The 72089-nt window shown below is 42.0% G+C and overlaps 2 protein-coding genes and 2 pseudogenes across 5 annotated transcripts; 2 read left to right on the top strand and 2 right to left on the bottom strand.

The window, feature by feature from the left end:
- Window positions 1-17704: 17704 nt before the first annotated feature.
- LOC147861224 (uncharacterized) lies at window positions 17705-41849 on the top strand. Of its 4 annotated transcripts, none has more exons than XM_087323507.1 (4): window positions 17705-17876; window positions 39333-39649; window positions 40074-40537; window positions 41239-41849. In XM_087323507.1, the coding sequence occupies exons 1-4, from the start codon at window positions 17809-17811 to the stop codon at window positions 41611-41613; spliced, it is 1224 nt and encodes a 407-aa protein (XP_087179633.1). In that variant the 5' UTR covers window positions 17705-17808; the 3' UTR covers window positions 41614-41849. The 4 variants fall into 4 exon arrangements, with proteins under 4 accessions (XP_087179633.1, XP_087179635.1, XP_087179636.1 ...); XM_087323509.1 differs by lacking the exon at window positions 39333-39649 and adding an exon at window positions 18760-19052; XM_087323510.1 differs by lacking the exons at window positions 39333-39649; window positions 40074-40537; window positions 41239-41849 and adding exons at window positions 18760-19052; window positions 19476-19927; window positions 20635-20802.
- A 980-nt stretch (window positions 41850-42829) lies between these two features.
- Window positions 42830-49284, bottom strand: LOC147861223 (acyl-lipid (8-3)-desaturase-like). The gene is made up of 14 exons (XM_087323950.1): window positions 49155-49284; window positions 46494-46659; window positions 46324-46416; window positions 45920-46064; window positions 45652-45835; window positions 45504-45573; window positions 45330-45403; window positions 44941-45008; window positions 44762-44853; window positions 44536-44680; window positions 44327-44452; window positions 43742-43813; window positions 43342-43452; window positions 42830-43248 (listed from the first exon to the last, which is right to left on the bottom strand). Exons 2-14 carry the CDS (start codon window positions 46652-46654, stop codon window positions 43168-43170), a joined length of 1422 nt encoding a protein of 473 aa, XP_087180076.1. The 5' UTR covers window positions 46655-46659; window positions 49155-49284; the 3' UTR covers window positions 42830-43167.
- A 3784-nt stretch (window positions 49285-53068) lies between these two features.
- On the bottom strand, window positions 53069-54845 carry LOC147861222 (uncharacterized; annotated as a pseudogene).
- Window positions 54846-56259: 1414 nt separating this feature from the next.
- On the top strand, window positions 56260-58266 carry LOC147861221 (OVARIAN TUMOR DOMAIN-containing deubiquitinating enzyme 5 pseudogene; annotated as a pseudogene).
- The last annotated feature ends 13823 nt before the right edge of the window (window positions 58267-72089 follow it).

Genomic DNA, 72089 nt, shown 5'->3' with positions numbered 1-72089 from the left:
GACCACCCCCGAGCGAAGGGATCGAGACGGACTCGAGCCTCGATCGGCGTCCCATACCACCGCCGTGGCGTCGAGTCGTACCTGGTGCTGGCGCGCTCGCTACAAGAGTTGACCCACCACACGAGCAGAGTCTCGATGTAGTCAAAAAGATGATCAAATGAGGGTAGCTAGGCCTCTTATTTATAGCGATACCCAAGGCCCCCAGGCAAGTTCACACTTGACCTAATGGGTTGTCTCAATCCCGAGGATTAAAAGTAATCCTCCCCTTCTTTACACTCTCGTTTAACCCTCACACTTATCCACGTGTATAGAATACTACGGTAAATTCTTACCACGGGATATTATATGGTCATGCCCGTAACATTTTCCCTGTCTCGATCACCCCCTGTCCATCAGTTAAAGGTCGCCCCTTTTATCGCACAAGGAGCGGCCGTTACAAAGCATTCATGACCTGTCGCTTTCCCTTCCTAGATTCTACCCCCCTTGATTCACTCTCCTCATAACTCTCCCTACTTACGCGATGTCTAAATCCCTATTAATGCTTTAACTACCTAGTACACCTCCTTCTACCTATGCCCAACACTTACACTATTTAATTCACTAGTGGTGTGCATGAGTGCACACCAGTGTTCCTGAGCATTTCACAATGTTTCCACCTATGGCCCAGAATCTTCACGACATCCACCCCCACTAAACCACACATACTTTGTTATGTGCCGAGTAGTGAATTTAGTGAGGGATTCTAGGCCATCTGCTACTCGTCCTTCCCTTCTGAACTGGCGCTTTCGGCTCCTGGGTCCGGTTCCGCCTCGTTCCGCCTCTTGAAGGCCTTTATCCACTTCCCGGCCACCGGAGTGGTCATTCGGGTTCCGTCGAGCTCCGCGAGATGATACGTCACATTATCGTTGACGCTAATTACCATGTATGGCCCGAACCATCGCTTCGTGAACTTACGTGTAGACCTATGCTGGTTGTCGAGGCTGTTGTCATAGACTAACACCCAATCGCCTTCCTCGATCTTCCTTGGCCGGAGCTAGTGTGTTCGGTCGAACCGGGACTTGTTTCGGATTCTCGCTTCTTTCACCCTCGCCATGGCCCGCTCCACGTCTTTCAGCCTTCGCTCGAGTTGCCGGATTCGGGCCGCAAGCAATTCTTCTTGGCTCATTTCGTTGGCCCAATCGATCCGTCCACGAGGCGATCGTCTGCTCCACCAGCATGATGGGTTTCTGTCCCAACATTAGTTCCGCCGGCATGTACCCTGTCACCGAACTGTGGGTAGTCCTGTCCGCCCATAATGCGTAAGGGAGCAACCTCGGCCAGTCTCCGACTCGTCCTTCGCACGCGCGTACAATGGCCTTTACTATCGGACTGTGGCCCCGCTCAATCTTTCCGTTTGCCTTCGGGTTGTACGCCGTCATGAGGGACAGTTTTACGCCTAACTGGTCGAACAGTTCCTCAGCCTCTTTTGTGTCTAGCTCGCCTTGGTCAGCCACGATTTTTCCCATGCACCCGTATCGGCATATGACATCTTCAATCAGAAACTTACATATTGCCGCGCTGGTCTTGTTCGTTAATGACCGACCCTCTACCTGGTTCGTTAGGTCTTCTCTAGCCAGTACCATGTATTGCTTCTGACCCTCTCCCATCGGCATGGTTACTAAGTCGAGCATCCATTTGAAGTGCATTGCCAGGGGTATGTTGGGTGCAACTCGTCGCGGTGTCGACTTTCGCATGTGGACATGAAGTCGTGCACGCTCTTATACATACCCGGCTACCAGTATTTCTCCTTTAACTTCTCGAATGTGGCCCATGTACTCCGGTGTCTAGACCAAGGGCTTTCGTCGAACTCCGATGTTAGCTTCTCTTGATCATCCGCCCGCACTATTACCCGGAGCGGCGCGTCATTTCGCCTTTTCGGGACCCTCCGTGTCCACCGTGATGTAGACCAGAGTTCCCGGTGTGTATTCCGCTTTGCATAAAGCTGGTGCCGCGGTGAACGTTCGTTTTAGCCTCCAAACTACCTCGGTATGTTCCTTTGTCCATTCGAATTTCCTGCTCTTCTTTGGCAAGCCGTAGAGTGGTTCGGCAACATGCGTGTAATGAGGGATCCATATGAGGTAGAAGGCGCATGCTCCTAAGAATCGTCGGACCTCTGTGATGGATCCGCACTCCTCCTTCATTGCCGAGATAGCCTCTACCTTGGTCAGCGATGGCTTCCGGCCGTACGACCCACATAGATGGCCCACCACTAAGATCTTTGGCTACCCGAAGGCTGACTTCTCTCTCGAGAAGGTAAGCCGCGCATCTTCGAGCCTATGTAATATCTTTTCGCAGTCTGAGATATGGTTGGTGACAAACCTTTGGCACCCGTCTGCGCTGATCGACTCATCCTTGGTGTCCTCTGGACACCCCTTGATAGGGATGTCGTCCAGGAAAGGCATGGTGATGTCCGGAATTCTGTCCCGCAGAACTCTGTTCATTGCATTCACCATGTGTGCCACCGAGTTGGTCCCTCCCTGTGGTAGGGTACACATGTGAACTAGGCCGAGGGGGGTTCGCATTGTGGTGATGTCCCTGCTCTCCACGACCAGTTGAAACTGGTCGTACCCCGAGTAAAGGTCTCCGACCGAGTATATGGACCTTCCGGCAAAGGCTTCCACAAACTCATCGATCGACAGTCCAACTCCCGTATTGTGGATGGTCACCTTATTGACCGGTGTTGTGAAGATTCCGGGCCATGGTGAGAAACCGGGGAATATCGGAAGAATCGGCGGGGTGCACCATGTGCACTTACCCTTGTAAAAAAACGTGTGAATAGTAGGAGTCAAGTCGGGACCGAGAATCCCATGTAAGTCGGGATTTATCCCACATTTTAACGCATCCCTTCCTTGTTCTACAAAAGGAAGGGAACGCCCTTTGTGAAAGGGTTGCCCATTTTGAGTTAGGAAGGGTATACCATGTAGGTCTAGGGTTTGGTAGTTTCTTGGTCTTCATCTCATTCTTATTCTTAGGGTTTCTACTTTGGTCTTCACCCTATTCCGTTTTAGGGTTTCGTCTTGGTTTTCTTCTGCTTCTTCTTCCCCTTCGTGTTTGTTTAGGGTTTGCTTCTGCTCGGTCTCCTGTGTAAGACCCCGCTCGGTGCGACAAGCCCGTGAGCTCCCCGATTGGCGGCTTGACAGTAGACTGTTGCTGTAACCTACCTTGGTCCGGCCCAAAGTCGGGGTTGTATCTTTCCCTATAATATATATATATATATATTCGTGTTTGTTTGTGCATATCAGTGTATTTGGTGGAGTCGGGAGCAGAGCCCCCTTGTTTCCTGTGTATAAGAGTCGGTGTAGCGCGCATGCTCTCTCTCTTCTCTCTTCTCTCTTCTCTCTTCTCTCTCTCTCTCTCTCTCTCTCTCTCTCTCTCTCTCTCTCTCTCTCTCGTGTTCGGTTGCTTCCGGGACGCGTCCGGAATCGTCTTCTCGGCATCCCTTCCTCTCTCGTTCGAGACCCCCGTGGTCCCGCTCCTTCTACACGCATGCGCGTAATAACACGACATAATTTGGTGAACCCGACGTGAAAGTGCAACAAGGAAGAATGGAGTTGAAAGAAGACGACTTCGCGCAACTTTTTGTTGAAGCGGTGAGGGAGTTTGGACGAGCAATAGCAAGACGAGAGTCGGCGCAACAAGCGGTTGAGCGAGTGGTCGAAAGAGTCAGCCGTTTCAACGGGGACAAGGTCCCATTCTACTTGGAAGCCTACAACATGGAAATGGAGGAGCGAGACGTAGACGAGGCGTTGAGGTTGGAGTTCTTTTGTTGGGTCATCGTCGTCCGTATGCATGCGGAAGTGAAGGAGCTCCGAGAAGCTCATAGTTCGTGGGAGGCCTTCGAAGAGGCGCTCCTGCAGGCATATGGAGCACGGCGGAAGAGCCGGGGATGACGCGGCTTCGACCAGTGGGTTGCATCAGCGAAGACCCACCGGGGTGCAACGAAGGCGTTCCAAGAGTTCGAGCAACGGCTTGCTCAGCTCCTGGAGTGGGAACAAGGTTTGCTGGGGGCGGACAAAGTCCTGTTGTTCGTTAAGTAGATTGACCGAGCGGAACGGGAGGCCATCGGGATTGAGCTCGAGGACGAGGACGGAGCGAATGGCCTTACGGAGGACTGGTCGAAGGTCGGAAGGGTATGCCAACGGCTAGATGACGAGCAGGCCAGGAAGGCTAGGAGGAAGGCGCGCGACGGCGCGCCATCACAGCGGGAAGAGGCCGAATGGCAAAAGGAGTCAACAAGGCTCGGCTTCGGGGCTAGGATTGTGGAGGCATACGCAACTCTCGAGAAGATGCTCGAGGAAGAGGAAAGATTGAGGCTGCAAGCCGAGCTTGAGGAGACGAACTTGCCCCACAAGGAGGAAGAAGATCGGTACCATGGTACCACGGGAGAGGGTGCGAAACAAAACGCCCTCTTGACTTGCGGAGATAGAACGGCCGAGATACCGATCGCAGGATCGGAACATTGGGACCGGAGGTTTCGGGCACGTCAACCCGAGGCTCCGGACATTGGAGAAGCAAGCCCAGGCGGGGCTAGTGCGATCGGTAAGGAGACAACCGCCGACCACGAAGAGCCAGTGGCTACGGACAAGGGCATAAAACGAACGAGCGATTCTTCGCGTCTTCCCACACTTGCTCCCAAAACGATGGCAATCGGGCCCAAGTGCCCACGTGAGCCCCAAGAGGAGGAAGGTGGCGGCGAGGGACCTAGAATCACCGGTGAGATGATATGAGAAAGGAACGGACAAGAGCCCTCGGGAGCGATTCCGGAGAACTCGGCATTCGGGCCCTTACGCCCATGTGAGACCGAGGAGATGGATGACAGTATCGAGGAGTCCTGGCACGATGCCAGCGAAGAAGGATGGGAGGTGGCCCGTGAGAAGGTTGACGAAGAGACCAAGAAACGACCTGACCGGGGACCGAACCGTGCGACAGTCCGATTCGGTTGGAGCACGATCTGGTCATGGATTGTTTGACCGGGGCCAGAATCGGCATGAGGGAGCCGATACAGGAGAGGGTGCGAAACGAGCTGCCCTCTTTTACATGGGGAGAAAGACCGACCGGGCGAAGGTCGGGAATCGGGAAGAAGATGATCGAGGGTACGGAACGAGTCCGGCAGGATCGACATCGGAGCCGAAACTCTGGACATTGGAGAATCAAGCCCAGGCGGACTTGATTGATCATGGAGCAGATGCTATCCACCAGCACCACTAAAAGGGTCGGTGGCCCTGGATGAGTCGGCGAGAGTCGTTACGAAATCGGTGTCCCCACATCTTGACCGGAGACTTCGGCAGTTCGGTCGGCGTGGCAATGTGAGACTGCAAGAGATGGAAGATGGAGGCGGGAACGCAACAAGGAGAGCGACGACGAGTCCGGGAGAAGTACAAGGGACGGAAGCGGAGAGTGAAGACCAGTCCTATGGGTCACCTCACATCGGATCTAGAGACTTTGGAGGTCGGCATCGGATCCGACGTAAGACCAAGATACTGACAATGGCGACAGGAGAACGAGACCCGACAATCCAGAGAATGACGAACGAGAACCGGGCGGAGCGGACTTCCGGATAACCAATCCAGAAGGGAGGAAGAGAGCAGGCCTACGAAGAGGCCGGGAACACGATACGTCGGTACCACGGGAGAGGGTGTGGAGCGAGCCACCGTCTCGACATGTGGAGAGAGATGACCCGGGATAAGGGTCCGGGTGCCAAAGAGCCCGAGGAGGATCCTTCACACCGGTTCTAGAGACTCTCGCGGTCGGCCCGAGAGCCGGCGTGAGACCTAGAGTGGCGATCAGTGGCGGCGAGGGGATGAAGGCAACAGAAGGCGGAAAGGGCGGTCTACAAAGATCCTCACACCGATCCGGCGGTCAACCTGAGTGCCGGCGTGAGTCCTATAGGAGAGATTGGTGGCGGCAGGTGAACGTGACCAGCAGAAGATGCTGACACAAAGGTTGGGAAAACGGCAAGCGGTTAGCTGCGACCTTACACACATCGGTTCAAGAGACTCCGGCGGTCGGCCCGAGAGCCGGCGTGAGACCTAGAGTAAGGAACGGTGGCGGCAGCAAGGTGGGCAACCGAAGGCAGAAGGGGAGGTCCCACGAAGATCCTCACACCGATCCGACGATCGGCCCCAGTGCCGGCGTGAGTCCTATAGGAGAGATGATCGAACGACGGAAAGTAGAGTGAAAGGAGGTATGAGGCCAGGAAGGCGGCCACGAACCGGAAACGGACCCGACCGACAGAGTTGGGAAGTCGAAGATCAGACGTGCTTGGTACACGAGTCGGTGACCAGGGGCAATTCGAGGAATATTGTCAGTCAAAAGGAATTTGGCTCAAGTTTATCGTGCCGAAGACGCCAGAGCTGAATGGATTGGCCGAAAGGATGAACCAAACGGTGATGGAGAGAGTTCGGAGCATGTTGGCACATGCTAAGTTGCCCAAGACGTTTTGGGTTGAGGCGCTGATGACGACGACCTATGTGATAAACAGATCACCCTCAACACCCTTAGAAGGAAATACACCACAAAGAGTATGGACCGGTAAAGAAATTGTCGTGATGTGGCGTGTCTAGTGCGAGAAAAAGTCAAAAATTGAGGATCCACACACATTTCACGAATACTTGTAAAAATGAAAATAAATCAGTAATAAATAAACCTGGTTCACAATGGCATTGAGTGCATGTAGAGGGTTGCAAGTAAGATTTGAACCTTGCACCTCTAAGATAAGAGACAATTAACTTACCACTAAAGATACTACTAAGTGCTTCAGATTTTCTATATTTCTTTCTCATATTCAATATTCCGTAGGAAACAAACGTACAAAACCGTGTACACAAAACCATGGTTTTAAGCCCATGGTTTTCTGCATGTCACGAAGCAAAACTGTGTGCATAGAAACAATGACTCTAAGCCCATGGTTTTGTGCATGGACAAACCTATAAAACCCCTAGTACGGCTTGTGTAAAGGGGGGGGCTCAATATGTGATATTATCATCATCACTATCACCATCAATATAATAATCTTCTTCTTATTATTCTTGTTTATCTTCTTCTCGAGTGTAAAAATTTCCGATCTTCTCAAGTGTAGTGCTCATTGTTTCCCCAAATCTTACATTCACATCGTCCTCTTCTCAATAACTCCCTAGTTCAAGACCCCAATGGTCCCGTTCAACCAAAGCACGCACGTACACGCATCTTCGCGACAATGCGCTCGTATCTAGCTCCTCTTCCTGGTGATCCGGCCTTCGACAATAAAAAGCTAGTAATCCTGGGTCTGGAACAACTTCAAGAAACATGGGTTTTTGACACTCCATTGGATTCCCGCATTATCGATACCATACGTGAAGATTTGAAGATAGATGTTTTCGCTCAAACTATCCTAGATCAAATCGATCCATCTCGAGCATCTTGTGCACAGTCACAACAACCAGGTACGGATTATCGGTAATTCGAATGTCATGATGGATTACTCTTCTTTAAGAAACTTTTGTATGTTCCCAATGGTTCCTGCCGCCTTTGAATAGTACAAAATTGTCATGACATAAACACAGCCAGACATTCTGGTAGTATTAAGACGTTGGGTTTAGTACAACGATCATTTTGGTGCCCTCATATGCAAGGATTTATCGAAGACTATGTTCGGACATGTGATACATGTTGTAGAGCGAAGATGCCTAAACATAATCCATATGGTTTGTTGGAGCCATTACCGATCCCAAGCAAACCGTGGCAATCTATTTCTCTAGATTTTATCACTGAGCTTCTAGATTCAAAGGGCTTCAATGCAATCCTAACAGTGGTAGATCGGTATACTAAGATGGCACATTTCGTGCCCTATACTAAAGAAATCACTAGTGAAGAAACCACAGGAATTGTTATGCGTGAATTATTTTGGCATCATGGTCTTCCTGACAGTATCATCAGTGATCGTGGACCTCAATTCTTGTCTAAATTTTGGAAGCATCTCTTCACAATGCTCAAGGTCACCTACAATCTCTCCTTTGGCTATCATCCCCAAATAGATGGACAAGCAGAACGTACCCATCAAATGTTGGAACAACATCTTCGGTGTTTCGTAAGCTATCAACAAGATGATTGGGCAGATATTCTACACTTTGCTGAATTTGCTTATAATAATTCTAGCAACTCCTCTACTAGGGTTACACCATTCTATGCTTATCAGGCTATCATCCTCATTGGTGTGTGTTAGAAACTCATGAGTTACTCACAAATCCTAGTGCAGAGGATCATTTGGAGCGGCTACGACGAATTCAAGCAGAACTATCCACCCACCTGCATCACACCCATCAACCCTAGAAGGATTATGCGAATTGTCATTGGCTTCCGTCCTATTTTTATATTGGAGATAGAGTATGGCTATTACGACGGCACATCAAGACTACTCGACCATGTGACAAACTGGATTATCGATGGTTAGGGCCTTTCTGTATTAACAGAAAAATTAATGATGTCATTTTTCGTCTTGATCGACCTCCGCAACTACGGATACATTCGGTATTTCATAGTTCTCTTCTAGAACTCTATCAAGACAACATTCTTCCCAATCGTATTACACCACCTCCACCCCCCACCCCCGATCGAACTTGAAGATGGACATGAGTACGAGATTGTTGCCATCCTCGATTCCAAGATTGTTCGCAACAGCTCTACTAGTCAATTGGCTAGGCTATAGTCCAAGCGAGCGTACTTGGGAACCAATAGAGAATGTGGCCAATGCTCGAGCTCTTCTTGAAGACTTCCATCGTCAATATCCAGACAAACTAGGTCCTCAATCAAAGACGACTCGTAATACTCATCGTTTAAAAGGGGGGGGGCAATGTCATGATATGGCTCCAAAAGGATTTGAACCCATGACCTTGTGATACATGAGTTGAACCCTTATCATTAAACTATGCATTATAATACAAAAAATATTATTTTCATTTATTATTTCACTATAATTCATGTATATTCCAAATTACTCTGGAACATTCTAGAACCTTTAGGAGTACTCCTGACAATACTATAAAAAGAGGCACATGGCATTATTTAGAACCAATTCGGTTCAACTCCAGTCTTAAGCCTCCTAGCTGTTCTTGTATCATCTCTTCAGATAATATACCACTTGTTATCATCATTCTCTCTCTCTCTCTCTCTCTCTCTCTCTCTCTCTCCTTCTCTCGTGAGTCCCTCTTAGTACTAATCCTCATAGTACTTTCCTCCTCTATATCTAGTACTAATTCCCTTTATGTCTTTAGTACTATTTCTGACAAGAAGCACCAAGAATGTGGTATTAGAAATTTGATACCTACATCTGGCAGCTTGGATATAGTCTGCCGAACTCCAACCCATGTATGTACATCCGGAAACTAGCCGACAAGTCCCGAATCTATATGGTCCTTCATGTCGATGATATGCTCATTGTCAGAAACAACAGAGCAAAGATTGAAAAGCTGAAGCGGAGTCTTCATGAGAAATTTTCAATGAAGGAACTCAGAGAAGCCCGACACATTTTGGGCATGAAGATAGAGAGAAATCGAACCAAAAAGATCCTCCAGGTCTCCCAATCCGACTATATCCAAAAGGTGATGAGGCACTTCAATATGGAGAATGTGAAGTTGACACTTACATCGCTTCCGATGTCACATCGACTATCGGATAGAGACTCTCCATCTACAAAAGAGGAGAGAAAGCTCATGAGTAGAATACCCTACACATTAGCTTTAGGAAGTCTTATGTACACGATGGTGGCAACCCGGCCAGACCTTGCCTATGTCGTAGGGGTCACTAGCAGGCACATGTTAAACCTGGATGAAAGCATTTGGATGTTGTGAAACAAACATTCCGGTACCTACATGACACTGAAGATTTGCAGTTGACTTTCGGATCAGACAAGCTAACCGAAGTCGAAGGATACACAGATTCTGATTATGTCGACAACCCCGACAATCGGAAATCCACGTCAGGATATGTCTTCATCTATGGAGGCGGCGCCATATCGTCGATGTCGAAGCTACAAGATTTCATGACACTCTTGATGACAAAGGCTGAGTATATGGCCACATTGGAAGTAGCCAAGGAAACCATCTGGCTACACTGATTATCAGTCAACTTTTCAGGTAAGAGCTGAAACGACCATCCGACACCGACCTTGCATTGCGACACTTAAAGTGCAATACATCTCATCTAGAATCTGGTATAGCATGCTAAGACAAAGCATATTGAGGTAAGGTACCATCACATCTCGGAGCTTGTCATTGACAAGACGCTCGACATCCAAAAGGTGGATACCGGGTTGAACATCACTGACAACCTAACGAAGCCTCTCCCAGATCAATACTTCAGCACACTAGGAGGACTTATGGGACTACACCAAGCAAGCGAGCAAAGATGAGCTAAATGAAAAGAAGTAGAAGGTAAGTCAAAGATTGGCCTAGCCAGACGAACCGAATTGGCTAAGTCAAAGGAGTCGGACATTCGAAAGGTTACAGACGCAATTGAGTGTGAGGAGACCAAAAGGTCAAGAGCAATCGAAACACAAACAAAGTCGAAAGCTAATTGATGATCCATTGAGGAGCACGAAAACCAACGTGAAGAAAAGCCGACGGCCTAGAGGCCGAGAGACGAATTGAACACTATTTGATTCAGACACTAGCCAAATTCGGCTAAAGATTGACTGAACCTTTGCTGATTCGGCCACCAGCCGAAAGGCTTGTAACATACACCGTAGTTTAAATTTAAACTATAATTTAAGCTTACAGGAGAGATAACCCCATTATATTGTATGTAAAACAGAGTAGTCCTTTTATGGGGGATTTTGTTGCCATAAAAGGCCGACTCTACCCAAACCTTGTATCTTTAGTGTTGTGAGGAAAAATAGCGCTAGGCCACAACCGAGACTTAAACAACGAATGGAAGAAAACAAACTAACACAGAGATGACATAGGATGTTTATGTGGAAACCCTAAATGGGAAATAGCACGAGAGCCCACGGACTCCAACTATAACTATGAGGGGAGGAATACAATGTGACTCTCAGAGGTAATGACCTCGAGCTCTATGTCTTCGCCAACCGGCGGTTACAACAGAAATCATTTTGTGTCTCTCTAACTCTATACAACAGTTATGCACATACAACAATATGACAACCCCCACCACATTCTATGATTGCCCTAGGTCATATTTATACTCATATAAACTTAGGGCTATTTACAAATATAGCCTCAATAGGCTTACTCAAAACATATTTACAAATATGTCTTCTCTTTCGGTTCTCACCGGGTCCATCCGATTTGGTTTCTGGATCTCTTCTGGTTCTCACCGGGTCCTCTTCATTCATAACCGGATCCCATCAGGAGGGACCGACTTCCCAACAATCTCCCCCTTCACTCCGGCATGGGATGTCTAGTCAACCCGATCCGCTTATGGCACGCGTCCAGTTTGTCTATTGTCAACACCTTGGTTAGCATATCCGACCCATTCTCCTACGTGTGGATCTTCGTCAGCACAAACTCTTGATCTTCTACTGTCTCCCGGATCCAGTGATACCTCCGCTGGATGTGCTTCGTTCGGGAATGGTAGGCAACATTCTTCACAAGGTGGATGGCACTTTGACTATCACAGTAGAGCCGGTATTCCTCTTGTTGAATCCCTAGCTCTCTGATGAAGTCCTTCATCCAGATTATCTCTTTGTTGGTTTCCACAACTGCCATGTACTACGCCTCCGTGGTTGACAACGCAACCGTCCTCTACAACCTCGATTTCGATGAAACAGCTCCCCCTGCATAAGTCATGACATATCCGAATGTAGACCGGATGGTATCCACATCAGTCGACATATCCGAATTGGTGATGCCTTCCAAGAGGGGTTTACCGGAGCCGAATCGGAGGCACATACTCGAGGTGCCTTTCAAATATCGGAGTACCCACTTTACCGCTTTCTAGTGCTCCCTTCCGGGATTGCTCATGAACCGGCTCACCACTCTGACTGCATATCCAATATCCGGCCGGGTACATACCATCGCGTACTCAAGTTTCTGACGACAGAAGCATATGGTATCTTCATCATATCCGTCTTCTCCGCCTTTGTCCTTGGGCTTTGTTTTCCTGATAGCTTGCAGTTTGCCGGAAGTTTCGATCCGACCGGTTTTGCCTCCAACATGTTGAACCGTTGAAGCACCTTTGTCACGTACTTCTCCTGTGACAACCACAATAGCTTCTTCGACTGGTCCCGGATGATGTGCATTCCCAATATCTGTCTTGCCGAACCCAAGTCTTTCATGGAGAAGGTCCGGTTCAAGGCCTTCTTCAGCATCCCGATTTTGGTTCGGTTCAGTCTGACGATCAACATGTCATCCACATATAGGAGTATCAGGAAATCACCTCCCTCAAATTTCTTCACAAACACGTAGTGATCGGCTTGCGTTTTGTGGTACCCTTGATCGGTCATGAAGGAGTCGAACTTCCGGTACCATTGCCGGGGGGCTTGCTTCAATCCGTATAAGCTCTTCTTTAGCCGGCACACCAGGTGCTCCTTCCCTTTCTTCTCAAATCCTTCCGGTTGATGGATCTCTTCTTCGAGGTTTCCATGTAGGAATGTTGTCTTGACATCCAATTGCTCTACCTCGAGGTTCATGCTTGCCACTATGCTCAATATTGTCCGGATGGATGCCATTTTTACTATCGGGGCAAAGATCTTGTCGAAACCCACTCCTTTCTTCTGCTGGAACCCCTTCACCACGATCCGGGTTTTGTATCTCGATGGGTTTCCGGCATTTCCAAGTTTTAGCTTGTACACCCACTTGTTCCGGAGTGCCCTCTTTCCTTTCGGCAACTACGTCAGTTCATACATGTGGTTCTCATGCAGGAAATCCATCTCGTCTTGCATGGTACTCAACCACTTGCGACTGTGGGTGTCTTTCTTTGCTTCTTCGAAGCTTTCTGGCTCCCCCTCATCGGTCAGCAATATGTGCTCTGCCTCCGGGAATCTCCGGGAGGCTCTTCTCTCTCAGAGAGGATATCTCCGTCCTTGGTTTCTAACTACCGGTTCCTCTGTTTGTTCCTCATCCTCATCTGATTCAGAATCTTGTCCGGTTCCGGTGTCGTCTTCTTCTTCTTCGGTCGGTTTGGTTTCTTGTCCGTATCTAGCCAGTTCGTTGAGTGGCATCCGGTTGCCGACCAACATCCGGTTTTCAACCGGGTAAGTCCTTGTGTCCTCAAACTAGTTTTCATTGGATGATCCGGAGTTCATCGTGTTCTTCTCTGACTCCCAGTCGGCAATGGTCCTGTCTTCCATGAAGACTATGTCCCGACTCTGGAACACCTTCTTATCGACCAGATCCCACACCCGATAACCAAACTCATCATCATCGTATCCAAGGAATATGCATGGTTTGGACTTCAGATCCAGCTTTACTCTCTTGTCCTTTGCAACATGCACATATGCGAGACACTCGAACACCTTCAGATGCCGGTAAGACACGTCTTACCGCGTGTCTTACCGGTCCATATTCTTTGTGGTGTGTCTCCATCCAAGGGTACTAAGGATGATCTGTTTATCACGTAAGTCGTTGTCATCAGTGCCTCAGCCCAAAACGTCTTGGGTAACTTGCCATGTGCAAGCATGCTCCAGATTCTCTCCATTATGGTTTGGTTCATCCTTTCAGCCAGTCCGTTTAGTTCCGGCGTCTTAGACATGGTAAATTCGAGCCAGATTCCCTTCGACCGGTCGTACTCCTCGAACTGCCCCCGGTATTCTCCTCCGTTGTTTGCTCAAATCGCCTTCAGCTTCCGGCCGATTTCTCTTTCCACTCTCGCGTGGAGCTCCTTGAAGACGGATAACACTTGATCCTTCTTCTTCAGTGGTGAAACCCACAACTTCCGGTTGTGGTCATCTATGAACATCACGAAGTACTGCCATCCGGATGTGACTTCGTCTCCACTTGACAAACATCGGTATGGACCAGCTCCAATGGTGCATTCCGTCTCATCGGTGGTCTTGACCGGAAGGAGGTTCGGTTTTGCTTGTCGGCTAAGCAATCGGTGCACTTCTCAAGATGCACGTCTTTCACCTCCGGAATGAGGTTGTCTTCGGCAAGTCTTCTCATCCCCTTCTGGCTCATATGACACAGTCTCTTGTGCCACAGCTCATCGACATTGGCGGATGCTACGTTCACTTCTTCCCGGCATATCTAGGCATGCATCAAATATAGTGTGTTGATCTTCTGGGCTCGAGCCACAATCAGGCTTCCTTTGTTGAATTTCATGACTCTGTTCCAGATGTTACCCGTGTAGCCTTTATCATCTAGCCGACCGGCTGATATCAAGTTCAGTCGAACCTCCGGAACGTGTCGGACATCCTTCAACAGCAACTTGCATCCGGTTGATGTCGTCAACAACACATCTCCTATGCCGACAATTCGGCATGTATCTTCATTCCCCATCCAGACACAACCATGATCTCCGATTGTGTAGGATGAGAAGCATCTTCAATCCAGTGTAAGATGGAACGATGCTCCGGAATCGACAACCCACGTCGCCGACAAAGTTTAACTCATTCTCCTCGGTAATGAGTATCAGTTCTTCTTCACTTGCCGTGATTGCCGATGTTCCCTTCTAATCCGAGCCTTTCTAGTCAGAACCCTTCTTCGAGTCAGTATTGTCGGTTCCTTTCTCTTTCTGGAAATGCCGACAGTTCTTCTAGAAGTGCCCCGGCTTCCCACGGTAGAAGCAAGTAGGCTTCCCCCTTGACTTCGACCTCGTCCCCGATTTGTCCCGGTTTTGGGGACTCCGATACCAGCCTCTTCCCCGGTTTTGGTCATCTTCTGTGACCAAGGCCTTCAGATCGGTTCCGGACTCCCGTTCCTTCTGGTGAGCTTCTTCATCTAGCAAGCTTGATTTTACCCTTGCTAGGGACAACTGCTTTCCTTCAGGCCCAACATTGCCCAATGTGAAAACTAATGTCTCCTAACTATTTGGGAGGGAACCGAGCAGGAGCAATGCGAGTACCTCATCTGCGAGAGGTACTTCCAACGAGGTGGGTTGGTGTATTAGCCCTTGGAAGGCATTCATGTGCTCCACCATACTGGAGCCGTCCTGGTAACGGATCCTCACTAGCTTCCGGAATACCGAAACCCGATTAACAACATTCTTGTTCTGGAACATGATGATGATCTTCTCCCAAAGTTCATGAACCTTACTTTCTTCATTGAAATTATTGTACAGGCTCATGTCGATGAAGCACCGAATGTATGCCGTCGTCTTCGTGTGCATCACCTCCCACATTGTGGCGTCGATCTTATCTGGTCTCTTGTCCCCGAACTGAACCGGCAACCAAAGATCTTTAACCACCAGCATATCTCTCGTCTTCGACTTCCACACTGAGTAGTTGGAGCCGGTGAGCTTGAACATGCCACCAAACGATTCTTCCATTTCCTATGTTGTTCACTCTGATACCAGATTGTGAGGAAAAATAGCGTTCGGCCACAACCGAGACTTAAACAACGAATGGAAGAAAACAAACTAACACAGAGATGACACATGATGTTTATGTGGAAACCCTAAATGGGAAAAACCACGGGAGCCCACGGACTCCAACTATCACTATGAGGGGAGGAATATAATGTGAGACTCAGAGGCAACGACCTCAAGCTCTATGTCTTCGCCAACCAGCAGTTACAACAAAAATCGTTATGTGTCTCACTAACTCTATACAACAGTTATTCACATACAACAATATGACAACCCCCACCACATTCTGTGATTGCCCTAGGTCATATTTATACTCATATGAACTTAGGGCTATTTACAAATATAGCCTCAATAGGCTTACTCAACAGTTATGTGTCTCTCTAACTCTATACAACAGTTATTCACATACAACAATATGACAACCCCCACCACATTTTGTGATTGCCCTAGGTCGTATTTATACTCATATGAACTTAGGGCTATTTACAAATATGTCTTCTCTTCCGGTTCTCACTGAGTCCTCTTCATTCATAACCGGATCCCATCCGAAGGGACCGACTTCCCAACAAGTGTGAACACAATTGACCAAACTATTTAAGTAAGTAACTATTCTTGTAAACTAAGTTCGGTGGTGAATGTAAAAATATCTTTGAGCTAAATGTCTCTCTCACTCTCTATGTAATTGTCAGTTCTTCTTGTGAGGATCCTTCTTTCTAGCTATCTCTGTTGTCTTCCTTGACTCAATCACAGGTCCTCAACAAGTTCCAAAAACATCAACATTCAATCGTTCTTTAATACTACTAAAGAAAAAATTTCAAGGAAAAAAAAAATATAATCGAAAAACCCTTCTAACATAAGGTGAAATAATCTAAGATGAGAGTATAGAGAGATGGATTGACAAGATATCCTTAGTTTGGTGGCTCAAGCTCTCAATCAACGGCCTATCGACCTTTTGTCAATGTAGCTATCTGTGCCTTATTTTTTATCTTCTCCTCTTTGAATAATTCCTTCTAATCCTCCACAATAACTCACTAAGAAAAGCTAAATCAATGCTCATCCTCGGTAAACTCTTACAACCCTAACAATCACCCTATCAAAATAGTAAGTGAATAAAAGGAATAAAAATGGTAATTGTAACCTAGCTAATACCCACACAAAATATGAGGAAGAGAAGAAGACTGAGAAGAAGAAGAATGCACACCAAACACCAAACACTAAACTCTTCTCTTTTGCTCTGCTCTAAACCCTCACACTCTTTTACCGAATCTCCACAACCCAAAAGAAAGAACAAGGAACCCAAAGAAAGCAGGAACCACCCCTTTTATGTGTTTTCCCAAAGATGAACTCCACATCATGACATCCACCCCCACCAAACCATCACATTCTTTGGTAGATTCCAAGAATAGTGAGGATGATGGTAATAAGTCTTTGCACCCTTCACCTTTTAATTCTTGCTTGTTGCCATCCTTGAGGCTTTTAACTTTTGGACCTTCATCTTGCGACTCCTTGAAGATTTTCATTCACTTTCCTGTTATCGATATTGCAAACCTAGTCCCATCTAACTCAACAATGTGGTAGGTGGTGTTAAACAATTAGCAACAGTTCCTTTTTAACCAAACTAAACCACGAAACTATGGCTTAATGGTTAAAATGGTTTAGTTTGGTTCAGGTTCAAGTTTTTTTAAATGGTTCGGTTTAGTTTCACGAGTTAGAAACAACGATTTAAACGGTTTAACGGTTTTTGTTTTTTGTTTTTTATTTTATTTTAACAATCTTTTCATTTTCAAGCCTTATTCTCACATTTTAAGAAAATCTTTAAAATTTTGAAAATTAAAAATTAAAAATAATGAAATATTTTAAAATTTGAATTTTGACCCAAGTTGAAAACCGAAATTGAACCACAAAACTGTGGTTTTTACGGTTTAATGGTTTGGAAAAAAATAATTTAAAACGGTTCATTTTAACGGTTTCATGGTTCGGCTTGCTTCGGTTCAAAGTTTCAAATTTTTTAAACAGTTCAGTTTTGACACTCTCGAACCAAACCGTTGCCTATTGTTAGTGGTGTTATCATTTTTAAGTAATCTAGTCAATAGGTATATAATCTGTCCAGATCTTCCTAATAATCTCTGCAAATCTCCTGCCTAGGAAGCTGATTAAGCTTAAGCTAAATCTTATATAATAATCATACCCTTTTGAGTGTGTTTGTTTGCTTCTATGATGGCCCATGTCTATGCTCCTAACCCACTTTCATCCCGCAGCTGCGAGAAGGGGACTGAGTGTTAGTGTTGCGTGGAGCAAATCGTGAAGAAAATGGTAGGAAGAAAGCAACGGAAACCTATCCTCAACGTCTACCACAGCACACACGCAAACATCTCCAGGTACACACGAACGCATGCACACATACTCACACATTTATGTGCATACATACATACATACACAGTTGTATAAGTACATACATACATACCCACATCGCATGCATGCATACATACATACATACATACATACATACATGCATGCATTCATACCTACATACATACATGCATGCATTCATACCTACATACATACATGCATGCATGCATGCATGCATATACACACACAATGCTGTATCAAGGATGCAGAAGCTCATGTAATGTTGAGGTACACACGAACGCATGCACACATACTCACACATTTATGTGCACACATACATACATACCCACATCCCATACATCGATAAATACATACCCACATCGCATGCATACATACATACATGCATGCATATACACACACAATGCTGTATCAAGGATGCAGAAGCTCATGTAATGTTGAGCATTGGAGGGAAACATGAGAGAAATCGGGCCCTTTCCTACATATCCACACATACGTACAGTAATGCATGTGATACACATACACATACACATACATATGCCTTGCGTGGACACACTCGCATCATGTCGACCATGGCTGGGGCAGATGCTTCTTTCTCAAATCGGACAAATGTCTCATATACAAAAGGTCTCTGTCTCTACTTTGGCTTTGAATACCATCTTAGAACATTTGGGAATTTCCCAGTTCCTACCTGAGAAATTAAACTAGTATAAACTGCATCTTACCACATCAGTAGAAAGATTTGAAGAGTAAAATTCTAAATTTATCCTCTTAAGATAAAATGTAAGGCTTGGTACTCAGAGATAGGGATAAATATAATATCTTCAATCTCATTCTCAATCAAATGGGACTTTGACAAATGATCTAAAATAATGTTATCTTTTTGTCTTTTAGAAACCACCATCTCCACATTACACCATCGCCTGCACAAGACTTGGTGTTGGCGGAGAGCTACATGAAGGAGAGCCCAAAGACCTTGTCTATCGATGACGACTCAATGGGTGACTTGGTATGCTCACATACACAAGGAATGACTGAGACCCCAAACCAATGCACACACTTGGAGCCTTCCAAAAGGCAACAATGGGGATCGGATCTGGAGCTGGCTAACCCAATCATGACACAAATGTCCAATTTACCATCTTTAAGAAGCAGCACCAATGAGGCAACTATGGTAATCAGCGGAGGTATGCAATTATTTGTATATGGTCCTTACCGATGCACATATATGTACGTGAGATGGTTATTGATTTGATGGATCCGAATGCAGTTACTGTCATTTGTGCATGTGTATTTTGTTGAGCTTCTATTTGAAACCCATTTTGAGCTTCAATTGAAGCTGTGAAAGATAGCAAAAATAAAACCATAACAAAATGGCCAAGGTGCATATCGATAAATGTATAGTATTAAGTTTGGAATAATTGGACAGTTCTGAAGGTTCATAATCAGATTTTGACACCCCATGATGGAATGCAAAGCCTCCTATTGAAACTTCTTTTGGGCTTCAAATCGGAGACGTGATGTATTCTCAGGGAAAGTATGAAGTAAAAAATATATAAGAAAATGCCTTGAATTCTTAGATATTTATACAGTATGGTTGATTGGGGCAGGTGGAAGACCAACATCAAGTTCGTTTAGTATCCACAATCTGGAGCCATCCATTTGGAGGCAGGCAACAATGTCACCAACTTCAAGCCCATCATTGGTGGATGGGATACCACAAAACATTGGGGTGGCTACAAGATCCACTGGAGCGAATTGCCAAGAAGAAAATGGTATTTCTGTGGATATGAAAGATCTTGATTTGGTTGAGGATGGCGACCGTGAAAGAGAAAAAGGAATTCATAATTTCGGGCCCGCTATAACAGGACAAAACTCAGAGAAGGTGGAGTTGAGCTTCAATATGCTCTCCCAGTTCTTTGATATGCCTATCCATGAAGCATCCAAGAAACTTAAGGTAGGCCATGGAGTGCTAAAGAGACGGTGCCGATTCTACGGCATTCCATGGTGGCCGCATGGGAAAGTGAAGAATATCAATAGTTTTGTACTCAATATACAACAGGTAATGGTGTCATTGGAGTGATATAATGTTTTCCCCTACATGGATCCACACAAGAAGAAGTTGTAGACAAGGTCACAATTATATAGATTTACAACTTGTTAAAGACTTTTCTCTATGCATGATTCCACAACATGTCACTTGTGATGATCCTATAGCTTCTTAGTCTTCACCCTAGGTATTCAACTTCCTCAATCGCCTTAACCTTTGCTGCATGTTTCCACATGAGTGGCACTTGTTAGAGGATTTGAGACCTCATCTAGACATTTAGATTTTGAGGTTTGTACACACAACATGCTCATAACAGAATTCTCAAGATCTTCTTGAGTCATGGACGATGTCTTCAGAACGTTTACACGCCCTTGGAACCCATGTTTGCACCTGGTGGGTGTCATTGGATCGAACCTGGGTTCCAAGGGGCTAGGTCCTGTCCCATAGATCGCAATGGGTCTCATATGGACATTAAAAAGGTACCTACCTATCTATGTATCTAGAGGATTGTTTGGTTAACTTGGGTTGACATTTCCTTTGGCCACGTGGAAGAGGTATAATGTTAGGCCAACTTCTTAATATCTTCTTGCCATTAGGGAAACTTGTATTTTTCGGCTTTCTTATATCCCCCCACCTTTGATAAAGTTTAGTGAGAAAAGACTTCATGTGGTATATTGCTAAAAGTCTTTGTTTGTGATGGATGTTATCTGTGTATGTAGGAATTTGCCAAAGAGGATGCGGCAGACGATGGAATCCAAGGCCAAGATGCAATGAAAGAACTAGAGAAACAAATGAGAGATAGCATAATGATATTGTAATTGACAATTAATATGAAGCACATTGTATTTATTTGATGTTAGTATCATCTTTTATATTCTCTTTTTCTATCAACATTATATAACCTTCTATTCAAGTATATTTAACAAAATTGGCCTATGCCTCTATTGTGGTAACTCAAACCATCTTATTTGTCAATGCCAAAAGGTGGGGTCCCCAATTACTTAAGGCTCCCACCAAGAAAACGACAATATCATACAATCGAACAACTCGTGGTATCCACTTTTATTGTGCTCCCACCAGTTTGCCAATTAACCACCAAACAAGCTCTAACTGATTGTACAGTTCTATGGTTGGTTATTTCAATTCTTCAACCATCCCTATAGGAAATATAAATTAAGGTTTCAATTTCTAGGCTTTTTTGCATGGGAGACTATTCCTACAAAAGAATTGTTGAATACGATATCATTCTTCTTCATTCCCCAAAGGTATTCCATTCAAAGTAAATCTTTGTTTTGGATATAATTGATAAATTCACTAGCTTTACTAGATTCTAGAGCAACAAGTTATTTCATTGACACTTCCTTCACCTAAAAACATAAAATCCCAATTGTCCAAATATTGAGACCAATATCGATTGAGACCATTGACAAGCCAATGCATTCATCTAGTGTTGTTATGGAAGCAACTACCCCTTTAGTCATTTGAATAGGTTCCCACAAAGAGGAACTTATCTTTTATCTCATTACCTTAATGCAACATTGGATAGTCTTTGAGCTCTCGTGTTTGCAGATGCACAATGTAGTAGTGGAATGGTACACTCCACCTCTTTTAGCCCAAAGATGCATCCATTAAGTCAAGCAAAGCTTGACTTGAACTCTTGCGCTTCAACTCGTGGGAAAGAAAGTCTCTTTCACACTAGGGTGCTTGTTAGGCTACATTGGTCCTTCTTTAGTTTGTTCTATCCTATTTTTCCTATGGTTGATGGAGCTTGGTGTCCTTGTTGGTGTCGTGACCTTCATAACCGATACACCTCGTGTCTGATACTTAACATGCCTTCAAGTTATTAAAGGAATTCATCATTGTCCCTGAACTCTTGCATCATAACCCAACCAAGCCCGTCTAGATCAAAACATGTGCCTTCGATTGTAACCCAGGTGGTGTAAGGGATATTTAGTAGGGTGGGACGATCCTCATGCAGAGATGGTTGTAGTGGTGGACCATGTGGGAGGAGGATGCTATCTGGTGGTTCAGATGCCACCTTAGGATAGTAGGTGTACAAGTGGGTGAGTAAGTAAGTTCACAAAAATCAAAATCCCATCAAATTAGGCTTGCAAATTGGTCATTGAGAGCGACTACAAGTCTTCGTCATGTTCAATATGGTCAAGAGTTGGTACCAATCCACCAAATCCATGTAGAATTGTATTGTGTTAAACTAGGCGTGTATAATTTTGTTGAGGTGGTTGGCGATCGAGACTAGTGGGGGTAGTTGTTAATGCAACATTAGATGAGTGAGCATATCGTTGAATGGGAAGGGCTTTGTAGAGGATGGCATAAGTGAGGGCACGACCAAACTGTGTGAGGGTGCATTAGTGGGTGTCAAGAGGGTCTGAGTGAGGTGGTGAAGTGGGGGATGGGGGGCAGTGTGAGGGCTTGGGGAGTAGGAGTTGGGCTTGTGTAGAGGTGATATGGCATTTCTAGTGGGATCAAGTGGAATGTCGTGAAGTTACGTGTGTACGTGTGCTACTTGAGAGGGACACCTTGGACTTGAACAAAAGTGGATGTGTGACTTGAATTCTCGTAAGAGTCGAATGTTCATAAGAGTCGAAATCTCCTAGGAATCCAAAGATCGTTAGACGCGAAGGCTCGTCATAGTCGAAAGGTGAGACTTGAAGCATTTAAAGAGTCAAAGGTTAGTTAGAGTCGAAGATAGGTCAAAGTCAAACACACTAGAGAGCCAAAGGTAAGTTGGAGTCAAATGCTCTACAAAATCAAAGGTAGATCAAAGTTGAAGGCTTTGTAGTGCCGAACGTAGGTCAAAGTCGAATGCTCTGCAAAGTTAAAGGTAGGTCAAAGTCGAAGGCTCTATAGTGTTAAAGGCAAGTCAAAGTCGAAGATAGGTTAGAGTGGACACCTTTGTAAAGTCGAAGTTAGGCCAAAGTTGAAGGGTGTATAGAGTCGACGGTAGGTCAAAATTGAAGGCAAGTTAGAGTTGAATGCTTTATAGTGTCGAAGGCTTGTCAGACTTGAAGGTAACGATGAGCCGAACGACGAATTCTGTGTGAGATTAAGATTGAAACATGTAATTACCTAAAGGCCATGAGATTATGAATGGATTTTACAATAAGTCCAAAATCGTTGGATTAAGAAAGAATTCCCATTACAAAATAGGGATTACAAGTTTTTTAGGGTAAACAATTACAACGATAGTAATTTTTTGGAAATAAATCAAAAACTAAAAACTCTAAATTTCATAAAGGAGAACCCTGAGATAGCAAATATATTGTGGAGAAGAGATGATGATGAAGAAGGAAAAGAATAATCAAAGAAACAAGATCACGAGTAGAGCTTATGGGGGAAATCCTAGAGTTTTGTTGCAATGTCCCAATGATCAATGGCCGTGTCACCTTTTGTCGAACCTGGTCTTACACGCCCTCGTGATTCACTACTCAAGAATCTTTGCTTATCAATTCAGCAAAGCTTCCACGTCTCTCCATTTCTTCCCCCACCTTTGTATGTGTTCTCTTCACCCTTGTATACGATGAAAGAGGCTCTCCCTTGAATAAAGCTAGTAGGTGCTTTCTTATTTTAGTGCGCACATTGCTTTGTTTCCCATTTACATATTCTACTTTTCCTTTTGATGCTTGATTCTTGTTTATTTGTTGTATTTAACTCTATTTCAAAGTATGTCTTTTTCATCACACCTTGAGTCTATCTTTCAACTTTTTTAATATTCCTATGTCAATTTATTTTCTCATATGTGCTCCCCACATCACAACGGGGGGAAACGAATAGTGGGTGTTATGTTGGTGGTGTCTTGACCAAACATAGGGTGGTGGGGGTCTGGAATATTGAATTCAATGAGGGTGGGAATAGGATAGCAGATGGAGGGGATGATGTCAACGACGAGAGCATGGATGGAGGCGGCAGTGAACAACTCTAGTAATTGGGATATGGAATCCAAGCAGATTATTAATGCACGATCCATATGTGGATGTGAGGGGTCATGTGGGAGTTAGGGGTTCACTCAAGGTGAATGTGGTGGGGGGGGGAGTCCTTAGGGGTCAGTGTCATTGTGACAGTTGCAAGGGGTATCACAAAGTGTTGCCCCATTGTTGCCTTGGTTGTGCACAATATTCGTACATTCTTTTCAAGTTCTTTGTACTCGTTGCGGTAGGAAGCGATGGAGATGCTCGTTACGATTTGTGACATCCACCACTTTTTTGTGTAGGGTGTTACGTTCGGCTTTGAGTGCGGTGGCATTCACCTGGAGAGCTTTGACTTGGCTCGTAACCTGAGCGAGTTCGCGTGGTTTTTGAGTGAACTCATCTTGGGTGACATCTAATTTAGAGGTGAGCACCTTGCCCTTTTTCTATGTGTGCGCTCAACTTCTTAGGACGTTCTTGTTAATTTGACAAATTCAACTGAGAGTCCGTTGTGTGCTTGGATCAGTTTTTTAATCTGTGCTACCATTGCTCCTTTGTGAGTTGGAGGGCAGTCTCAAGTTGTTGTCATGCAACTTGCATTTCGGTGTGGTGTCAAGTGGCTTCCTAGAGCTAAGTGGTGAGGTTGATACAAATTTGATGTTGCACTTGGTATGCTCCCTCGTGCGCGCCATAAATTCTTGCGTAGTGCAAAGTTTATTTTGAAGATCAACATTATGTTGTACAAGTTAGTGTACCTCCTCTTGGTCTTGGTGACTACTCTGTGGAGAGGTGCTAACCACTTGTGTATCATCGTGGGCATCTTGACTAATTCGCCAATGTCCTTTGGGTTGGTCCAAAGGTTGTTAACAATGACTATAGGGATGCACGGTGTAGCCATGGTAGTCAACACCGTGGTACACGGTTCGGTCATATTCTTGTCAAGGGGCAGGACAATGTTGTCGTGGAATCTTCCGGAGTCATTGTACCAATGTATCCTCTTCCTCTTTTAAAGTCTGGGTATCCATGTCATAAGTGGGAAAAGGAAGGGTAGGTAGGGTTGGAGGTGCTACAACAATATTGTCCATAACATTGTGTAGCCATGTCATAGGTTGGGGGGAGTGTGCTTGGGAATGAAGACCCTTACCTGGAGTACACAAGAGAAGAGGAAGTCCTTTCCCACTTCGTAGATTTCAAAGGGGACCAAATACCCATTTACGCCCTCTGAGGAGAGCAAAGGGGACCACAATCATGGTGTATCTGCGCCAATCAAGAAAGTACATCAAAATATCATCACCCACAATCCTTCCTCAACAAAGTCATCTTCCTTTGTTCAAGTCCCAGTGAACCCACTCAAATAGTGATGAGAATCGAATCATCAATCCACAAGAAAGGAATACACTGAAATACACAACTTGGAAACACAGACAACAATGCACACATATTTAACGTGGAAACCCTTCAACGGGAGAAAACCACGGAGAACAAAGACTTCAATATACAGTGGATATACAATAGAGAAGATTACAACACCCTTTCGGTCGAGTGTATCAGCCATAGAAAACTCTTGGCGCCTACTGTTACAAAAAAACAACTATGGCGCCGCCCTCTCACTCTCTCTCTCGTGCTTAGCTACATGTCTACTACACGCACACCACTTTCTGTTCTATGCACATATTTCACTATGTTTGCCCTAAGTGTATTTATACTTATACCATGTATGTTGTCATTCCTATTATTATCCAGTCTTAATAATAGTCTTACTAATCAGCCAACTCATCCGTCGACTGTTAGGTCGGTCCAACTAGTCCAACTCATCCGGTCGGCCCGACTAGCTGGTCGTGTCTTTGACCTCAATCAACTTGTCAACTCTCCATGTCAACTCTCTCAGAGTCGACTCCTCGACTGTCGGCTCTCATTCGACCAGTCGATTGCATCTTGTCTTCGACTTTCTGCACTCGGCCTGATTAGTCGGCTCCTCCCACTGGAGGGACATATTCCTAACAAATAGCACACTCATGCACACATTTTTGTGACAATATTCGCCTTTGTGTCGTACGTTCACCATTGTCCTCACTCTCATCAAGTGCGCTCGTTTTCAAGGGGTGTGTTTTTCTTCATACAAACTACAATTTTGTGCATAGAATGAACCATACGTATCATACGTGCATTCACATTTGAGAATGATTCAATCAAACGTGTATGGTAAATCATCTCAAAGTTGGATTGGATTGACAAGTTGGATTGGATTGACTAGGGTCTATATTATATACATATTGATTCACTCACAATCCTAATAAGTGGACTCTAATCCATTATGAACCACCAACATAAGTATGGTTGCAATATTTGCATTGTATCACATGCATACTTTTGGGATGCAAATCAAGACATCTCTATCATCCTCACTTTAGAACTTTACAAAAAAATGAGTATGAACTATAGAGATTGAATCAAAATATGTCATTATAAATTATAATGAAACGTTCAAAAACTCATAAAATGTATATTCGAGAATATGAAGAAAACATGACATAGGCAGTAGTAGCATAACAACTTACCACTAGGGTGACCTAATTTCTAATAACAAAGAAAGAAAAAAAGAAACGATCAAAAACTCATAAAACGTATATTCGAGAATATGAAGAAAACATGGCATAGGCACTAGTAGCATAACAACTTACCACTCGGGTGAGCTAATTTCTAATAAGAAAGAAAGAAAGAAAAAGAAGAAAAAGGAACAAGACACGAACAAGAGGATACGAGTAAGTTGTGAATTGAACCCAAGACACAAGTAATAATAGCACAACAACTTACCACTAGGTTGTGCTTAGTTGTAATAATAAAGACATAAACAAATATTATACCATAAACATAAAATTTTGCTATGACATGGTACTAATGAGAGAGAGAGAGAGAAAGAGATGAGAAAATTGGAAATCAAACCCAAGACATAGACAACAATAGCATGACTCCTTACCACTAGGGTGAGCTAAATTGTAATAACAATAAATGAGAAAAGAGGACCACGTATTTTTCCCATTTCAAACGTGTTCGTTTCCAAATGTTGGAATGCTTGCACGAACACGAATATTACGTTCTATGATTTTGTGCAATGTGGTTGCAATATTTGTGTGGTGCATTCAGCTTCATGTGGTGTCGTTTGTGTGTTTGATTCACAAGTTCAAGCTCACGCATTTGGCTCACACATTGCGTTTGTGGTTTCTCACTGTGCTTTGGCCTCATATGCTGGTCTCATACATTTGGCTCGCACACTAGGTTTGTGGGCTCTCATTGCACTTGGCCTCACATGTCAAGCTCATGCGTTCACATCCCTTCTTTTTGCAAGCCCTCCCATGAATTTGGCGATATAGACGGAGTCCTCAACTGAATCTCTCTCTCAGCCATTTAACACAATCACATGATGAATCAAGAGAGTAGATTTGGTTAACAAAACAAAATGGATTATAATAGGTTTAAGAATGCGAGATTAAACCCTATCCACTTTCAATTACAACCAAAAGACCCTTTTAACGTAGGGTGAAATAATCTAAGGTGAGAATATAGAGAGATGGATTGACAAGATATCCTTAGTTTGGTGACTCAAGCTCTCAATAAACTGCCTATCGTTGCCTTTTGTCAATGTAGCTTTCGACGCCTTATTTTTCGTCTTCTCCTCTTTGAGTAACTCCTTGCAATCCTCTTGCAATCCTCCACAATAACTAACTAAGAAAACCTAAATCAAGGTTCAGTTGAACTAAACTCTCACAATGGCAGCCTCACTAATACCCACGCAGAATACAAGGATGAAGAGAAGAAGAAGAAACACACCAAACCCTAAACCCTAAACTCGTCTCTTTTCCTCTCCTCAAGACCCCGACATTCCTTTACCGAATCGCACAACCCAAAAGAAAGAAGGAGCCCAAAGAAAGAAGGAACCCCTTCTTTTCACCCGGGAAGACAAAAACCTAGAATCCTAGGCACCCTCTCCCGTTTTATGTGCTTTCCCAAATATGAACTCCACATCATGACATCCACCCCCACCAAACCATCACATCCTCTAGTTTGTTCCAAGAATAGTGGGGTTGATGGTAATAAGTCTTTTCTCCCTTCACCTTCTAATTCTTGCTTGTCACCATCCTTGAGGCTTTCAACTTTTGGACCTTCATATTAATATTGCAAACCTATCCCATCTAACTCAACAATGTAGTAGGTGGTATTATCATTCTCTTTGGTGACCACATATTTTTACATGGAACTATTTTTGTTATTGAGACTATTTTTGTACACAAGTGCCCCATTTTCTTCCTTGATCTTCCAAGGTTGCAGTCTCATTGCAGCCGATGGCTCTTGTCAAATCTTCCCTTGTTCTTGACCATAGTTATCTTCAGCCCTCTATTGCCAATTCCATGTCTTCAAGTTACCTCTCGAGCTGCCTTATCTTGGTCCCAACAAGGCTTATCATCTTCCCATCGCATTATTTTCCAAGAGGTAATTTTCTCCTCAATGAGCATCATTGTTGTATGGATAGTGCTTCTATCACCTACTCTCCCCACACATGATTTGACAAGATCTTTAATGATTGGATTATGGCCACTCTCCATTTTTCCATTGGCCTCTAGATTCTACGTTGCTATAAGGGAAAGTTTTACTTCTAACCACTCAAAAAGCTCTAGGCTAGCTTCATTAGGATTCAACTTTCCCCTATCCACTACTATCTTCTCCATGCACTCGTATTGACATATGACATCTTGTAAATAATCGAGTGTGTGATTACATAGTGTGGAAACAGATTAGAGATTTGTGTGTGTATGAGAGAAAAGAGAAGAGGGACTCAAGGTAGGAACAGAATACAAATTGTATATTCACAAGAACAAGAATGATAACCAACATTACAAAGGGAGAGAGGAGGGTGCTTATATTGGCATAAAAGGCCGACTCCTTCCACTTTGTATCCTAAGTGTGAACATGTCCTTGAACTAGGGCTTGAGTATATAAGCTCAACCCTAACATTGTAACATTTTTCTTCTTGTATCTTGAGTCTCTAAGAGTGTAAGAGTTACAGAATAATGGGAGCTTCCATTAGAGCTTCAAATTGTGTCTACGTTTGCATCTATCTCTTGTGTTGTTTGTTGTGCACATAACTGACAAGTCCTCACATAATTCCGCATACATATCATACACCAACTCCCACAAGTGGTATCAAAGTGAATCATTGTTCAATGGCAACAAAACAGCAGAGAAAGCTAAAAGAAAAGACAAGGTCAGTAAAATCTCATTTCTCAAAAAGAACATGGCTTCAACATCTGGTACAAGAGTTGAAATCCCAAAGTTCGATGGCAAAAACTTTGCCTTGTGGAAGGAGATGATGTGAGATGTGTTGATCATCAGAAGATAGGTCAAAGCCATTCGACACAGTGAAAAACCTACTTCGATGATAGCCGAATAGTGGAGATCCATAGACGAAATCGCACGCTCCACCATCCGAATGCATCTAGCTGAAAACGTCTACTTCAACCTGGCCAAGGAGACAACAACATTCTCATTATGGGAGAAGTTGCAGGCTGTGTACAAAAAGAAGTCCTCATCTTCGAAATTGATACTAATCAAACAATTGTTCAACATGAAGATGAGAGAAGCCGATCCAGCCACCTCCCACATCAACACCTTCAGTCGGGTGTTGTCTGAACTTTCCTCCCAAGGGATTAACTTTGAAGAAGAAGTTAAAGCCCTTCCCCTCCTATCGAGCTTGCCGGTGAGTTGGGAGGTATTTTGCACGACATTTTCCTACAACCAACCAAATCTAAATCTAGAGGAAATAGTCGGCCAAGTCCTCACTAAGCATATTAGGCGAAAATCGATGGGACTCACCATCGACGAGTCGGAAAAAACCCACCACTTAACCGAGTCGATTGAGAGAACAAGCCGATAGAACCGGTCAGAACACCAATCGGTCGAAAATGAGGGGAGAGCGACAACGATAGAAGTCGAGAATGAGTCGATCAGGCGAATTCTGCACCCATTACAAAAAAGCTAGGCATAATGTTTCTGATTGTTGGTCGATCAAGAGGAAAGAGAGTGGTTGACTATCTTAGTGGAATCGAGGACGATCTGACTCAACCACTCTCCAGTCGGCAACCAAGTCAATGTTGCCGACACCCGATCCGGAGAAATCCTCTCCTTGGAGGACTCAATTATCCGAGAAGTCCTCTACAGTGCACAACGCACATATGTGGTTACTAGATTTTGGTGCCACATTCCATGTGACCCCGAACATCGAATGGTTTTTGAACTATTCAGTCGAAGCCAATGGCATAGTCCGACTCGGCAACGAGCAGGAGTGCATAATCACAGAGACAGAGAGATCCCCATCCAACTACCGAATGGCAACATGATCACCCTACACCAAGTTTGGCACATACCCGATCTAAAGAGAATTTTGGTCTCCATCGACATGTTAGCCGAAGACAAGTACCGAACGACTCTCAATGAGTCGGCATGGATGATCAACGACGGAAACCTAAGAATTGGAAGAGGGCACAAGTACAACAACTTGTACCCAATGATGACGATCAATCCAGAATGGGCCGTGAACGTAGCCGAAAAGACGGCCATGAACCTATGGCATGGTCGGCTCGCCATATGTCTCAAGCCGAACTCGATCGGCTAATGGCAGTCAGCTATATCCCAAAAATCCCGATCAAGAAGGACTTCTGTGAGCGTTGTCGATACGGGAAATAGACCCGAAGTCTGCATTCTCTCCTCTACGAGACGGTATGACAACCCCTAGAGCTCGTGCACACAGCTATATGGGGGCCTATGCTTGAGCGATCATTAGGAGGCTCTTGATACTTCATCACATTTGTAGAGGACTTTGCACGGAAGGTTTGGGCCTACTCGATTAGGTCGAAAGAAGAAGCACTCGAGGTCTTCACTCGGTGGATAGCTAAAGTGGAGAACCAGTCGGGATACAAAGTGAAGACACTATGATCCGACAATGGTGGTGAATACACCTCCAAAGCCTTCAAACAATACCTATCCAACAAAGGGATCCCGCATCAAAAGACCGTTCCATACACACCCATGTAGAATGGAGTGGCAAAATGAACGATCCAAGAGAAGATAACGGCAATGCTCCAACAAGTCGAACTAAAGCTGGAGTTCTGGGCCAAAGCATTGGAGATGGCAGTTTACCTGATAAATCGATCGTCATCAAAGTCAATTAGGCTCGAAGGGCCATAGGCACTATGGTTAGGCAAAGATCCGACCTATGACAGTCTTTGTATATTCGGATACGAAGCCTATGCATTCATCCCCAGGGAGAAAAGGACCAAGTTGGCACCCCATGCAACAAAATGCATATTTCTCGGTTATGGAACTGATGGGGAATTCGACTATCGACTATGGGACCCAAAGAATTGGAAGTTGATCCCGAGCAATGATGTCGTCTTCAATGAAGACTCTATTCTCTTATCTGAACAGAACCATCAAACAATAATGGGCAAAAAGATCTCTTTCGAAACTAACAAAGAGGTCGTAGAAAGACTGACCTATTGGGCCGAATCGGTCATTCGACAAACAATCAAAATCGACCGAGCCGACACCACCCCAACCAACCCCGAATCATCAAGAGGTCCACTAGTCGAAAATGGGTGGACTACTTTGACAAGAACTGACAAAGACAATGTGTCCAAGGTAAAAGCTTCCATGTCAATCGATCTTAAAGAAGGGGAGGATGACATGACACTGCTGAAACCCTCTACAAGGGCGAGTCATCCACCAGAACTCCTGACATCAGTGGTTCAACAAATGTAGATCGACCAACATGTTAGGAATATGTCCCTCCAGTGGGAGGAGCCGACTACTCGGAGAGAGCCAATAGTCAAAGACAGGGAGTAGCCAACTGGTCAAATGAGAGCCAACAGTCGAGGAGTTGACTCTGAGAGAGTCAACACAGAGAGTTGACAAGAGTTGATCGAGGTCGAAGACACGACCGGATAGTCGGGCCGACTAGATGGTCGATGACCAAGTCGACTAGTCGGACCGACCCGACAGTCGACAAATGAGTTGGCGGATTAGTAAGACTATTATTATTATCAGATAATAATAATGGCCATGATTGTAAATAACCCATTTTGTGTATTAGTATAAATGCGTCTAGGGCAAACAAATATGTGATGATGTGCAGAGAATATAGTAGAACAGAATGGTGAGTGTGTTAGCAATAGAGAGAGAGAGAGAGACGCCATAGCCAAGTGATGTTTGACACCAAGAGCCTTGTGTGGCTGATACACTTTGAGTGGAGAGTGTTGTATTCTGATCTCATCTTGTATTCTCTCTTTATAGTGGAATCTCTATTCCCGTGGTTTTACCCATTTAGGGTTTTCCACATAAAACGTTGTGCAGTGCAAGTCGAAGTGAATATAGCAGCTGACTCGAGCGGAGAGTTATGGCACAAGAGACTCGGCCACATGAGCGAGAAGGGAATGCATCTGTTGGCCGACCAGAAGCTTCTACCAGAAGTCAAGGGAGTGCACCTACAAAAGTGTGTCGACTTCTTAGTTGGTAAGCAAAACAAAGCAACATTCCACACGAGACCACCAAGGAGAAGAGAAGTTGCACTGGAACTAGTGCACACAGATGTGTGCTATGTAGATGCTCCATCGCATCGAGGTGGACAATACTTTGTAACGTTTATTGACGACTATAGTCGGAAAACTTGGGCCTTTGTACTAAAGACGAAGGATCAAGTACTGTCAATGTTCAAGGAGTTCCAAGCAAGAACCGAGCGAGAGTCGGGTCAGAAGTTGAAGGTTGTCCGAACCGAAAATGGTGGCGAATATAAAGGGAAGTTCGAGGAATACTGCAAGGCCTAAGGTATTCGAATCGGATACACAGTGCCGAAGACTCCTGAGTTCAACAGACTTGCAGAGAGGATGAATCGGACGATCATGGAACGAGTAAGGAGCATGTTGTCGCATGCTAAACTGCCAAAGATATATTGGGATGAGGCTATGTACACGGTTGTTTATCTGATCAACAGATCTCCCTCACTGCCATTGAAGGACGATGTTCCATAGAGAGTGTGGACAGGAAAGGATGTCTCCTACCGACACCTGAGGGTGTTCGGATGTCTGGCATATATGTATGTGGCTAAGGATCAGAGGTCGAAGCTCGACAGTAAGTCAAAACCATGCATATTCATGGGATACTCAGAAGATGAGTTTGGCTATAGGCTATGGAACCTAGTCGACAAGAACATAGTGAGAAGTTAGGACGTAGTCTTCTTGGAAGACAAGACAATTGAGGACTAGAAGCAACAAAAGTTGGAATCGACTACCCAGTCAACCTCCCCTACTATCGACTTGAGGACAAGTGAGCCAACACAGTTGGTTGTTCGGAGACAACCAGTCGGCACAGCCGAATCTGAGTTGGTCGACTCGAGGCAACAGACAAATACAAATGAGTCAGAGTCGGCAAACCTACTAAGGTCGATCGAGGAATACGAGAAGCAACAAAAGTTGGAATCGACTACCCAGTCAACCTCCCCTGATATCGACTTGAGGTCAAGTGAGCCGACACAGTTGGCTGTTCGGAGACAACCAGTCGGCACAGCCGAATTTGAGTTGGTCGACTCGAGGCAACCGACAAATACAGACAAGTCAGAGTCGGCAAACCTACTAAGGTCGATCGAGGAATACGAGTCGGAGTAATCCAACCTTGAGCTGAGAGAAGAATTTGAAGAGACATCCGAACGAGGGCCAACAATGAGTAGAAGGAGATACCCACTCAGAGAAAGGAGAGCACCGACAACATATGTCAGTCAATACATCCTCTTGATTGATGAAGGTGAACCCGAGTGCTATGACGAAGCCATTGCTGACAAGCACAGAGAAAAATGGTTAGAGTGCAATGCAAGACGAGATGGACTCTTTGCATGAAAACTACACCTACGACCTAGTAGAATTACCAAAAGGTAAGAGAGCACTCAGGAACAAATGGGTCTATAAGGTGAAGACTAGAGAAGTCGACAACGCGCCTAGGTATAAAGCCCGCATAGTGGTGAAGGGGTCCACATTTTAACCTTCGTATATCAGTTGTGGTGGTGAGTTACATTCGGGAATCAAACTCAAGAAGTAAAACTAGTACCCCGTTATAAATATTTGAAGCCATTGTTGGAGCAAATACATGGGCAACTTTTGATCATGCATCTAATGGGAACTTGTAGCGACATTTTACATACTATTATCTAATAATAGACATAATTCCCGTCATTGTCAAACCAACCACATATAGTAATAATACAAGAGTGGGTATTTACACATTATCTACTATGCATTATTTATGAGTTGTCAAGGTGTTCTATAGTGTACAAAGTACAAAAACGTGTGCAGCTTTAAGACCTATTTATCATGTTTTTATGATGTGCATAGATCAGTGATATATCGATTTGTGCACGAACAACATTCATTTTGTATGAAATTACATCGTTGAATTTACCATTTGTCACTTTAGGAATAATATATTAAATACCTTGCACTTAACATCCCCTACAATTGATCTCCCTATTAACAATCGGCAACGGTTCGATTTGGTTTGAGAGGGTCAAAACCGAACCGTTTAAATTATTTTAAACCTGAACTGAACCCCAAAACCGTTAAAATGAACCATTAAAAAAATTCAAACATTTATCACGGTTTCGTGGTTCGGTTCCAGTTTTCAAGATAGGTCAAATTTCAAATTTTAAATTTTAAAATTAAAATATTTCATTATTTTTTTCAAAATTTTAAAGATTCTCCTAAAATGTGGGAACAAGGCCTCAAAATGAAAAGTTTGTTTAAAAACAATTTTTTTAAAATTTTTAAAAACTAAAAAAAACCATTAAACCATTGTTTCTAATTGTTGAAATTGAACCAAACCGTTTAAACCGTTAAGTCGCGGTTTCGCGTTCGGTTTGGTTCAATAATGTATTAGGAACACCGGTTGATTTAATGTGCCATTTTACTAATTCAACTCAACTATCACTCCAAGGAATTCTAGTCAAAGTTATTATGTATTGAAGTATCCACGTGCTATGCACAAAACGATTTTATGGATCTAAACCTTATGACTTTAAGAACTATACAAGTAGGCCAACCATTGTTATCTAAAGCATTGGATAGAAATAAAGAGCCTACTTTCTAGGATATCGTATGTTATTAATCTAGTTATTATTCTATAATATTTAAGTGTAATTGGGTGGATACAATGTATATGCCCCAAAGACTTGCAAAAAGAATGAGACATGAATGCCTTATGATTTCAATTTGCACACCAAGGAACTTTAATCAAAGTCTTGCGATAGGTGTATTATTGTAAAGCACAAACGTAGGCATTAGTAAAATATTCGATATAAAAAGCAACCATTGACAACCAAGAGAAGATGATGGGTTCATGCCAAACTCAATAAAGGGACTTCCCAAGTTCCAAGTAAAATGTACTTTGTTAATACTTGTTCTCCAATAATAAGTTCGGTCTTAAGACGCATGCTTAATACTATGGAGTTTGCAAATTCAAACCCCATTGGGAGGTGCACCATACCTATGTTGATACAAGTTGTTCATGTAATCAAGATGTGCACTAGAAAAGATTATTTAGATTTTTGAACCTTAATGGTGGGCTATATGTGAAGATTGTTAATTCAAGTCCCATTGGAGGGTCCACCATGAGTTATAATATCAATGTTGATACAAGTTGCTTGTGTAGGCATGACTTGCCCTAGAAAAGATCAATTGAATTCTTGGACCAAGAGATAGCCTTTTGTGGAGTTTGTTTGATCAAAGCGCTATTGGTTGATGCACCATAAGTTGTGATACCAATGTTGATACAAGTTGTTCATGTGGTCAACATGTATCTTAGAAAATATGCATTGAATTCTTGGACCTCTTTGATGGTGTAATATTATAATGAATTTTCAGCATAAATCACTTGGCTTTCAAATTATCCATAGTATCACTGACTTGGTCTGTTTGATGGCTAATTTTAAAGGGCCTTGAGGTATCTTTTATGAGCATTTGGGTGTGTTGAAGACAGAGCAAGTGCACACAACTTATCCTTGTCTTATGAATAGCTCCACAATGCACGTGTCTGGTAAAGAGAATTGATTCCCTTCTTATTATTATCGTCCAGATCGTGCTCCTTATTAATTACCATGAAGGTGTCCCTAGGAGGGAGTGGCTCCATCTCTCGACGTGATATAATAGGCGAGGAACCACTAATGAAGCCATGTTCCTTCTTTAGTATATTATTGAGTAGCATCTATGTGTGTGTCTTATCTATAAATGGATGGGGGGAGGAAGTGGCTCCATCAAGCGAGCCCACGCATGTTAACATATGAGTAGATGTGCAAAGTGAGATTTTTACCTTTGGTGGGGGGGGGGGGGGGGGGGGGGAGTCACTAACCAAACTATCATAAGACATTATTGCGAGCCAATGACTAGATGTCCTATAAGTGTTAGTGTTATTGGTAGGGGTAGGGGTAGGGGTAGGGGCAACTGGGGTTCTTTTTGTAACGTATTCCCTCACAATGATATGCCTGAAAAAAAGGGTTCTAACTTCATACAACCCGAGTAAATATGTATATATTATTTATTTGCATATTTATTTAGTTATGATTTAATTATACATAATATGTCTTTGACAAAAAGAAAGAGGAAAACAGCACTTTGAGAATGGGCCGCTGGATGTGCGACACGTGGCATTCCATCGAACCGACCAAAACGGTTATCCCAATCCCATGTGGAGATGTCAAATAAACTAGATATAATAAGCCAACCATTTTCCTCTCTCTAAGATGTGCCTTTTTTCTACAAGCTGCCTTCTTTTATTAAAATCAGATGGGGGAGAAAAAGGGGGGGGGGGGGGGGGGGGACTCTAGAGAGAGGAAATGAGCCCCAGATTTCCTCTTCTTATATTACCCCCCCCCCCAACGAAGAAATGGCCCTCTTCTTCTTGTTTTAGCGCACACAAACACACACAAATATACAAAGACTTTCTTCGTTTACTCCACTCTTTACTTGGGGCTACCAGGGCACACACTCTAGGGACTATAAAGAAAACCTATGAGGGAGTATCTCCGCTTTCTCCTTTACAAGCGCGCGCACACACGACCACACATGTGATGGCTCTCTTTCTTGTCGCTTATTGTGGAATGTGTGGGTCAAACATCACATGTGCTCTTGGTATACTCGTCACGTTGTCTCTCTTTCTTTTTCTCATAATATATGTACACATATATACATACATGCATACATGCATACATACATATGTATAGGTATGTATACATGTATGTATGTATGTATGCATGCATGCATGCATGTATGTATGCATGCATGAATGTATGTATGTATGTATGTATGTATGTATGTATGTATGTATGTATGTATGCATATATGTATGCATGTGTGTGTGTGTGTGTGTGTGTGTGTTAACGTGTTAAAACAATAGAGATATGTAAAGGAAAACCTAGTGAGGATGTTGCTGCAAGGAATGCCTTGCTCAAAGGTATTATTAGACAAGTGGAAATAGAGGTATCTCCTTTGTGGACAAGGTAGTCTCGACGCCTTGCCAAATCTAGTATCCCTTCCCCTCATTGTATTCTTCTCTACTCCGAGTTTTTGAGTCACTTTTCTTAGAACACAATATGGTAGTTGACACTCTCACTCATTTTTTTCAGAGTTTTTATGGACGTGACGTTGTGGAGACGTTTCGAGGCCATTAGCGTCGCGATAACATTTTTTCCCCCTCCCAAGGAAAACGGGTTTCTCTAGTGTGAGGATATGTATCAACTTTCACATGCATGAATATAGGAGCGGAACAAGAATTCTAAATCTCGGGGGTTTACAGTACAACATTATGTAGAGAAAAAGATACAGATCTTTTCTCGATGTACCCAAAAACATACGAGCCTTTACCCAAAAGAAGGCATCATAAGCCAATCTCTTTCTTTTTTGTCGCTGTATGCAAGATAAAAACAACGCTTGTGAAAGGTTTTCCTACTCTCCGGTCAACTGATGGAGTGTAAAACTGCGTAAAAGTTTCACACGAGTGTAAGGATAAGGGGGCAAAGGGATAAATTATCATTTCTATTGTTTTAGGCACTGGTGGGAGAAAGAAGGGTGCACTAAATAATAAGATGTCTGAAGCTAACCGAAGCTTCCAGTTTCCGAGGGGGCCCTCGAAAATGTTATGTATATAATCTCTCTAGAGCTCGGCTGATGGATTCGATGGATCAACAACCAAACTACACCCCCCCCCCCCCTTACCCACACATACACACATTTGTCCACATTGACCAATCAAATTATACACTAATCTATACAATAGGTATATAATCTCTGCAGATCTCCTGCATAGGAAGCTAATTAAGCTAAATCTTGCATAATAATCATACCCTTTTGTTTTGATTGTGTTTGTTTGTATGTGTGTGTGTACACACACACACACACACACACACACACACACACACACACTCCCTCTCTCTTCATATTAGTAACAGTATATAGCATGCTACATATTTCTCACTCTTTACTCAAATCTCTCCCCCCTCCCCTGCTTCTGTGATGGCCCATATGCTGCAGATTACATGAGGATGTAATCATATCTATGAACCCAATTTGTCTAGTTACGTGGATCCATGAGGAATTTGCTCCCAGCCCACCTGCGAGAAGTGGGCTGAGTGTTAGTGTTGCATGGAGCAAATGGTGAAGAAAATGACAGGAAGAAAGCAACGGAAACCTATCCTCAACTTCTACCACAACTCACCTACAGATGCATCAATCCTTCCTCCCGTAAACATCTCCAGGTACACACAACACACACACATTTATGTGCATACATACATACATACATACATACATACATACATACATACATACATACATATACACACACACAATGCTGTATCAAGGATGCAGAAGCTCTTGTAATGTTGAACATTGGAGGAAAACATGTGAGAAATTGGTCCCTTTCCTACATACGTGCACATGCGTACAGTAATGCATGTGATACACATACACATACACATACACATAAGCATAATGGATGTGATACACATACACATAAGCATAATGCATGTGATACACATACACATGCACATGCACAAACATATGCCTTGCATGGACACACTCGCATCATGTCCAGACCATGGCTGGGGCAGATGCTTCTTTCTCACATCGGACAAATGTCTCCTATACAAAAGGTGTCTATCTCTACTTTGGCTTTGAAGACCATCTTAGATCATTTGGGAGTTTCCCACTTCCCATCTGAGAAATTACACTTGTTGAAAATGCATCTTACCGCATCAGTAGAAAGATTTAAATAGTGAAATTCTAAATTTACCTTCTTAAGATAAAATTTGAGGCTTGTTACTCAGAGATCGGCATAATATAATATCATCATTCTCATTCTCAATCAAATAGGACTTTGACAAATGATCTAAAATAATGTTATCTTTTTAGAAACCGCCATCTCCACATTACACCATCACGTGCACAAGACTTGGTGTTGGTGGAGAGCTACATGAAGAAGAGTCCAAAGACCTTGTTTATCGATGACTCAATGGGTGACTCGGTTTCACACTCCATGCTCTCTTCTCTTTTATGCTCACGTACACGAGGAATGACTGAGGCCCCAGACCAATGCACACACTTGGAGCCTTCCGAAAGGCAACAATGGGGATCGGATCTGGAGCTGGTTAGCCCAATCATGACACAAATGTTCAATTTACCATCTTTAAGAAGCAGCACCGATGAGGCAAGTATGGTAATCAGTGGAGGTATGCAATTATTTGTATATGGTCCTTACCGATGCACATATATGTACATGAGATGGTTATTGATTGTGATGGATTCGAATATAGTTACTGTCATGTGTGCATGTGTATTTTAGTGAGCTTCTATTTGAAACCTATTTTGAGCGTCAAGTGAAATTGTGCAAGACTGCAAAAATAAAACTATAACAAAATGTCCAAGGTGCATATCGATAAATGTATAGCATTAAGTTTGGAATAATTGGAAAGTTTTGAAGGTTCATAATCGGATTTTGACACCCCATGATGGAATGCAAAGTCTCCTATAGAAACTTCTCTTGGGCTTCAAATCGGAGGCAAGATGTATTCTCAGGGAAATTATAAAGTAAAAACTATATAAGAAAATGCCTTTGATTCTTGGATCTTAAAACAGTATGGTTGATCGGGGCAGGTGGAAGTCCAACATCAAGTTCGTTTAGTATCCACAATCTGGAGCCATCCCTTTGGAGGCAGGCAACAATGTCACCAACTTCAAGCCCATCATTGATGGATGGGATATCACAAAACATCGGGGTGGCTACAAGATCCATTGGAGTGAATTGCCGAGAAGAAGATGGTATTTCTGTAGATATGAAAGACAAACCCAAAAAAGTCCTTGATTTGGTTGAGGATGGGGACTGTGAAAGAGAAAAGGGAATTCATAATTTCGGGCCCACTATAACAGGACGAAACTCAAAGAATGTGGAATTGAGCTTCAATATGCTCTCCAAGTACTTTGATATGCCTATCCTCGAAGCATCGAAAAAACTCAAGGTGGGTCTCACAGTGCTAAAGAAACGGTGCCGATTCTTCGGCATTCCACGGTGGCCGCATCGGAAAATGAAGAGTCTCAATAGTCTCATACACAAAATACAGGTAATGGTGTCATTGGAGTGATATAACGTTTTCCCCTATATGGATCTACACAAGAAGTTGTAGACCAGGTCGCAATTATATAGATGTACAACTTGTCAAAGACTTTTCTCTATGCATGATTCCACAACATGTCACTTGTGAGGATCCTAGCTTCCTAATGTTCATGCTAGGTATTCAACTTCATCAATCTCCTTAACCTTTGATGCATGTTTCCACATGAGTGGCACTTGTTAGAAGATTTGAGACCTCATCTAGACATTTACATTTTGAGGTTTGTACACACAACATGCTCATAACAGATACCTCAAGATCTTCTCGAGGCATGGCCGATGTCCTCATAACATTCACTCATCTTTGGAACCCAGTTCGCTCCTGGCTTCATTGGATTGAACCTGGGTTCCAAGGGGCTAGGTCCTGTGTCATAGATTGCAATGGGTCTCATATCAATATGGACATTAAAAAGATACCTATCTATCTATCTAGAGGATTGTTTGGCTAACTTGGGTTGACATTTCCTTCGGCCCCCTGGAAGAGGTATAATGTTAGGCCAACTTCTTAATATCTTCTTGCCATTAGGGAAACTTTGATTCTTCGGCTTTGTAATATCTCACCACCTTCAATAAAGTTTAGTAAGAAAAGACTTCACGTGGTATATTGCTTAACATCTTTGTTTGTGACGGATGTTATCTATATGTATGTAGGATTTGGCCAAAGAAGATGGAGCAGATGACGGAATCCAGGTCCAAGATGCAGTGAAAGAACTAGAAAAACAAAGGAAAGAGATGGAAGAGATACCAAGCACCCAGCTTCTTGAGAAAACAAAGCGTCTAAGGCAAGCTTGCTTCAAGGCTAGTTATAGGAAAAGGCACCAACAAGCATACACCACCGACAACAGTAGTAACATTATCAGCAAAGGCAATGCTAACATCCACTACGATCCCTACATTGAATGCCAACAAGCACACACTATTGACCATGATATTAGTATTATGACCTACACAATGCGAAAATCCACTCTGATCCCTACATCAAATAACATTAGTCGGAGCTCCCTTCTGTCCAAAACTACCCCGTAGATGATGATATGCTACAAAGTTTATACTTATACGTGCCATATGCCTAGCTCTGGCTGTAACGCACGCTATGATGGTCTGCTTATGGGACTTGAGTGTTATCAACTCATCATAGACATTTGACCATGGCCGAGTGCATAAAATCTTGCCTTATAGAGACAATCTAATCTTTTATTAACTATTTCCATGTTCATGAAAGGTCTTGTATCTTGTGAGAAATTAATCACTATTTTGTGGCAGTTGGATATAGTTGTATGCCTACATAAATAACATGTACAGATGTAAATATTTAGCAGTCTTGGTACTATTGCTTTTCAATATTGACCAACTTTCATCAATTTGTGCCATGATTTAACCCAAACTTGCGTTTCCACATGTACCATGAATTTCTAGTTCCAATGATAAAAAACTAACATGATTAATGCTTCATTAACTAAGGATTGAGAGTGTTTAGATGTAATTAATACTCACCGGAGATGTCATGTGCATACCATTTAAATTTTAATGCAATGTTATTAGTAAGCAATCCAATATCATATTGTGCCTCTGAAAATTGCAAATTCGTCAAGAGTAATCAAATAAGTAATCATCAAGAAAGTTACTATAATTCAGAAACATTGAAGCATATATCAATTCAGAAGCATTAATCTACACAGCAACAGTGGGAAATGAAACCACCCAAGCAAATAGAGAGACAAACTAAGCCTTGACAAGTTTTGGGCATGTACTCGTTAGCATTTTTGACAACTACGGAATCTTCTCGTGTTCATAGACTAATAATGCCTGCAGGTTGCGTTTGGTTGAAAGATACCACATGCTTCAATAAATCAATGTACCTTTTTGTCAGATTGCATATATTTGAAACTGTCCACATCACAGGCATTTCGATCCATCAAATTTGTCCATGTTAATTGCATCTTAAAGGAACTTGCGCACTCTTAGTTTGCGATGTTTTGACATCCATAAAACATATTAATGAAAGTATTATGAAACAATGAAAGCAAGGAATGACAAAACTATACAAAAGAGGAGATTTCTAGCACACATACCCACAAATATCGAAAGGGAACTACCAATATGCATCAAATTTTCAAAACATGAGTGAAATTGTAAATCCATTCTTAAGCACTCTGAAGGGGCAAATATCCATAAATTGGAACAGAACTAATTGTATATTCACTCATTGGTACTCAGATGACATACGTATCTACAAGTAAAGTGGCTAGAATGGAAGAGAAGAATTTAAAGAAACATAGCGATACATTAAACCAGCTGTATATGCATATAGGTCAATGCAAATAATAATCTTGCAAAAGAATGATGAAAGAGCACCCTCTGTGAACACATGAAACCTTATATCTGCAAATGGGTACTGTCAAAATCAAAGAGGTGTGTGAAATATTCCGTAATCAAATAAGATTCTCAGGACTAACTTTACCCAGCCTTGAGAAAGCGAAAGAGAGCCGAGTTCAAGTAATGACTACATGCATATAAGTGAAAATTGATTTGAGATTAAATGCACATATGAGCCATCTAAGAGGTTCTGATACCAATTATTCAACCATCCAAGCGAAGTTTGAAGTCTTCTCTTCCAATTTTCTTGAGGTAATTGAAATGTGCTTTCAGAGCTGCCCCAAACTACATCATAAAGCATTTGAAAAGTTTAATTATTACAAGGTTCAGTAGTAAGAGACCTAGTATATGAAGTAGATATAGTTCAAGAGCACATACTGTAGGAAAGCAATTGTATGGGATGTTGAACTCTTTGCAGGTTTCCTTTACTATTGATTGTATACTTGAGTAGTAAAGATGACACATCCCAGGAAATAAATGATGTTCAATCTGCAGAAGGATTCCATTAGAATGAGCCGTATTTTTTATGCATTGTCCAAAACAAAAAGAAACTTTTACATTATTGATTGCAAAAAATTATTAAATACCCTGGATTTTTTTCCTTTCCCCACACACCCCTAAGTTTTTGTTTTCTCCCCCAAATAACCCAAGTCAGGCCATTTCAGAATGCAGTCCTTCATTTATTCAGGGTTATCAATTGGAACTATTTGAGATTATCATCGAATAATCATTATAAAAGAAAAATGTCCTTTTGAGGACCAAGTGGCATTATGGTTACCTGGAAATTGAGCCCTCCACTAATGTGAGTCCAGAAAAGAGAATCAGTACAAAAGTTGCATGTTGTGCTCACCTGAAATGACGCAACAGAGAAAAATCAATACAGAAGTTGGCTTATGATGACTGAACATTGAAAATGCAAAGCATATTGAAACTTTAAGACGCTTTGAACGTGTCTTAAACTTTATAAACAATCTGTGAACCATCACTGCTACTGATTGACATTCATCAGAAAGGTCATGTAACACATAATCAAAGCTGCTTTAAGCTAAACTCCTGACAAACTACACTCCTCATCAGGAAAATCAAGACAATGACATCCTGAAACAAATCAGACCCATGTGACTGTATGAAAGTTGATACTTTCCATACATGACAAACTTGGATCATCTTTGTGAATCATGATCATTATCGATTTAAAATCATGAAAAGATGAATGGAATATGGAATCAAAAACTTCATTTAATCTCTATCCTATATCAAGAAAACCAAAAAAATGAGTTGCATGTAAAACAAACTGTAATAATGTGAGTTTAAATAAACATCATCAAGATAACCAATAACAATGAGCTACTAGACTTTGTACCTGTAAAGCTGCCCAGCCTTGAGATACTTTGGAAAATTGATCACCCTTTTCTAAAACTGGAAATGCAACTTCTTCGACCACATGTGCCACTTGAAACATCAACGCTAGCATCCAGCCAGTAACTAGCTACACAGGTGCACGAAAATAAGATTGGTGGACATGCTTCTTTAATTAAAAAAATTAATGTATATATGTACTGTAGAGTTAACCTGACTGATTATATATAGTATAAAAACATCACGAAGACTATGGCAACTGAATATGGTCGGTAATAGAAGCATGTAGAATGCATATATTAGCTTCCCTCCCCAAAAGATATAGGTTTCCAGGCTTGTCAGATCTGCGATCTTGACACTTTAAAACACACACAAACACAGTTACTAAGGAGAACAACAGCATATAATAATGTTTTATTATAAATTATAGATGGCTTACCTTCCAATTGACTTTGCCTTGTAAGCAACAAAATCATCCACAAAGACACTTTTAAGTGCTAGAAGACCATAAAGACATGCAAGATACCAATGCTGCAAAAACCACACAGATTTGGTAGTTAGATTCTTTTATTAAATGTTGAAACAAGAATAATAAATTTGTATTGTTATCAAAAATACCTGAAAATAGTGGTACTTCCGCCTTGGTTGTTCTGTAGTAACCCTTCGCAGATCAGGATCTTTAACTCCTGATTGAAGAAAAAACAAAAACAAGCAAATCAGTACCGAAATTTAGCAGGAAAAAGCATGCACAATGGAGCACCCGAAAAGCACCAAAATATTCCTAACTTGTTAGGTATATACCAGAATAACTATAAATTCCCAAAAACGACTAGACCTGTGCAATGGTAAATTTTGTACTAGCACGGAGTTCTTGTAATATTTGGAATATTTATGGTTCTTCAGGTAAATACCCAATAAGTGAAGGAGTATTTCAGTATTTTGCATTGATGATTATGGTTTGTATTACAGAGAAACTTGAGTGGTGCATCTCGATAGACAACACTCACTTATATCAGGATCATAACCATTCATATTTGTATAACAATGATGACCAACTACATGTTGCTGCCTCCACATAAAGCTGTAGAAAGAAACAACATTATTACATCTATAGCCCCTGAGAAATGGATATCCGAAAAGCTTGAAAAAACAATAATACAGAATGAAAATGTGGTATAAACCTGCTTGCCCCGACAAGATCTAAAGAAGCACTCATGAGGTATCCTAGCCCTTTCATATTTGAATAGGCACCTGCGTTATCATACATGTATTCCTAATATAAAATCTGAAAATATATGTCAATAATTTTGAATTTCATAATTAATATACCATGATTAGCATCATGTTGGATGGAGACACCAACTTCTGCAGCCAAAAATCCTGTCATAAGTGCAAAGATGATGGATAGCAAAAAACTTCCATTCCAGTAGAACGTAAAGTAGTAACTGAAGAAGTATGAGGCAAGTATAATGAAGGACTTGAGGAACATGTGAGGGTGAACTCTCGGGTTAACCTGAAAAAATAGACGCACTTGAAAATGTCAAATGGAACAAGAAACATATACTAATAAACAACAGCGCAGAGATGATTTGCAAACCTTCATCTTTCTGAGATGGTTCTCCACACGCCTCTTCAGGGTTATATAAAAGTCTTCTTTTCCAGAATCCTGATAATCTATGGACATGTATTCTGAAGATTCATCTTGTTTAAGTTCCCCAATGCAAAATCGCTCCAGCATTTCTCTGAGAGAAGTAGAAACAGTTGCAACACTAGTCTGGATAATAACTTTAAACATTTCTAGCACACACTAGAACATATGAAGCTTCAATAGTCCAATAAAAGTAACATTTCAAAATCACAAACCTTTGGTGCTTTGAGATACCTGCAAGTTAGTTTTAATTCAACAGTGGAAGTTTGATTAAGCCAATATTATAAGTCAGCAGAACTCAATAATCCAATAAATTCACAATTCCTTCTGTCTTGGATTTTGGTTCCAGATACCTGACAATGAGTGGATGATAAGAATCAAATAGCTGTGTAGAGTCCTTCCCAGCATTCACATAGATGAGACTGCCTCCAGGATGATGTGGAACCCTAATAAATGTAAAGTAAGATATCAATTTATATACCAAATGCAGGAATTAAGGATACATGAGAGAGAAAAAACTAACCATGAAGTTACATCATAAACCCTTCCACGAATGATAAGCCAGCAATCATCCGGCTTATTATGTATGCGGACATCTGGAGCACTATAAAATATGTTCTTCAGTTTAATATCAGTATTGTTCTGAACCATTGCTGCATCATCCATAGGTAAAGAAGGGGACATTCCGTCTAAAAGTTAAACAAGATAAAAACATGATTTTAGTATAGGATTCGTATATAGGTTGCATAGATGAGGTATGACAGCTACATCAACATGTGCTGTTTTTTTTCCATCAAATAAAAAAATTTATCATAACACCATGGATGATGATGATAAGAGCATTGACAAAGCATGCACAGAAACAGTATCCCAATGAAATCAAATGAACTTATCTTCTTCCATAACTCCATATAATCCAGTATCAGCATTCATGTAATGCACAGATAAGTGGCAACAATGAAATAAAGAGCACGCAAAATCAAAGAGAATCAATAATTCCTTGGGGAAAACAAGATTTAGTATCACATTGATAGCATAGATGGATAAGACAGAACAATGACACTGTGTTGATTCTTTATCAAAATAAGAGGGATATACTATTGCCTCTTTAACCAAGGGTTTGGCCCACTATGGAAGGTGACAACCAACCATGCTTGAGACATTCTTGCTAGAACTCAAGAGATATATAGAGAAGTTGAAAGACAACGATACAACCACACAAGCTCGTCAACAAAGAGCAATAACAACTTTCTTAAGCCTCCTCACTCCTACTCGTGCTACAAGTCCATCAAGGACCACGCATGTGGACTCCCAACCAGGACAATGCAAAGGGGTTACAACATATCAAGCAATAGCAATTTGTCGTGCACATAGGCCCTGGCCTCGTGGACCACATTCTCACCACACTTGTCAACAACATATACAGACCACTATGTCCTGCCACTGCTGGTGGTGTTAGGTGTAAAGGCCCGTAGTTCACAAATTAGGTAATTATTCGTATATGTGAACACATTGTTCACCTGGACAGGACGCCTCCTTTTGTAATGTTAACACACCTCTTTCTTTGTAGGGTTACCTAATATAATAACCTTTTTTCTTGTGTACCAATCAAGGCGGTTGGGTACACCCAAAAATCTGCGTCTCTACTCTCTGTCTGCTGAACATCATCCCTCAATAGCTGCTCGCTGAAAATCATCCCTCTTTTCCTTTTAGGTGGTTCCCTCATGTCAGAGATCTCTACATTCTGGATTGATGTATGGTAGAGAAGTTTCGAAGAAAAATTACAATCTATCTTCCTTGAAAATCTTGCATGTATAGATGACCGGATTTGTTAGTCCCTTTTATTTCCATTTACTTCATTACATTCATTTTGGTCTTTCTAGGCCAATTTGGCCAGCATTGTAAATTCCAGCCGATGGCCACATTATTTTTCTAATCTAAAATTTATCTTCATTTTGGTTTGTTGTAAATTCCAGCCAATGGCAACATCTTCAGATGTAATCTATTGTTTGGTCTTTCTAGGCCAATTTGGCCAGCATTGTAAATTCCAGCCAATGGCCTCATTATTTTTCTAATAAAAATTTATCTTCTTTCTCTCAGACTTTTGTTCTAGTTCCAAAACCAATTTGCCGCACAAAAAGAAAACTTGTATTTCAAACGTGAAGCAAAATTCTTCTAATAACAGCCAAATGTTGTATGGAGAGTATGGAAAAATAATATACAAAAATGAAAAAGGAAAAAATGATAATGCATTGATGTGATCCCCCCTATTCCCGTAGACTTGTAAATGCCTTCTATTGAACTTTTCCATAAACTTCCTGACACAGAAATACAAGAAAATTTCTTCTGATAATTGTCAAAGCCTGTATGGCGAGTATGTACATCGGCAAGCAAATGGCTTGATCTGATCTTCTTTCCTTGATTTAATCTCTATACGGTTTCTATATACATTGGTAAAAGCAAATGCGTTGATCTGATTCTCTTTCTTTGTTTGAAATTCGCATATTTCTGAATTCAAATAGAAGGAAATTTTCTCCTGATTATGGGGCTTTGATCCTATCATTTTCCTCTCTCAGACTTTGTTGTGAATATTCATCTACTAAGATTCGACACATAAACACACATATGTGTTTCCAAACTCAAAGATGACGCAAATTTCTCCTGGTAATGGATAAAGATACAGACTAGTAAGCAATATACAACAAATTGTTTTTGATAGGATTCCCTTTATCTCAGAATTTTTCGTCAACTCCATCAATAAGAAAATTATACACATGGAAGCATCTTCTAGTTCAAGATATAATGAAGCTGTTATAGAATTTTCAGACACACATAAAATATAATATATTTTCTAAACCCACGGTGAAGCAAAATCCTCCTTATAAAGTCCGAATGATCAAGAAATGTACAAAACCTAATGTATTGGATATAGTCATCATCATCTGTCTCTCTTTCAGAACTCGTATCAGAAAACCGATCTGAAACAATGTCCACACGAACAGATACACACATGCATATGAATGGATATATATGTATATGTATGTATACACAAAAATGTATTTCTGGTTCCCACTTTAAATGTTTAACGTCGATGTAATGGTATCAATACAACGTATACGTGTGGTCAAGGAATGTATGTCCAGAGAACCAAAGAGAAAGATAGAGACAGACAGAGAGAGTCTACCTGGGAGAACCAGAGGCGAGACTAGGAATGCGAGTGCAGGAATCGAAGGAGGCACGCCACCATAGCCACAAGAAGAAGGAATGACGCGAAGGAAAGTGCAAATAAATATGAGTGGAAACTGTTAGAAATGGTAAGTAAATATGTGTGTATGTTAAATGTATGTAATGTATGTAGTGAATAGTAGAAGTAAAGTATGTAAGTACATACATACATAGTATGTATAAGGGAATCCATAATAATAATATTCTTGTCCTTTTGGACCACTTGAGGCCCAAAGACAAGAGAAAGAAAGATATATTAACGTCTTCTACGGCCAAAATTGGCCCATGAGACAATTTTGTACGGTCCCTGCAGGGATTTGTACATAATAATCTCATTTGTAAAATTTTATAACTAATGGAAGGAGTTTTTTTGGACAACAAAAAAGGGGGGGGGGGGGGGGGGGGGGTATTTACCCATTCGTCGAAAGAAAAAATAAAAACAAAATAAAATAAAATAAAGCTTAAGCTAAATGGTTCTAGTAAGAAATAAACATGTTCTATAAGGAAATGGCTTTATACTAGGCCTAGTTCCATTTCCATCCAAGTCTCTCGACAAGAAGTGGGAGGTCAAAGGGTTTCAGTGTGGATGTGGCTTGTGGTCCCAATGTAAGAGGTACCCCAACCATAGCTTCTAGGCGGCTAGCAATGGGCACAATTTTAGCTTCAAACCGAACCGAACCGTTAAGCCATGGCTTAACGGTTTATTGGTTTAAAGATAAATAAACTGTTTGGTTTGGTTTCAAATATTATGATCCGGTTTGGTTTCGATTCAGTTCGGTTTTGAATTTCATGGTTTAGCGGGTTCGGTTCGGTTTGGTTTTGAATTTCACGGTTTAGCGGTTTAGCAGTTTCAGCTTATGTGGTTTGGTTTATGGTTTAAAGATTTAAAAGTTTAAAAGTTTTGAAGATTTAAAGGTTTATAGGTTTATTGGTTTATAAATTTGGTTTGGTTCTAAAATTTTCATAAACGGTTCGGTTCTAAACGGTTCAATTTAAATGGCTTCATAAAATTAAAATAGTTTGGTTTGGTTTTTAATATAAATAAATGGTTTGGTTTGGTTTCAAGGCCAGGAAACCAAACCGAACCACGCCCATTCTTATAGGCGGCGTAGCCCACTTTCCCTTATCTTCTTAATCATTTCTACTCCGCGTCGAGTTGCTTTGAAGCCCAACATCCGAGGGCGTTTGGTTGTTCTTTGCATTTCCGCTTCATGAAGAGAGAGGCCGAGTGGCGTAGGTGTGTCCACATTTATTGTCTCCCCTTGTTCTTGAAAAATTACATTAGTTTCAAACATAGATAGATTCTATTATTGTCTTCAGAAGTCAAATATGACCTAATGAGACAAAAAATATTACATTTCATTGACTACATTTGAGAGTGAGTAGCGACTCTCGATGTTCAAGAACTTTATCGATGAATGTTGCAATCGGGTGTGCACATTGTGGTTGTGAAAGAAATTCGTGAAAGGATTGGGCTTGGTCGAAGATGTGTAGAAAGCATGGTCGAATATGATCAAAGGAAGAGAGCATTGTATCAAAGTGTGATACTCATATTCTCGAACTTGTTTATAGAGAGAGAGAGAGAGAGAGAGAGAGAGAGCATGTTCTTGTAGGTCTCGAGTGTTGTTGGTGTGTCCCCGATGGCCTGATGGGAAGGGATGGAGGCACCCTCTGGGTGCTGTGAAAGTCATCCACTATAGGAACACGGATTAGATGGGATGGTCTTGTCTCAAGGTTACCCAATGGGAGGGACAGAGGCATCCACGACGTGTTGTGAGGCTGTCCAATACAAGAACATGGAACATATGGGATGTTCTCATATTGCGGTTACCGAACGGTACCCATGAGGTGTCGTAAAGCTGAATGGGATGGCCTCGTATACACGATAATACTAAGCATGCCCCATAGACGGAAGTTGACTTGCTCGTCGAAGAAGCACTTCCAATTTGAAGAACTAGTGCTCTGTACATGTAGGCTACCTAACAAGTGTTTGTTCTTTCTACGTTTGTCATTTCAAGGGCTCCAAGACGTTGTAGCAAGCACCCCCCCCCCCCCCAAAAAAAAAAAAAAACCACTCAAGGTCGAAGAACTGTGATATATGCACATTGAATTATGTGCTCTTTGTCGAAGACAATTGTTACTCGGGCCTTCACATGCGTTTCTTTAGAATGCTTGTCATCGCAAAACTAAAAAATAGACATTGTGTAGTGGCTAATTGTGCATTAGGTTCCAAAAACACTCCAAGATGAAGAATGGTGTTATTTGGTGATTAAACAAATGGTGTTTATTTGGTGGTTAAATGAATGTTATTATTTGGTAGTTAAATGAATGAACATTGTCTTAAGTGCTCATGTGGTCAAAAGTTGTTATGTTGACATACATCCATGTGCTCTCAAAAAGGTCACGTGGAAGAAAAGTGTTCGGGTGCTAAAGAGGCTAATAGTGCAACAGTAACGTCCCAAAATAATTTGCATTAAAGACTAGTGTTATAACGTGTGCTCTTAAGGTGTAGAACAATTAGTGTAGGAGGGTCCAAAAGCACCATTTTAAGCACCCTATAAACCAAACTAGTTATGTTGCATGTTAGAATTTTTATTCATTTTGCCTAACCTACATGTCATGCCAAGTTCTAAAGAGGTGTTGAAGTTGTTCGACTATATTATATATTGTGGATGTAGTTGTTAAATAATAATATATTTTCTAAACAAGGTGGGTAGGCTCCAAATTAGCTACTCATTATCATAGTGGAATGATTTATATTTGTGCAATGTTGGGTCAAGCATTGTGTTTACAACATGGGTGTTGAATATATGCCACTCAAACATAGAAAGACACTACTTTGGGCAGGGTTCTAACATAGTTTCATTTTGTGAAGGGCCGTGATTTTGATGAGGATAAAATATGAGGAAAAGATTGTGATTAATTATTTGATGAATTGCTATGATCTAAAATACTATGAAGGATCAATAAAAACTAGCCAACATTCTTCATCTCATACACTACAAATTGATGTATGGAACAATGTGATTTCAATAGATAATTTAGGAGTTGGGGTCCTGTCTTCGTGGAGAGACAACATTGGTGTAGGTTCTAACATTCAGAAGTATTCCATCTATATAATAAGCACATGGAGGCAAGTTCACACTTTATGTAAGACTCAATCTATCATTGAAGTTCCACATAACATATTTTTTAAATGTCTTTTTATGAATGGTAACACACAAATATGTAGCATGTGAAAGAGGGTATTTAAAATTTTAAATGAGAACTGTTTTTAGTAATGCCTATATTGGTAGTGGAACCCTCGAGATGAGATGAAAACCCATAAAAATATATTGTTGTACAACGATGTTGTGCTCAAAAGCACACAAAGACTTTTTTAAATTTGTTAAGGGAAATGTTGTGGAGTAAGAGACCATCATGCAATCATGGCTACCAAACATTATGCCATATACATTGGGGGTTCTGAAATGGTCCTTTAGGATTGTTGCTATTAAAATATTGTACTCATACAAAGGGAGCCCACTAGGTTTGTAGCCTTGTTGTAAAGAAACTTTACTAGATGGTATGGTGGTGGTGATGATGGCACACAAATGATGAAGTACGTTTGACATTTGAGAGGGGCTTGTGGTTACAAGATATGCAAATTTAAACTCTCCAAAAAGTTTAATTAGACATCATGAGGTTTCAAAACAAGTAATTAAGGTTTCATCTTTCTTTTATTATGATAACATGTTTCAATTGCTTAGGTTGGTTATACCATGAAAAGTCTACATTTGTGTATAAATAATTTCTTAATGGATTTGTGTCGCTTGTAGAATAACAACATTGATCTCGCCAAGTGGTGTAGCCGATTCCGAACATATAAGGGTCTTAAATTGTAAGTTTCTTAAAATATTTGAGAACCTTTGTCTAGATATTTCAAGATTTTCAATTAAGAAATTAAGACAATTATTGATCAAATATGTAATTGCATAAAGAATCAATTTTTGCTTTTACAATGTAATTTATCTAAGTGATGAAAGTTAAAGTTTTGTGATTTAATCGGTTTTTATAGCCTACTAATTATTACATGTCACTTTATTATGATATTTAACTCTTATGATGTTCTAAAGTTTTTTTGTGATGCATTAAAATTGTGTTATTTGTATTTTTTTTTTCCAAAAAATGTGTTATTTGTATTTTTTGCTAATGGGCTAAATTTTGATTTTGTTATTTCATACAAATTAACAAAAAATAGACTTACATATAACCATAGATTAACATATTCGCATTCGTGGGGGTTCCCATTTAAATGCAAATGAATACGCATACAAATGCATAGTCAAGTATTTGTTTAACCCAAAAAATAAAAATAAAAAGAGTACAAGAACTCCCTCCTTTTTTAGTTTCTTAGGATAAAAAAATGGACTTGACAATAAAAAGAGACATTAAAAGAGGGACTATAAAAAGGGACATTAAAAGAGGGACTTGACACCAGTGTTGCCTTTTGACGGCTAACATTGCTTGTCATGAGAACGATATTCCAAAAAATTTGCCCGTCAAATGACGGTTTGTCAAAAAATTTGCCCTTCAAAAAGTAAATACATTGAATATTCGTACTAAACAATATATTATACCCTTCTATCCTTTGCATCTTTCCAAATTTCATGTACACGATCCCTTTGTATTTCTTCAATGTGTGGCCCATTCAATGAGACTCGCATTAAATCATCTAAATGCTTTATATTCAGTTAATTTCTTTTCATCTCTTTGATGAGATTTTGCTTAGAGAACCCTCTCTCACACGAAACTGTGCTAGACAGAATAACCAAAGTAGCTTGCCATAATTTCATCAAATGAGGGAAACTATCTTGCCAATCCTTCATTTTGCAAAACATATGCCAAGCTTCATTATAGTTTTATAGTCTTCACAATTTAAATGTAAAGTGTCAACAAACCTATAGAGTTCCATTTCACAAGCCTTTGCATCATGTAAATTTTGAAGACATGCACTGACATCAACATTTGGTTGTAAGTGAGAAGTCAACATTCCCAACCATGTCTTTGCTTTACTATCCCTAATCACATCATCATTAACTGCATAATGGCATGGGCTGAATAATTTTGTTGCATTGAAGAGGCTTAAGTTAGGGAATCTTGCATTTAGTCCATCAATAATCTTTTGCACATAATTTTGAGATAGTTTAATACAACTTTCCAGTGATCCATCTATAAATGGCCTCATTCCCTTAGATTTTGCAATATTGGGATTCGTATAATTTTGACTTGCTTTATCCATAGGAATTTGTTTGAAGTATAGTTCATGTCTATATGTAATGCCATCTTTATCCTCTATTTCCAAAAACCCAACTTTAGAACATCTTAAGAACTTGGATAAATACATTGTTCCATCCGCAAATGTGTCATTTCTCAAGAAAGACCTCCTCAAATTAGAAATAGTAATATCAATTTTTGCACCGATTGAAGTTACATCCAAATTCTCTTTTTGAAGTTTCAAGCTCAAAATATTCATCAAATGCAACGCATAAGCCATCATACAAAAGCAAAATTGCACACTATAGATACAAGCTTTATTATACCACTCGTTAAAGTTCTCTTTCTTCCAAATAGTAAGTATTGCAGGCATTATACTCACTAATCTTTCCATGACTTGACCACTTGACAACCAACGAATATTATGAATTTGTAAGGGTCTATGAGCATCCAATTGCATTTGTTCCAAGAGCTCCAAAATTTCATGTGTCCTTTTGGTACTATTGTTAGCCCATGCATATACCTTATTTGCAATTTTTTCTACAAGAATGAGCTCAGGGATATCCCTAGATACATCTGAAATAACCAATGCTTCTCTATGAGCAATACAATGTACACCAACCAAATTTGGGATATCATTTTTCATTAATGTTACCGTTCCAATTTCACTACCAATCATTGATGACGCACCATCAGTTCCTAATCCAATCAACTTGTTCATGTTGAGGCATCGATCGCCTAATAGATGCTTAACATGTTCATATATAGTTCTACCTTTACCATTGGGAATTTTCAACAAACCCATATATTCAATTTGCTTAGGCCCACAACCACCACATTGCAATTATGTAACATACACAATGTGATGCAACTCTAATCCATTGTCAACACTTTCATCTAGCATCAAATAGTATAGGGAATTTATTAGGTTTGAGCTTTTTATTTCTAGAAGATATTTCCCAAAGGCAACCAAAAATTCATATCCTCCATATCTACTAGTAGCACAACCTCTAGTATATAATCATGTTGCTTAGGCATATTAGGCACCTCTAGTAGCACAACCAAATCACATAATTCTTGGTATGTAGTGATAGACAAATCTTTTTTTGCAATAAAGTACATGAGTTTCATTGTTGTTATGACCTTATTTTTGTTAATATCATCCAATTGTGATACATGCTTTGGGATGGACATTGCTTTCCCTTCAACATCACATATCCACTTTGATGCACATAATTTATGGCCACTTGAGTTAACATGGGTCAAAATTGCATCAAGTTGCAAAGTAATGCATCCAGAACCAACACCCCAAGGCCCAGGACTAGCGTATTTTTCACACCATGTACATTTCATTAATGTTTTCTCTCCTTGCATAACACATCGTATCCATGGGAATTTATCTCTCCATGCATCACTGAGTTTTCTTTTAGGCTTTTCTTTGGTTATTTTAGAGGAACAACTCTCTTGAGTTAAACTCTCTAAATCAGTCCCAAACAAATCCATATCCTCATTTAAATCATTGTTTATATTTATTTCGTTTGTATCATTAGGTGATTTCCTTGCAAACATTACACTAATGGTTCATTGATTTTTTCTTTTGGGAGCCATAATTATGCTAAATAAGAAGAAATGGATCATGTAAGAAAAGATCATGCCATCAGTTCAAAACAATCACTAGCATCATTAAACCCATACATATTAGTTATGACCTATTGAGTAATGAGATTTTACATGAATATAATTCTCTTTGGCAAAAAGATCATACTTTGTTGATTATACCTTGAAGCGAAAAGGATAATCTCTAAGATATGAGTAATGACATACAACTCCAAGCATCCAAAACTTAGTCATATGTCCATATTAGCATGTTACTATCACAACTCCACAAACAAGGGTCATGTAGACTTTGTATGAAATATGAGAGATTAGCTAAGGTTAAGAGATTGACATCTATGAGCCTTTCGAATTGCAACACACTCTGAGTGTGTGCTATCTACTACACAACAACCAAGAAGAAATTCCCAAACTTCTGCCCTTATTGATGGATCCACACCATGAGTAATAAGATTCGAATCTCATATAGAATAATGTGGGTTAATCCTTTTGTAAAGAATCGGGTATGATTCTTGTGTAGCGGAAGAGATGTGTGTTATGTGTATGTGTGAGAGGAATTAGCGGAGAGATGAGAGAACACAAGATAGATAGAAAAAGGAATACTCAAGAAGAAGGTGTATATTTCACAAGTAGAATAAGAATTACAAAATGTAGCATAATAAGGAGTCACAACCGACTTAGTATGAAGTATGAGGAGGGTGCTTTATATAGAGTCACCCTCTCTCTTCATTAACTTTACAACAACCACTCTCTCTCTCTTGGGGAATGTGAAGACTCATAGTCATGGGGAATATGTAACTCATTAGTTATGTGTCATAGAATTGATTCTATGACACATAGTTAATGTGTAGAGAGTAGTGGTGTGACTCTTGACCTTTGAGTAATCATGGATTCTCAAAAGGTGTGTTCACATGTTGCACTATGTTGAGCTTGATTCTCAACACCTTTGTTATAGGCTTTATAATTTAACAACTTTTAAATTCTTTCACGAGTTGTCTAAGCAATACACCCCAAATGATCGTTGTATCATTAAAGAACATGATCATTAGCTCATTTTAGCTAAAAATCCTTAGAAGCCAAAATTTGGATGCTATGAGTTTACTACATCCCAAACACAATAAACCTAAATACCCCATCTCCTATGAACGATAAAGAATGAATTCTATTCTATTGTCTCTAGTTCCAAAATTCATGTTATTCGCCACTCAAGAAATATAGAAGACCATCATCATCGTTGCCATGATCATCTTTTTCGTGATCATGATCTTCTTCTCAAGATGAAATCTTGTCTCACCATCAAAAAGAGATCAAAGAACTTCAAAACCGAGATATAGCTCTAAAAAAAACAGCAGCAAAAGGGAGCAAAGCAGAACAAAAGGCAAAGAAAAGACAGGTGGAAGAAGATATTTTGAAGCAAGAGACAAAGATGCGTGAGAGGCACGCGAAGGAGTTGTCAGAATTAGGAGCCAATAAAGAGGAGAGCAATACTACTGTTGATGGACTAGTAAAAGATTTGGTGGTATTTCTACTTCATTTGGAACTCAACCACTAAAACCAACAAAAGCCCAGAAAAGGCATGGCAAGAGAGCAAACCAAGAAGCTGAAAGAGAACAAAGAATTCAAGAAGAGCAAAACAATGTGGTGAATGATTGGATGGTGGAAAACAAATTGCTTGAAGGAAAGCTACGACCACTGGGGTTAGCACTGAAGGAGATGAAGCCGGATGGGCATTGCTTGTATAGAGCATTAGAGGATAAACTAGCATTCTACCTAGATACTTCTTCTATACAATTCTCATTCCAAAAATTTAGAGAGATAACAACATCTTATATACAGAGTCATGCCAAAGATTTTGCTCCATTCGTTGTGGTAGGGGATACTGATGAAAATGATGTTAATGAGAACGAAGAAGCTATATTTGAGAGATATTGTCATCAGGTTGAGTCAACGACATCATGGGGAGGACATCTAGAATTGGATGCTCTTGCACACTCTTTACAAAAGCATATAATTGTGTACTCAAGCAACCTTCCTGAGGTTGAAATGGGTAAACAATATGGCAAAAATATGAATTCTACCTTCCAGCTCTCATATCATCATCATCCTTTCGGGCTTGGAGAACACTATAATTCAGTTGTTCCTTTATTGGTAGACAACTCAGAGTAAAAAGACATTTGATAGTAGCTTTAGATGAGAATGAAATTGTGGAAACCATATGTTTTCAGCTATTTAACTCATTTAAAAAAAAGAAAACTCGTTAAACCATTGCATATTCCATTAGTTTGTAAAAGTGAAGCTACTATATCTTATGGTATAGCAAGAAAACTATATTGTTTATCAAAATACCAAAAAAAAGACAGGCTATTTGTAACATGGTGAACTAATTCATTGCTTAGGAAGCCTTTGCCACTACTCCATTCAATATTATATGCAAAAGCTTTTTCAGATGAAAGAGAGAGAGAGAGAGAGAGAGAGAGATGGATAAATAGATATATAGATAGGTAGATAGATAGATAGATAGATTATATTATCGTCTTCGGAGGTCAAATATGACCTATGAGACCAAAAATATTACATTTCACGTGATACGTGTGAAACTGAGTAGTGACTCTCGATGTTCAAGAACTTTACCAATGAATGCTGCAATCGAGAGTGCACATTGTGGTTGTGAGAGGAATTCATGCAAAGATTGGGCTCGATCGAAGAGATGTGGAAAGCATGGTCGAATATGATCAAAGGCAGAGCATTGTATCAAAGTGTGATACTCAGACTCACGAACTTGTTTAGGGCAAAGTGTGCATAACCAACCACTCTCATCACTTGTACCCCAACGCCCTATTTCACATCGCAATGCATGTGAGCTAAGTCGCATGGAAGCAATGGTTCGAATCGCAGATAACGGTATGGGCTCTAACATGTATGGATGTGTATGATTTCCCCATTCCGCAAAGAATATGGTTTTGTAGTTAGGTGCAACATGTGTAGTATAATGTGTGAAGCGTGAGCCTCCACATTTGTCCCATGTCATGATACATTGGCGTTGCAAAAATGCCTCATTTACAGAGGAATCTAATGATGCATCATGAAGCAAGTGTCTTGCATCCCATCTACCAAACCATTTTTCTATATCTTGCATCCAACCGGAACATAAAATTTTGCTTTTATGCGTCTTTTGGATCTTTTTGCTTGCTTCCCACGCAATTCTAGGAAGTCAATGTGAGGGACTTTTTTGAACCTTAAGCATGTATTCAACAACCCTTTCCATGGCCATGATCTCAATGGGAAGCAATCCCGTCTCAAGGAGGAGGAGGGTGTATGGCGTTTGTTTCTTAACTTGTAGAAACTTGGTAAGAAAATGCTTTTGGACATTTTCAAACTCTTTCCACATAGATTTAGGGATACTACCACCCCATACTTCCAGCCCATAGAGAAGAACCGGTGTCACCAAAGTGTCGAAAAGATATTTCTTGAGGACCCAACACTTAATATCTCCAAGATTGCATGTGTTCTCAAATGCATAGCATGCTCGCTTGCCCGCCTCTAAGCGGCGTGTAGCACATTTATTCCATCTATGCTTTGAAGGAACTTCAAGGCCAAGATATTTGAAGCTTTTCACACATTCAAGTGGCTCATTGTTGCACATAATGCATGGTTTATCTCTTTTTTGGCTCTTTACAAGCATAATCTTTGTTTTAGAGCTATTGACACTTAATTTAGTATGCATGCAATTTTTTTCCAATGCTTTCATAAGCTTTTGTGCATCTCCTAAAGTATTTGCAAAAAGCACTACATCATCTGCATATAGCAAAAGCATAATTACAACATTCCCAATGGCAACTTCTTCAACACATTCTTCCTTTGCAAACTTGGTAACCATTTCTTCCAATTCATCAATGGATAGACCAAATAGTGTTGGTGAGAGTGGGCATCCTTGCTTAACACCAATAATGCTTTTGAAAAAATCTGAAAGTTTATCTCTCATGCGCACACAACATATAACCTTCTCATAAATTCGGGAAATTGCTAGCATATATTCACTTGGCACCTCAAGTTCTTCCATTCGCCTCCAAAGATGCTCATGAGGTACCATATCAAAAGCTTTCTTGAAGTCTACAAAGCAACAATATAAACCTTTACCTCTAAGGCGACTTTCCTCCATTAATACTTGAAGGGTGATAAAGTGATCAATGGTGCTATGGTATTTCCGAAAGCCAGCTTGTCCATAAGCTCTCTTACCACTTTTTTCAGCCCATACACTTATCTTTGATTCCATTATACATCCAAATAGTTTTGCCATTAATGAGCCAACCATGATGGTTCGATAGTTGTTTACATTGTTTATATCTCCACCTTTATGTAAAGGTTTGATCCAATTTGTAGTCCAATCGTACGGCATATCATGTTGCAATGCATCATTAAACATATCGCTTATCCATATATGTGCTTCCTTTCCCGTCCATTTGAGCATTTCAGCCTTTATACATTGAAGATCGCTTGCCTTTCGAGAGGCCAATTTCTTAAGTCCTATGCATATATCTTCAATTGTAAAGAAGGGAGGCATATGTGAAAGAGAACCATAACACATCATCTTTCCGGCAAGAGATAACTCATATAAATTCTTACAATGCATAGACAAGTCGTGAAGAGTTAAGTCACCATAACTCTCAACACGTTTTCCCTTTAGATTTCCCCAAAATTTAGCACATGCATGTGCTTTCTCTTGCGTTTGGATAAATTGTTGAGTAACTTCCCATATTCTTCTCTTTCTTTGAATAAGCCTTTTATACTCATGCAAATGCTTTTGGTAATTCTCTTTATCCTTAACTACATCCAAAACCATAAGGCACTTTCGAGCTTCACGACATTCTTTATCAAACCATTTTTTCCTAAGTTTCTTGGTGCACTTCCAAGATGTGTGGTTGGTTGAAAAACATTTGTTTGTACATGAGAGAATGACTTTCTTGAAAGTTTCCCATTTGCATTCTAGTGTGGCACCATGTTGTATCTTTGTCATTTGTAACATATCCTCAACCATCTTGGAATACATGGGTGCTCGCTTAAGGTTCATGCTCAACTGCAGTTGTTTATTATCTTCAATAGCCTTCTCACAATCAAACCTATGCATACATTTGAGATCAATACATAAAGGCCTATGATTGGATTCCGGTGTCCATTCACCAAGTGAGAATTTATGTATACGATCCAAAATACCTTCGGAAAGTAGCACATAGCCAATCACACTATTTTCGTTGTGTTTTCTACATGTAAAACCATTAGTGTTGGGCCATAAGGAAATACCATTTGCAATAAGCAATCCGGTACTATTGCACATTTGTAGGAGTAACTTCCCAAATTGGCTCGGATCTTTTTCATTGCTAGAAGAGCGGTTATACATTTGCATATCCTCTTGCATCCTTGAGATATGTGGCATGAAAGATTCTTGTGAATCAAGTTGGAAACTTCTTGTACGAGCATTCATGTCACCAAAGACAATAACTTCCCCTTTGGATTTGAAATAAGCAATATCATCTTCTAGATTGGCAAACGGTTGATCTTTATCCAAACAAGCATAAAAGTTAGAATCTTGATGAGGAATGTAACATCCAACTACAAAAGTGGGCAAATCATTAGGTGTTTCTATTTTGAGCCATATGTAGCATTTATTTTCATCATTTTTTATGATTGACACATATTTCTCTATTTCCTTCTTAATCAAACATGACACCCCTCCTTGTCCTCTTCTTTGTCTTGGATTTTTCTTCCATATCAAAGAGTGTACATTATAGTTTCCTAAACCTTGAATCCTTTGAGTATCATGCTCCCATGTTTCAACAAGAAGTGTGATATCCGAGTAATCGGTGAACTCCTCTATGCCAAATCCCGCATTCCATGGGTATCCATTGCAATTCCAAAAGCATAGTCGTAAAAGGCGTGGGTTAGTCTCATAGATCACATGTCCCTATTTGCCTACATTTCCATCTTTAGGCACATCCTTAACCTTGTTTTTCAATCTTTCTTCATATGCTTTACGACGAGCATTTTGTTGTGAGATAGTACGATCTTCACTCACAAAGCATTGTGTACCTTTGAGGTATACCCAACTATTTTCGAGTATGATCCGCCGCTTTGTATCATCTGTCATTGTGCATACAATAGGCCTTTCTCCGAAGCAAGTAACACCATGTTTCCCAACTCGATGTGCCCCATATACATTCACATCTGACATCCCATAATGCATGCTAAAAAATTTACCAATGGCCTTTCCAAGGGATGCGGGTGTTTCCATACTCTCTTCTTTAATCCCACGGACGACAATGTTCTTTGATCGTCGTTCACATTCTTTCAATTCTCAGACATCTATGCTTTCTATATTCTTCTCTTGATGCATCACATGCATATTAGATGAGTTTGATAGCACATCCCCACCACATACATCGGCCCATGACTTCGTTGTACATACATTTTTCATCTCACTCACATCCCGCCTCATCGTGTCTAATTTTTCTTCTTTTAATTCTTCCTTTAACTCAATCTTGTTAAGGCGCTCATTTGTTTCAAAAGAAGCTCTTTACATTCTTGAATCTCTTCTTGAAGTTTTGCCACCACTTGTTTAAGCCTTTCATTCTCAATGACAACACTTTGGAGCTTAGTATTCTCTTTCATTAACATCCTAATCTCTTCACCTTGCTTGTTTATGGTTTCTTGAAGAGAAATCAAGTGACTCATAAGCATTTTGTCCATTGCATTAGAATCAAGATTTGTTGGTGATCTCGGCTCATTATCAATCATACCCCCAAACTTTGCGGCGGTTTTACGAGTATTTGCCATTGTAGGGACAAACCCTACGGGAAAAGAGAGACAGAGAGGGAAGGAGAGAGAATGTACCTTTCACTCGATTTAGGGCTTCAAAATCTACCTTCCGTTTGAGGAACCGTGGGGCAAAGATGGTTGCGTATGAAAATGCTCATAATTTCTCGTCACCGTAACGGAATTCAGTAAATGAACATTCTTTAGAAAGCTCTCTCAAAGAGCTTTCCAACGAGCTATAGAACGTAGAAAAAAATGGCCGGAGTGAACTTACAAAGAGCTTTGAAAGAGAGAGAGAGAGAGAGAGAGAGAGAGAGAGAGAGAGAGAGAGAGAGAGAGAGAGAGGTATGAGAAAACATAGATGGCCCATGGATGTAGAGAGAGAGAGAGAGAGAGCTACCTTAGATGGGTGAGCAGGAGAATCAAGATGTTGCTGAATCTATGAGTAGCAGGCAACGAGCAACAAGCTTCGAGCAGGGATAGTGAGCAACGAGCTTCCAACAAGGTGCAGGGCTAAGGGAGCAACGAACAAACAGGGGAAAAAGGGGAAAAAGGGGGCAAAAGGGGGCAAAAGGGGGGGAAAGGGGGGGGAAAGGGAAAGGAAGGTCTTAGGTGGGGATTTGAGAAGAGGAAATTCATAATTTAGAGAAACATTAGTTTTTTTACCTTTTTAGAGAAACATTAGTAACACGTTCGCGTTCAAAAGTGGAAGGATCGCGCAAAAATGGAAGGGTAAGGAATATTCCTTCTAATTTTGGGTTTTAGGTACTCTATTCACAAAACATAATGATACCAGTATCACATGTTCTCAAAATCGTTGGAAAACCTCAAATTTTCATCATTTCCTAAACTTGAAAAAACGCTAAAATTATGCTAAAATTGAAATGGTACAATGTTCACTATCACTGAGAAGTCAAGAAGTAATGTATTTTATAACAAACAATGTTTGTACAAAGCAATAATATTTCTAAACATAACTTTTACATCTTTTGAGTATTACAAACGTCACTCTCTTACAATAGATACCAAAATTACATTGACGAGTGTAACATTTACAAAAATCACTCGTATCATGATCCAGAGTCGCTACTATAACTAATATACAATGCGGATTGCTCCTTGTCATCTCCGGATGTACCTATTAAGGCATTGTCTTCATCTAAAACTAGATGTTGACATTCCATGTTATGTGTTGACGATCTTGTTTGCCTTCGACTTGAGACCCCTTGTAGAATAGGTAATTTCTCCTTGATGATATCTATTGTAGACTTCATGAGACGTCCAACTTTTGTTAGTGTGAAGTCGTAAACAATATATCTACGTCACCAATGTCTAGGCATGAAGTGCTACAAATATTTCTTTTCCTCTTTCTATTCCCCCTTGACCGTGGACATTCCATCATCTCTAATGCATACTTACCGGTAAAGGCATTTTTGCTTCTAGTGTTGTACCAATGCACCTTTATAGATTGGATTTGGCTTTGGTTCTCATGCATCACCACATCTAAAACCTTATCAATCCAAAATTGATGTCTCAACTCATTATCATCACCAGGTGTAGCAATTAACATACCCACCTTCAATTCTTGCAAGTTTCCTTGCCACCTCGTTTCCGTTATTTTCGTCAGCCTGGGTCCAACATATATGTCCCTTTGTGGTGGATGGAGCAAGCTATCATTAATCACATTAGGTCCAAGAGGAGAAGTTTGAGAATTGCGACACTATTGTATATTCCATGTGAAGGGGATTTGCATGGTCCAAGTACCAAGGACACAATTGTCAACAATTTGTTCTTGATCTGTAAAGAACACATCCCAGCATGACATGTCTTGTTCCCCAGCATACTTCTTCGCATTATCAATGTGCTTGCGTTTGGCTTGTAACGCTTGCATCCAAACGTCCTTTTGATTATCAGATAGTACATTGGTGACCACTTTTTTAGTCTCAATCGACATTTGTCCTGCACCATAAACAAAAGTAGAAGACATATGAAGTAGAAACTGACACCCGCGTTCAGGCTCCCATTCGGGGGAGGATGAATATTGCTTTGCATATAATAATGTACAACCACTATGATCATTTTATTATTATTAAGAATACGTGGTTGAAACTTATATTATTTAATGGCGTTAACACTTTGGCATTTCGCTCTCCACCATCTGAGATGTATCTCTTGAAATCATATATTTCCTTCAAGTGTTCCACAATTGGGTGTGGCTTATATGCATCACGAATGATGTTGAACAACTCAGGTAACGTTGTCGTGGAGAAAAACGCCCATAGGAGGAATCAGGGAAATATGCGCAAGAATTGGCCCTTGCGTGTGGGCAGGCTATTTAATTACTTGTACATACTTAGGATCAATTCGGTTGATGTGAAGATACTAGTTAATACGCATTTATTGTTTAGGAAATCGTAGTCTATCTTTGTTCGAGGTGACAGGGAATAAAGATGATGCAACCAGGGTATAATGGTCTGTTCCCCGGAGGCCTATAAAGGGGGGGGAAGAAGGCTCAGAAGGGGATCGCTTTGGTCGAGGACTAAGTGCTGTCGGACTGGAACCGAGCTCTTTTCCTCTGCCTTTCATCGTTCTCTGCAGGGTTCGGGAGGCTGCCTCTGCTTCGTGGAAAGCCCAAGTGCTTCCGATAGAGGCTCCATCTCTTGTTGTGTGCGTTGTGTAAGTTGGTGTCAGCGAGTTGGCATTTGCCGGCTAGCTGGCTGTAATCTTGATTATATATATATATATATATATATATTTATATACATTCGCCTCACGTGTTGTTCGACCTTGTTCTGAGTTCTCTATGTATCCGTGTGTGCGCGGCCTGGCTGTGGGTTCGTGGTGCTCCTCCTTCTGTTCAGTAATTCCCCGGTTTAGGACCCCTGCGGTCCCGCCTTGGTTTCTCCTGCGCGTGCAAGATAACACGACGTGAAACAAGGCGGCAGAGGAATCAAAGATGAGGGGATCAGAGCTCGCCGAAGCCATGGCATGGCAGCAACGGTCGATCAGATAGTAAGTGCTCGTGAGGGCACGTGCGTCCTTGACAGGGCCATTGAAGCAATTGTCGGCACAATAGGCCGGTTCGTTGGGAAGGATGCCACGAGTTATTTGGTGGCTTATCGAGCCGAAATGGTGATGAGGGACATCCCAGAGGAAAGGCGTCTGGCTAGGTTCCCTTGGGTGGTGACACTAGGCATCCACGCGGAGGTGCTCGAGGTGCAGGCTGGATTCCGGTCCTGGGGAGAATTCGAAGCGCGGGTCCTTGAACGGTATGAGCTTGATGACGCGCTTCGGTTAACGAAGGCAGACTTCGTGGATTGGGTGGAGACCCCCAGGAAGGGGAGGAATGCGTCGGTGCTCCTCCGAGAGTTTGAGGAACGCTTCGCACGACTTTCGGCGCTGGACAGGACCGTACTAGACACGAGTCGTGTCCTTTTATTTGTCAAAGCTATGGACGAGCGGGATCGGGAGCAAGTGGGTCTCCTGTTGGAGACGGACGATGGGCTGATGGCCGACTGGGCCATGGTAAAAGGGTCTGTGGCCGTTTCGACAAACGGCGTGAGTGGGTTGACAAGGGCTCATCGGGGGTAGGAGCGGTTACGACAAGGGAGCTCGAGGGACCCCCACCGGCGTGAAGGGAGGAAACCCGGGATTGGCTCGAGACAGGCTCGACATCGACCAACGTGGTCAAAGGCCCGCCCGAAGGAGTGGCTCTGGAGGAGCTGATGTAGATGGTGGGAGACCTCCAGGTTGCACATGCAAGGAAGGATCACAACGAGCAACCTCGCGACCGAAGGCCTCAGGGTAGGCATCAGTGCTTGTGGTGTGACACGGTCGGTCACATTCGAAAGGATTGCATGGACTTTGCAGAACCAATAAGGGCTAACGTGGTGTACCTGTGGAACGGGAGGGTGCATGCTAGTGACACCTGGAGAGCCCTGGAGTTGAATATCGGATGAGGAGGAATGAAGAGGTTGATGGAAAAAGCGGCGGCGCGCCACGTGGAGACCATCCATTACTCGGTGTCGGTAGGAATCCATGTCGGGAGTGACGAAGGTGGGAAGGCGAAGGACTCCGAGTTCTGGCCGGTGGTATTAGAAGGCCTCGCCGGTATGCGGCTGAGGAAGGAGGAAGCGGAGCGCACCGAAAGGCGGGTCTGGGAGATCACCGGGTGGAGTGATCCGGTAGAGGAAAAGACCGGCTTCGTGGAAGCTGCGTGCCAGAACTACGAGTTTTTGGTAGAAGACAAGCGTGTGGGGAAGGCCGGAGGAGCCAAACCCTTGCAGCGGTACGAGACCTGGTTCGGGCCGAAGCAGAATGACGCTGGTACTTCCGGCACACTAGATAAAACAAAGAAAGCCCATTACCGGTTGAGCACCGAGATAGAAAGAACGATGGACCTGCAAAAGGTCCTTGAGGAACGAATCCTCGACAGCAAGGTGGAGCTATTGCTGAGGGAAGTGCTTGGGATTGCCAAGAAGGAATTCCATGACTCCATCGTGAACTTGGTCAAGCGAAAAAGGCTTTCGACGGAGCTAGAGCCGAAGAAGCCGGTGGAGGTGCGAACAACGCACCTAGAAGATATGGCCCTGGAAGACGAATTGGCGGAAAGCCACTATTCGAAGCTGCACTGGGCAAGTGCCACTACGGAGACTCCGGTTTGGATTAGAGACGTTCAAGAGCCGGTGGTGGCGGTGGTAGATCATGGTTCGGAGATCAACCTGATGTCTATGGACTTCTACAAGAAGGGCAAGTGGCTGATCAACACCAAGCACAGATGGAAAATACGAGCGGCGACGCTCGCCACGGAGGAGCTACACGGGGCCTGCCCAAATGTACGGGTGAAAATCGGTGATGTCGAGATTGACCAACACTTCTTCGTGCAGGAGACATCCTCGCATCTGGTGATACGTGGAGAACCGTACCTTACGACAACGCGCATGGAGATGAAGGTGCTAGACAACGATTCGGCGTACGCGCGCGTGAAGAGCCAAGATGGGCGACACTCCGTCCAATTTCTGACGGTGCGACTGAACTACGAACGCAACCGCGAGACCCTCGGTGGCGAAAGCCGAGGGGATTTTTAGAGAGGGCTATCAAGGCGTGGGGCGGCGATAGTCTAGACACCCCAGAAACACCCCACACCTATACTATAGGTAGGAAATTTTGGTTCTCCGACAACGGAGGCTGTACGACCACCGACATTAGCGGTCTGGAGAAGAAATGGGCGGAGGGATGTCTCAGGGTGTGCAGAGTCCTAGGCCCCGATAATGAGATTGCTGGAGCTGTGGAGGCAGTCTCTTTCGACGACACCTTGGGGGAATTAAAGAAGGTCTGAGCAAAGACCGGACGATTCTGGTTAGTTCAGAAATGATGTACGAAGTCATCGCCGACTTCGGGAAAGGGGTCGAGTCGGAACGGATGGCCTGTGTTAATACAATGTACAAGATTATGGACCCGTATCGCGAAAATACGACGAGGATATGTGAACGTTGAGGCAGGACCCCCGGGCCTCCGACCGGAAGATATCAGATTCGTATGATTATATTAAACAATTAATAGAAAATGATAAAGATTCACAAATTTCATTAATAAAGGGAAAGAAAGATTACAATCAATCTCAAGATTGAGATTACAAAAGTTTTATCTTAAGGAGATTGCTAGAATAATAGATTAGATGAAACTAAGATATGGATTCCATAGAGATTTAGGGTTCTTGGCTTTCATAAGAGATGATGGTTATATGAGTATTATGGCTTCCGTAGGGAAGATTAGGGTTTATGAGAGATATGGCTTCCCTAAGATAAGGGAGTTGAGAAGGAAAAGAAAATTAAGATAATATGGAGAGTATGAGTGTAAGAAAAATAAAATGGAATATATATAGAGTTCTCCCTTGATCATAGCCTTTCCACTTTTTGTTGCATGGCCTCTACTTTTAGTTGCCTAGCTTTTTCTTTTGGTTGCATCTATTTTTAGTTGCATGGCTTTTTCTTTTAGTTGCATGTGACCGTCCACATGACCTTTACTTTTTGCATGCACTCCAACTTTAGTTGCTTGCGTCCACATGGCCTTTACTTTAGTTTGTTGCATGATCCAATCTTCCGTCCGTCCGCGTTCAACCTCGTCCGGTAGACGGTTCCAGTTTGCTTGCCGGCCGATTCCGGTTCCGGTTTGCTTGCCGGTTTCGATTTTGCTTACCGGCCGGTTTCTGGTTTGCATACTAGCCGGTTTCCGATTCCAGTTTGCTTGCCGGTTCCGGTTCCGGTTTTGCTTACCGGCCTGTTTCCGGTTTGCATACCGACCGGTTTCCGGTTCCGGTTTGCTTGCCGGTTCCGATTCCGGTTCTGCTTACCGACCTGTTTCCGGTTTGCATACCAGCCGGTTTCCAGGGTTGTTTACCGGCCGGTTTCCAAATTTGTTTACTAGACCCGTTTTCTAGATTTGTTTACCGGACCCATTTTCCGAATTTGCTTACCGGCCGATTTCTGGTTTTAGGGAATTTGGCCACCATCATCCATCAAGACAAAGTGGCCAAAGTGCTCTTAGCACAAATGAAAAATGAGGGAGCTCAAGGTGCTTATATAGCTAGGGCCTTAACTTTCCTATCTATGTGGGATAGTTCTAATTTCCCTATCTTCTCAAACTTTATTTTCACATAACTTGATATGTATTTCTCCATTTTGTATATAGTAAAATACATTTTGAAGCTCTTGAGTATATCCATCTTTCTATCTTTCTATAGTAAGCTACTAATCTAATCTATAATAATTATTTCATTATTTTTTTACATAGTGTGTGAAGATTCACATGACACCGGAAGGTGAGGCCAGTCGCGGCACCCTTGCCGGAGAGCAGCGAGTTGCGGATGAAAGGGGTCGCGTCGGACCCAAGTCTATGGGATCCGGCCGGCATAGGACACCGGTTCACCAACAGAACGCTATAGGAACTCAAGGTTGGTGGGGGTGGTTTTCTACTGCCAGCGGAGCAGGAACAGTTTCGGAGAATGCTTGGGAGGCATGGGAAGGCCTTCGCATTCTCGTCGAAAGAGATGGGGTGCGTAGACCCGATGGTAATTGAGCCGATGGTCATCTTCACGGTACCGCATATGCTGTGGAATCTCAAACCGATTCCAGTACCCAGAGCTCACATCCTGAAGCTGATGGATCTACTGAAGCAGAAGGTGGAGATGGGCATCCTCGAACTGTTGAGTGCCCCATACTCGAATAAGTGGTTTACCGTGCCAAAGAAGAACGACACGTTGCGCTTTGTTCAGGACTTGTAGCCAGTCAACAAGGTGACCATTCAGAACGTAGGAATCAGACTGACCATTGACGAGTTCGCGGAAGCCTTTGCCGGAAGGTCGATTTACTCGGTCGGGGATCTGTACTCGGGGTACGACCAATTCCAACTAGCTGTAGAGAGCAGGGATATTACGACAATGCGGACTCCTCTCGGCCTAGTGTGGATGTGTACCCTCCAGCAAGGGGGGACAAACTCAGTAGCGCACATGGTGAATGCGATGAATAAGGTGCAAATGGATTGCATCCCGAACATCAAAATGCATTTTTGGATGACATTCCGATCAAGGGATGTCCGGTGGAGGGTAAGGACAAAACAGTCGGACCGGACGGGTGTCGGAAATTCGTCTCGGACCACATCAGAGACTGCGAGAAGGTGCTACAAAGGCTGGAAGGCGCGTGACTCACCTTCTCCTAGGAGAAGTCGGCTTTCAAACAGTCAGAAATCATGGTCGTCGGTCATTTGTGCGGGCCTTATGGCCGGAAGCCGTCTCTGGCAAAGGTCGAAGACATTTCCGCGATAAAAGAGGAATGCAAGTCGGTAACAAAGGTGTGGAGGTTCCTGGGGGCGTGTGCGTTCTACCACATCCGGGTTCTGCATTACACGCACATCGCAGAACCGCTTACAGGCTGCTAAAGAAAGGGCGCAAATTCGACTTGGGCGAGGAACATGCAGAATTGGTCCGGAGATTGAAAGAAGCACTTACTGTGGCACCGGCACTCCGTAAAGCGGTTTATGGCAAGGACGTTCCAATCTATGTAACCGTAGATGCGAGCCCGACCGGGATAGGATGGGTGATCAGTTAGGAATATGGGGGCGGCACACGGGTCCATATCCGGTTCGAAGCGAAGGTACTTAGTGAGCGACAATGAGGATACGCCCAAGTTAAGCGCGAGCTCTGGGGTATTGTTTCGGCAGTCAAGGCCGACAAAGATTATCTTATCGGGATGGAGGTAATAATCGAGACGGACTGCCTACCGATCCTCGGAATGGTTTCTGGATGTGCGATGCCGGACCTGGCGATGCTTAGGTGGATCACGTACATCAAGTCCCTGAATCCGGAGATATGACACATCTCCAAAAAGGACAACACCATGGATGACATGCTTTCAAGAGCACGGTTCGACAACGAGGACGTCATGGTTTTGGAGGACGAAGAAGTCGGCGAGGACTTCTTCGAGTCGGCTTGCCTGAAGAGGGTAGGGAGCACCCCTGTGCTTAACGAGTTTCACGAGGGTGAATACGAAGGGGAGTGGCTCAGGATCGGTAGATTCCTGAAGATGTGACACCGGACACCGCCTGAACGAAAGGCGAACCAAACCGGTTCCAGAAGAAAGCGTACCGGTTCTTCTTGCGGGACGGGAGCCTATGGAAGCATCCGAAGAAGAGAGGCGGCGTCCCACTATGAGTAGTGACAGGAAAGGACGAACGGCAGATGTTGCTCACGGCATACCACGAGAGTCCTTGGGCCGGTCACTGCGGGACTTGGGCCATGTTCGAGAAGCTAAAAGGGAAGTATTGGTGGGTGGGGCTATACCGGGATGTGCACCGGTTCATGACGACGTGCGAGAGCTGCCAGATGCACTCTACAATCCGGCATTGAGACGATTTGCATCCGACCTACCCCCAACCGTCCATTTCAAGTGGATGGTAGATTTGGTGACGATGCCGATGGGGGTGGGACATATGCAGTACCTAGTACTGGTGTGGGAAGATCTAACGAACCAAGTGGAGGGCCGCGCATTGCAGAATAAGACGATCATGGCGGTGTGCCGATTCCTGATTGAGGAGGTGGTGTGCCGGTACAGATGTGTAGGAAAGATCGTGGCAGACCGGGGGGAGTTGGACGCGCAGGAATCCGAAGAGGTGTTCGACCGGTTAGGGGTCAAGCTCTCCCTCACTATGGTGTACAACCCAG

This window comes from Azolla caroliniana, unplaced genomic scaffold, assembly GCF_043228905.1.
Source record: "Azolla caroliniana isolate FFs.n. ecotype wild unplaced genomic scaffold, voAzoCaro1.0.p SCAF_8, whole genome shotgun sequence".
NCBI lineage: Eukaryota > Viridiplantae > Streptophyta > Polypodiopsida > Salviniales > Salviniaceae > Azolla > Azolla caroliniana.
Note: the sequence above shows the minus strand (reverse complement) of the source record. Positions and strands in the feature narration are given on the sequence as shown.

Coding starts and splice junctions, on each gene's coding strand:
- LOC147861223 (XM_087323950.1), bottom strand. CDS start 46,654: ATGTCCCCTTCTTTACCTATGGATGATGCAGCAATGGTTCAGAACAAT. Junction 45,404..45,503: donor GATCTTGTCGGGGCAAGCAG/GTTTATACCACA, acceptor TTCTTTCTACAG/CTTTATGTGGAGGCAGCAAC. Junction 43,453..43,741: donor GTGGAGGGCTCAATTTCCAG/GTAACCATAATG, acceptor ATCCTTCTGCAG/ATTGAACATCATTTATTTCC.
- LOC147861224 (XM_087323506.1), top strand. CDS start 38,565: ATGGAGCAAATGGTGAAGAAAATGACAGGAAGAAAGCAACGGAAACCT. Junction 38,678..39,332: donor CCTCCCGTAAACATCTCCAG/GTACACACAACA, acceptor TTATCTTTTTAG/AAACCGCCATCTCCACATTA. Junction 39,650..40,073: donor AAGTATGGTAATCAGTGGAG/GTATGCAATTAT, acceptor TGATCGGGGCAG/GTGGAAGTCCAACATCAAGT.